Source organism: Melitaea cinxia, chromosome 16, assembly GCF_905220565.1.
Source record: "Melitaea cinxia chromosome 16, ilMelCinx1.1, whole genome shotgun sequence".
In the NCBI taxonomy this organism is placed as follows: domain Eukaryota; kingdom Metazoa; phylum Arthropoda; class Insecta; order Lepidoptera; family Nymphalidae; genus Melitaea; species Melitaea cinxia.
Window position 1 is genome coordinate 5946069 of NC_059409.1, and position 72089 is coordinate 6018157.

A 72089-nucleotide genomic window follows, 5' to 3' on the forward strand; every position below is an offset into this window, starting at 1 on the left:
TTTAGTGTAAGTTGATTTTGTGTGTTTTGAAAAAGAAGATTAAGATTCTGTAGGATTTTTTTTACTCTCCCTCTTGTGTCTCGTGTTAGGAGTTGTGGGTGTCTCTCTAACCCAGCAAACAATTTTCTAACACGTAGCACTGGCGCCCAACGTAAATTCTCTAATATTTGGAATTATTTGTTTGTCGGTGAATTATTTTGGTTATTTTATTTTGTAGGGTATCGCATTGGCACTCAATTTTTTTTTCTTTTTCTTATTCCTAGCAAGTGGTTTTCTCTGGGTATGTAAAGGGTCTTGTCCTTGTGTCTTTGTGTGTTTTGTGTTTTGTGAATTGTGTTAAATTATTACTTTTCATTTTTATTAATTAAATTTGATTACTTTTTCGTTTAGGTTGTGTATTTATATTATTAGTATGTTTAAAATTTAAAGTTAATATTTAAAAGTTTTTATTTGAATTTAAAAGATTTGTCCGAACGTAGTCACGGTTTTTGCATTGTTAATCGTTCCTTGCAAAAAATTTTCAGTTACCTACTTTTTGTATTAATTATTTCTTGCTCAATAATTTTTGCCGTAACTAAATTTTTTTGACTACCCTCTATTAACGAATATTTTTGCTTACTTTGTACTTCTTTGTTACATTTTAACATTAATTTAAATCGAACTTTTTTTGTACTTTTTGTTTCGTTTAAATTTTATTATTGTGCTACGATGACTCACTTAATAAAATTCGTATCCCTGCCTAAGGCTGAGTTAGAATATGAGGTGGTTGTTCGGAATGAGGAGCCAGCTGCCACAGTTTTAGCTTTACGTAAACAAATATTACAATTGTCGGAATTGTTACCGTCAGAGGAGATTTTGGTCAGTCCGTTGGATATTATAACCGATTTGGCAGGTATTAGTGACACTTTGATAAAAGTGAAATCAATTATTAATATATTTTAGTTATAATAAATTTTAGTTTTCGGTAGGGAGTTAGTGTCGTGTGGTTCGCATTATTTGGACTCTGATAGTATAGAAAAAATTATTTTTACTCCTCGTGACTGTTATGCGGAGAACTTAGGTCGGTTGGCGAGTATTTTCGATAAAGTTCAATTTCGGTTGTATGCCGCTCGTTTAAAAAATACTTCAAGTTATAATTTGCGTCGTAGGACTGCGGAATTTAATGTTGGTGATCTTGTTTATAAGAAAACTTACTTCTTGAGTGATAAAGATAAATACTTTTCTAAGAATTTAGCGCCTAAATTTATCAAATGTCGAATTGTTGGTAAAAGGTCTCCTCTTGTATACGTATTACAGGATATGAATGGTAAAGATCTTGGGGTTTGGCATATTAAAGATTTGAAGTTATCAGGAAGTTCTGGTAGTAAGGGTAATTGATATTGTGTTTTCTTTTTGTTTTAAATCTATATTACGTATTCCATCTTTGAGACGGGTGATGATCTCATTTTTTTTCTTATTTTGTGCTTATACAAGTACATGACTTATGATAGTTGTGTGTTGGGTACATCTCTAATGTACTTTTGGGTGTTTATTTTTGTTGAGTTATTCCACTGAGCAATAACTTAATTTGTGTGTGTTGGGTGCGTCTCTAACGTATCTACCCACTCATATTATTTTGTTTAAAGCCTACGCCATAAGTAGTTGTTGTTGTGTTACAACTTAACTCTGGAACGGGTGGCGATTCCACATATTATTTTATTCTATCGAATATATATTCGATTCTAATTGTGCTATGCACATTCTAAAGCCTACATCGGGAATACGGTATTAAATATGGATTAAAAAGAAAAAAAAAATTGTTAAATTAAAAATTTTAAGTAGCTGCTGAGTGGTGCTCATTTATAGACCGTCACTCTGAGTGTCAGGGCGTTAATTGTCTAGGTCGGTTAACGCACGTTGATAGTTGAATTTCAGGATGTTGTATGTTAGTGACGTATGATTGGGTCGTAAGACAGTGTTGCAGTGAATTCAAAATTATATGTGGTGTTTTGGTAATTCGATTATCTCTTATGAAATCTATCAAAAAAAAAAATTTTTTTTCTCTTAGTATGGAGTTAAATTTTATAATCCCTTCCTGAGCTTACCAGATTCTCTCCTTACATTAGTTTTTTTTAGAATTTTGCCAGAGATGCAAAATTCTTCTCTGTCGGGGGGGGTATTGTAGCATATATTTTTAATAGCGCCTGGTTTCGTTCCTGCTGATGTATAATAGCACAGTTATGCATTAGCGTTGCTATTTACTTTTTCTAGGCGACTGATTTAATTTTGGAATACCCTCGTATTGTATTACGTCGCGGTTCACCTTAGGGGGTAGTTGTGTCGCGACGCGCGGGGTATGCTAGGGTATATAAGCCTCAGGGCGAGTGTTTGCGGCTCTTTTTCCCTTTTTGCTCTTTTCTTTTTTGGGTTGGATTCTCTCGCCGTCTTAAGATCTGAGTGTGGGTGAGTCATTGTAGTTTCTTATGGTATAAGCTCTGCTTTAGTGTAAGGTGATTTTGTGTGTTTTGAAAAAGAAGATTAAGATTCTGTAGGATTTTTTTTACTCTCTCTCTTGTGTCTCGTGTTAGGAGTTGTGGGTGTCTCTCTAACCCAACAAACAATTTTTCTACACGTAGCAAAAAATAAACGATTTATTAATTGTTAATAATCAATTAATAAATAAATTATCATTAAATTTTTACCATCATCTTGGTGAGTCTGGATTATCCATGAAAACCAAATACGGTTAAATTTTGTGAATGACGACCACCATTGTACCGGATGTATTGTTATAAAGTCGCATTAGTTTTATTGGTATTATTAGTTATATAATATTGTTTTATGTTGTATGATACATAACTCAGTTTCGAATATACTATATTTACTTGATTAAGAGCTCTTTATCATAATGGGAAGTGTCCCCCGAGCAGGTCTTGGTACCGCATAAGCCATTAGAGTTGGCACTCGTGTTTTGTCATTATGATCAAAAATCTTCCACGGCGTAACTTTGACGAGCGTTAAATATATTGGTATGTTACTTCTGTTAAATGCTTTTAATACTGATTAAGATTTCAGTAAAATCTGTGATTCATTTTGATTAGCACTAATAAGAATAGTCATTATTAACTAATATTTCTCAAAGCTCCTTTTGGATCTGTACGTAAAAAATCCGCAATTGCTAATCTCTGTAATATAATATGTTTGCTAAAATATTACTACATTTTTTAAAACCGCTTTACCGTTATTTTGTAAGCGGCAAGCGACGAAACAGACAGAATATTTTGAATAATTTTGACTATTTTGTTATCAGTAACTTTTTTATGCGAGAACATAGTATACTATCTAAAATACATTTTAATATGGATTTTACTTGAAACTTTAGTTTTCAATTTCTTCTTATTTTTATTAAACACGCTACTGATTTAAAAATTTCAAAATGTTAAATGAAGTAATGGTATTTTAGATATTATTTGAGATAATTATACTGTATCAACAGAATCCATACATATTTTTAATTATTGTTTACTGCATTAGACCTGAAAATAAAGTTTTTGTACGTTTGACTACGCCAATCTAATCATACCTAAACGTAAATCTTTCTGATGGGTATCAAAAGCATTACAAAAGTTACAGAAAGATAAAGTTTCATTCACATTTTTTAAGAATAGATTTTAATGGACGGACCGGAAGAGACATTTTATGGATATTAAACTCACAATAGAATGTGACGACAAGTCCGCGTTAACGTCACGGTTGTATTAGATTTAGTTACAGGAAGACACTTCTACGTATTCATAGCGGAATGTTGAATTTTAAAGAGCTCTTGCAAATAACAATAATGAAGACATATTATAAATAGTTTATATTAGAAAAATTAGATGTTCAGCGTATTTTTAATAAAACAGACTATCTATCTACTCAACTAATTTCCACTGCTATATGTATTACTCGTATTGCCTATTTCTTTTCATTTCTTAAATTATATAAATTTAAGTGAAATAGCACTTGATAACTTTAAACCAAACATAAAACCGTGACTTTTGATGAAGATCTATACTTGTTAATTCTTTCATTGTATCAAATAAATCGAAATTATAGACGTCATAAGTATTTACACAATTCAATACGTACCTACATAACAATAAAGGTAAGTTCACCTAAAATAAGATTCGTTCGCTCGTTTAATGAAATAATTTTATACAGCCATTGGGTAATACTGAATTAATACAATTAATCATTCTTCTGCAATATGTTGCTTGCGAAATTTGTAATTCTTTGCGGAGATGATAAAGCTTTTCCTTGACAATAGAACGAAACTACGCAGGGCAATTCGTCTCATTGTGAGATTATAGCGGAACCCGTATAATCACATACATCTCATAACCTAGCTATTCTATAAAATACAAAGAGTATACAAAAGAATATAAAATACGAAGAATTTCGTATCCGTCCCGTCTGAAGAGAAACTTTTTATTTCATATTTTTTTCTTTTTCGCCTCTCTTAAACATTTCTTTTTATAATTCAAAAGTAATGGTATTATTATACTTTGTAATTCGCTTATTTTGATCGACACAAATGTGTTTTGTTGCGGTCGACGAGTGACATTCTCATTTTTCTTGAACCCTGGGAAGCTTTTCATATAAATTCAGACTTTGATTTTATTAACTTTAAAGCCATGACGTACCTAAACTTTACTACAGTCATTTAATAATTACGTTTTTAGAAAAGATTTTCAAATAGCAAACGAAGCCGATAAAATCAATATAAAATATTTTATGGCAACGCAAAAATACTGTTATACTGAAATTCCATAAAGATGATAGGGAATAAACATACTTAAGATTGGCAGCATCGTATTTTTGCCCCAAAGCGAACCCTTAGAAGACAGAATTTCCGGAATGACCGATATTCGATATTGATTGACGCTTATTGTCGGAAACTCTACTATGACATAAAATTTCTATAAGATAACGTAGTCCTGATATTTTAATAAAACTTTTTTATAAAAAGTAAACATGTAGAATAAGTTTCTAAGCAATTTACATGTATATTTTTTATTATTTCATAGTCAATTGTTACTATATCTCTGACTCTGTGGAAGAACGGCCGGGAATTATGAACGAGTAAATGTGTTGTGTGGGTTTGTGTTAGAGTCGTTAAGTATGCGGCGCTTTTTGTTTACTAAGCTTCTACTAATCACCTTTATTGAAAATGCTTATTGATAAACATTTTGACAACTTTTTTATACCTATAATACATATTTTTTATACATATATACTTTTTTAATACATAATTTTTAAGAAACAAAAAGGTGTATTAAAATATTTTAAGTTAACACACGCTACACTTGTAAGAATAATAGTTACAAAATCTCTGACCTATTTCATAAGATTATTATCCAAAGTTACTCTTTTCAAATATTTCTTTTTATTGATGTATCAACAAAAAATATATTTTCTGTATTATTAGACCATTCAAAAGTAAAAGCCTTCAAAACGTATTACTCACTGTCAAAACGACTTAATAATTATTAAAAAAAAAACATTCCCGACAGCATATTCAACTTCTCGTTAGCAAATTTTCTACCAGCGCCATACTTAAGGGGGCATCAATCAATGTCAGAACAGTGTTTACGACGTACCTACTCACTACACACCTGGGACTGACTCTACTTTTATATCCGAGTAACAGAATTACTGATTTCGTAAACTTGTTTTTGACAGATTTTGTATCATAATGACTCGTTCTCTTACTAAAATTGACGGTATTCTATTCGATTTGTCAAATTAGTGTCTTCTTTGTAATAAAGTAAAAATAATTTATTCGTAATCTGTATTTAAAGATTCTTTAAAAGAAGTACTTGCAATATAAGGATTAGATATAGAATATATATTCTTCTCTTCTTCTTAGTCGGACACTCTTGTTAGAGTGGTCGTGGTTGTGCTGACGAGGTACATGGTGGGGTGTTCGATAGGTCGATAACATTTTCGAGGGTAGTTATCCTGGCGATTTGCTTCCATTTTTGTCTGTTAGAAGCGTCGCGAGTTCACTGGACCACGGTCTCAGTAGACCTTGTGATGACGTCTATCCAGCGGGTTGGCGATCGACCGCGTGCTCTCTAGCCTTCCACCTGGCCCTGAACCATCAGTCAGTCCATCGAGTTCTCATTTCTAGAGATGTGACCAAAGAACTGCAGTATTCGTAGTTGCTGATAGTCTGTCTTTAATACAAAATTAATTAGCATATAATAAGTTGAGCTATCATTCCTAATACCTACTTGAAGGTCTTTATTGAATCGCTAAAGAAACTTGAGATTCGCGAATGAATTCGCAAATATAAAAATATTGTAAAATAATTCCTTTCAATTTGAAATGAATACAGTCTTTTTAAATATTCATTAAGTTCGTAAGGCTGATTTCTAATTATGTTTTTTGTCTTGGATACTTACCTAATAGATATACATATCTAAAAACTCATTAAATGATTTTTCAAAATATATAAAATTCCTTTCTTAAAGTCCTTTCTATAGAACATAAAAACAACAACGTCAAGGCCTAATATTTTGTTTTTAAATAATTTAACGAACACATTAATATGCGTTAATTAAAAATATTTTACAATAAAAGTATTACGCTTCATAAGTCATTTTGTTTCTGTTCTTCTCCAATAAATTTATAATTAAAAAATATTAAACACTTGCATTAATTCTATTAAACATAACTTGAAACACCTCGCAGTACAATACTAATAATCTTCGATTGTCCTCGTTACGAAGTGCATATCTTAAAGCCAAATATAGTAATAGTGGTTCAATCTGTATTAGAATAGATAGTCTTTAGTTTACATAGTGCCTTCGTTGTAGGCGGAATAATAACATCATCATTCGAAGAAACTTGTCAATGTAGAGATAATTCGATACGGTCTCAATTCGGATCGTGAATCGGCATCGTATTTACATGGAAATACGTCGTTCCTCCGCGTACCGTCGTGATTTATGACGAGTCTAGTTATTGGTGGCTTTAACCGATCAAAATGCTGTTTCTTTATTGCTTGCTTTGCATATAAACTAGGACAATCTACTGGTGAAGTAGATAATCGTTACGTTACTTAATAGGTTAAGTCAGATTCGTTTTTACTGTAATATTTTAAAGACTTCGTAAATATTAAAATATTTTAATAAGAACAAAAATATAGTCAAATTGTTTGCTAAGAAATAAAACTTATATTCTTTAAACCAGGTCCAATCAAACTCGTGACTGATGTTCGTGTTGTGAAAATAGATATACATAAAAAAGTGTTAGTTACAATTGAAAACTTAATTCGTAAATTTAATTTTAAAAACAATAACATTTCACACAATACCGCGTTGAAGGACAAACAAGAAAAGGTTTCAAAAATACATTTCATGCTCAGTAGTGAAGAAAAAGATCTTGAGACCAACCCGCATGTCATCTCAGATCATCAGCTTACCGCAGTCCACTGCGAGACATAGGCCTCCACAAGTTCGCGCCAAAAATGGCGCGAACTCATGTGTTTTGCCCATGGTCACCACGCTGGACAGGCAGGCGGGTTAGTGACCGCAGGGCTGGCTTTGTCGCACCAAAGACGATGCTATATTAACGCTTGGCTTTCAATACTCTAAAATAGCACGAATGATTTCACCAATGCCACATGGAATGGTTAATATAGACAAACCATAGACAAAAAGATACGAAGGAGTTTGGTCGTTGCGGTTGAGACTACGACCCTAATAAAATTTTGAAACCTGCTTACAGCAACAAAACAATATTGTTTCCAAATTAAAACCCACCGAGACACATACACATTAGATATATATAATTAATTACATGGAATTACAAAATTACACATTAGATATATAGAATTAATTACATACACATTAGATTATATAGAATTAAATAGCTGGGCTAAAGCCCCTAAATCCCCCCCCCCCCTTATAACTTAGGGGTATGAAAAATAGATGTTGTTCGATTCTCAGACCTACCCAATATGCACACAAAAATTCATGAGAATCAGTCGAGCCGTTTCGGAGGAGTTTAACTACAAACACCGCGACACGACGCAACTTTATATATTAGATGACATAGAAAATGAAACATTATTCTTCATATAAGAAATTAAAAAGAGACATTTGTCCAACAGTAGGTACAGATTCAAATTGTATAATAATTAAAAAAAGTTGTGACAGCAAATAAACTGTACCGTTTAACAAATTGAACAAATTTATCCAACGCCTTTAATCCGCATCCTAATTTACGTTTATTTATGTAATTTCTTGTATATTTATGTTTTACGGCTGATTAAATAAACTGTTATGACATTTCTTCCAAAACATTTGCAAAATGTTCCGAATTATGTCGAAGAAGGGTATCTGTTTATAACTTTCATAAACACACTTTAGAAACATCTTGACGTCATTGCAAACGTCATCGTAACCCAATAAGCAGTCGTTTCAATGGTAAACAATATTTCGTTAACAGCACGACCCGAAAACAAATCGGGTCGGTCCCACCCACCTTTAGACAATAAGATAATGCTGCGAATTCAGGGTCTACTTAACACCCCAGGCTTTTTTTGGCCTCAATTGTAAGTAGCAGTTCCATATTTGATTGTTGTGGCCCACTTCCGTTTCCTCATTAATGGACATGTTGTCTACAGACAGTTATTATTGGTTTTGTATTTCGTATCGTATGGTTGTCATGACATACCCAACTGCATGTATTCTTAATATCAATAACAAATTTTTATACAAAAAGGTACATACATCCCGTTCTATTTTTTTCTCATATAATATTTATAATATAGTTATATTCATACACATATGTACGTATTATTTACTAAGTGTATATAATTTTATTGATTTTTGTTGAGTTTGTGGACTAAACTTTATTACGACTGACTCGACCACTACCTTACCATACTCATAGAAAAAAAAACGCGTAGCCATTTCACATCAATATGTCATTGAGAAAATGAAAACCAATTTCTTCTACCCTTCCTTTAATTCAAAGTCAGAAACATATTTCCAGACACGTGTAGCGCTGCGAAATAACAAGGAGCGAAGGAAATCGAACACAGAATTAAGAAAAATATTACTGTCCTGAATAAAATGCCTCTTATAATTTATTTATTATATTGCAGTTAATATCATAATCAATTTAGAAGTCGTAAAATGTTGCAATAAAATTTAAAATAGCATAGCCATCATATTTAAATACAACCATAAAATTAAATTTCCTGAAGAACATGACTATGATTTCACACGACGACGACGTGTTTAAATTTCCGGTACAACCGCCGAAGTCGTTAAAAAAAATAATACAATTTTTTTTATAAATTCGGATATATCTTGTTCCTTTTTATATTTTATTTCTATTTTCGAAACAAACAATATTTATATCACAACACGTTTTATAGATACACTAGAAATTATTTACTAACTAGTAGTGTTTAGTTTTGCGTTCTATTTTATTCTAGAACAAAAATTATTCATTCAAATACCTTTTATAGCAAGAAACGGTAAAATATCTGCAATGTAATTTCTTATTGTAACATAACATTTAGAAAATGTTTTCATACGATTAAGTTGTTTAATTTATTTTCTTAATCGAAATGAACCGAGAAATAGTGTGTGCACACTATATTATATTGGAATATATTAAAGTACTCGAGTGACGACCGATTACACAAGTGTAATAGTGCGTGAACCGTGTTGGCGGCTCCTAAACACCGGCAGTCGTGGCTTTGAATTCCACTGGAAGTGGATATTTGTAATTACACAAATATTTATTTCCGGTCTGTTTGTCTATCCATCGTGCAGCGTGCAGCGTGCCTCGAGGGGCACGTTAAGCGGTCCCGTTTGTCATCATATACACCTTATAGCGATTGTTACGCGTAGTAAGGATATATTCGCCAACGCGCAGTGGAACAGCATAGCGAATTAAGCTCCGATTCTTCTTCTACATGGAGAAAGGTCTATGCCCAGTAGTGGGATGTTACAAGCTGAATCGTAAAGTACTCGAATACCTACACAAACACAACAATACAACAGTTGTATAACATGACATAGTCTGACATTAGTAGACATAAATTTTGTCATTAATGTAACTGATTAAAATAATAATGTTAAGCAAGATATAACATAAAAGCCAAGAATATCTAAATTCTGAAGTGTATATAATTTCTGATTCACTACACAACATCAGACAAATGGACGGCTCTATTTTCCTTTTCTCTTGGTTCATATAAAATCAACAAGGCGTATTTGGTGGTTTTACGCCCGTAAGTAATACAAGTTTTACAAAAAATTCTTTTTCTATTCATCACCACCGGCTTATTAGTTTTGACACAGAAGAATAACAAACATCCATGTTACCATCCGCGCGACAACTCACATTTATAATATTGATAAGGGCATATTTTATTCCAGGATCAGAATATGTTATCTTACACATTCTTGCACATTACAATTCGTGAATGAATATTTTTGTCCGAAATACACATGAAAGTATTCCAGGTCCTTGCTAATTTTTCCTAATTTTAATATGTAAAGTTTTTCTTTTGTCAAGAACACTCACTTTATCTTTAACCTTAAATCAGGATAATTCTGGATACGAATGACCCCATTCGTGAATCTAAGCTATCCTTTCGTCCTACGAACATCGTTATCTTTTTTTTTTCAAAAAATAAAATGCAGTTTACTGGGCATTTAAATATACATACACTTTTTGTATTTCGTAATATTTTTATTTACAACAATTATATTTTTTTTCAAATCTTCAATTTATTTGTATTTTAAAATGTGTACATAAATCACTAATATCATTATACATATAAGTCTCTCTTATCATCGCGATAAATGAAATGTTTATAACTAGAGTCAGTTAATTCGATTCATATAGTAAAATCATAAGTGGCCAATGTTTGTATATAAGAAATATTAAGAAAAAACGGGGTCTTTATGAAAATTATATCTTAGTCAAAGAAATACAAGCTAAACCTATTTTTAAAAATTTTGCTTATAAGTTTGTACCGATATCACGAGAAATCTGCCGCATAAAATCTTTGTGACCCTCAAAATCTTGCTTAGGTTTTATTTTGATACCTACCTTACTACATACCTTCTACATATAGAGTTATTATTCTAGAAACAAATAGAAAATACCAGTAATTGAGAAACTTAATTTCAAATTCCATACTACGAAGTCGCTGGTAAAAGCTATAATAAAACATTATCATTTAAAATAAACGATATCTTAAATACAATTCAAAAATATCTTTTTAACTTTTCAAACTGCCCACAACCACACAAATATTAGCCATCGTAATTAGTAAATATTTTATATTGTTTATCTTCGCAGGTCATCGCGTGGCGAGAGAGCGTTCCGAACTGATAGCACTTCCTGGCCAGCTGTGACCCGACAGTCGAACAAAATGCCTTATCGGACCCTCTTCGTTTTAAGTTCTGAGGCATTTATCAGTCGTGGACGATACCCACTAGCATCCCGACCTAACCGTTAGATTATGCTCGATACGTTGCCGGCGAATAATGAGTGATATTCTACAATGGGTGATCTTTTACCGAGTATACCGAAGAGTACGTTGGCCAGTGAGGTAGATGGTCACAATTGGAGTGTGGTGGGGCTGGACGCGTATAGCACGGATGAGGAATTGGCTGCAGTGGAACTGTTCAAGGATTATCCGGAGGGGCTGCTGCGCTTCGCGTCTGTTTGCTGTGTCTTGTTCATGCTTGTTGGAATCCCTGGAAATTTAATCACAATAGTAGCTTTGGCGAGATGCAAGAAGGTAAGATATTATTTATCATTAAAAATAAATACAAATTATAACAATACAAAAGATAATTCATTTCTTAGTTTATTATTTAAAAAAAAAAAACGCAAAATAGAGTCATTTTAATTTTAAAATACATCGTTTATAAAATACTCGTATAAGCAATAAGTTTGAAACTTTAAATAACTCGGGAGTTATTTGTACTTATTTATTATTCATTACTAAACTTTAATAATAAAGACACCCAAAGCAATTGAATATATTAAGAACTTACAGTAATATTAAAGCTAAGGAAAAATGGAATGGCTTCAATATATGATATTTAATTATTGGAACGAAGTTCCTTACGGCAGGCTTGACATTTGGCTGGGCGACCGAACTGAAAAAAAATGTTATACTAAAACCGTAAGAAAAATATATAACGGAAGTGACGTAATATCAGTCACACGACTGTATATAATATAACATTTGTAAAACTAAAATATTACTAGTAAATTTTTTTTAAATTATTTATGTAATTTTATACCGTGAACAAAAATAAATAAATACATATGTTTTTTTATTTCACTTAATAGTTTGAATTATTATTTTGTTTGATTTATTTTATTTTACGGTATTTGTTATTTTCTAAAATACTAAATTTCCTAAATACTTTTATGTGCTTAATTAAAAACCAATCAACAAAATAAAAAAAATCAAGAACTAGAAAATATATATATAATTCAACATTGTTTTTCAAATTGTGTTGCTTCTATACTATCTGAAGGAACTTCGTTCCTACCTGGTGTCCCATGACACCACATAATTTTTATTATTTTTTTTTCATGATAAAAAAAAATTAAATCGCATTGTAATATATCACATAGAATTACACTTCTAAGTGATACGTCTTATTTAATATTCAAATGAGATAAGCAGCTACAGAGTCTAAGTAATTAGATGTGCTGAATAATAAACAGCTGCTACTAACGGGATGGACACTTTAAAGTCTTTAAGCGTCCACACTAAGTAAAATAATGACCTTAAAATTAATATGAATTTTAAAAATAATTAACAGTATTCACACAGTGAACATCGTATTTATAAAATATATCTGTTGTAATAGATAACTGATGAGTACACGTCGTTCAAAAATATTAATTTACAATAAAATATCATTTTAAATTTCAATGTAACAGAAAAATATGTTTCAATGTAATAAATAATGATTAGTTACGTAAATAATCCGTTACATAAAATATGAGCTTGTGTAGCAAAATATTTTAGTGATACAGCATTGTATTCTTTGCTGTTAGCCTCACTGCAATATCTTATATTATTTCTAATTAATGTAAAGAGTGCAGGACAAAAACATACATTGCAATTTCATTTGTCGAGCGTTTGCGTAATAAAAAGCAAGATATACATGTCAGGGACGGACAACAGCATAGACGAGACATTAGAGAGTAACAGTTGCTTGGACAATCACAAGAAATAAAACTAAAAACAATTCACTTGTAATAACTATAAATTTTATTGAAAAAAGTTTTTGAATTGATTCAAATTTATATGTAGAATGGTACAATTTTTTTTAGAAGTTTTTTTTTCGGTCACTGTGTTTCCGATATTTCGTCACCATTACAAGCGCCATGGTCACGAAACTTAAGCCAGTTTCGCTTCGCTCACTTCAGCCTGTAATACTGATCCACTGATGGCTCACTGATGACCCACTGATGGGCATAGACCTCTTTCCCCATTTAGGAAGAGGATCAGAGCTTAATCCACCACGCTGCTCCAATGCGAGTTGGCTGATAGATCCCTATTATGAGTAACGATCGCTATCATGTGTACATGATAACAAACGGGAACGACAGCTTAACGTGCTCTCTGAGGCACGGTGGGGAGACCCACAAGGACTAACAACCAGACCGGAAATAAATATTTGCATGAACACAAATATCCACTCCGAGCGGGAATCGAACTCGCGACCGTCCGTCGGTGCTTAGGCGCCGCCGACACGGCATACGCACCTTTACACCAGAGCGGTCGTCCCACCCAGCTTACATTTAATAACTTCTTAACGACTTTAAAAATAAGGACTTAATAAAGAAATATCTTAAACACCTAGGTTTTGTACAAAATTTCGTTTCAAAAGTCCGTACTTTTTTATTAGAAACGTTTCTCCTAGTATAAATCAATTAAAAAGTATTTTATTATCTGTTTCTCAAGAGTTTATTTTTTCAAACCCATAGAAGCAGAAGAGTAAGTATAACAAAAATGAATTAAAATCAAACCGCGAAACAAGTACATTACAGTAAACACAAAAAATAACAAATTTTATCATTAAAATATTGTGTGTATAAAAATTGATAAGAAAAAAATATTACTTACCACATTAAAAATTAAAATTACATTTAACGATAAGTTTTGTCATGTTTGTCCGTCATATTCAAGATAACGCATACAATCCGGCAGTTGTTTCTACTGGAAATTATTTTTTTAAATAGATAATGGCGTCTCCTTTCTGGGATTTGGTATTCTGCTGTATAATAAAATCCCACATTTTGCAATTATCTCTAAATTTAAAGTGTTTATTGAAAAAAAAATAGATAAAGCGTTATTCGATGCTGATTACATAGATGATAAAGATTTTACAAAACAAATTTTGTACTAAAACACAGTTTATACCTATATTATTTTTTAAAGAGTAACTGCGGAGTTTCTTGCCGATTCTTCTCTGCAGAATCTATATTCCGAATCGGTGGTAATTTCACTTTTAAATATAATAATCACTTTTAAAATTGTTATTTGTAAAACGACGATTTGAAAGTTATATTTAATCTATAATATAAAAATGAGTCGCTGAATGTGTTGCTAAGCGCAAAACTCGAGAACGGTTGGACCGATTTCGCTAATTCTTTTTTTAAAATATTCCTTGAAGTACGAGGATGATAAAAAAAAAATTTAAATTTCCTGAAAAAGTCTAAAAACAACACTTTTCTATACTCCCATACAAAAGATTTGTGACAATACTTAAAAGTCAATTTGAACTTTAATACCATACGATAAAGTTTGTGTTAGACGATACGAAGTTCGCCGGGTCAGCTAGTATAAATATAAATAAAGTTATTTTTGATTTTAAATCAGAAAATTTTAAACCTATTCAGTATTTAATATCGAGAGACTGAGACATTATAGATGACCATCGACTTCCAATATATTTTAGAGATATTTCTATTCGTAAATATGAATCCAAAAATTGTAGTTTATTAATTAAAGAGAAACAAACTCTAAGGGTCTATTCTAACTCCTATTGTTAAAGTCTATTCGTAACTTATCTAAAAACTTTATCCACGACCGGTGTTTTAATGTTGTTCCTCTTAACAAGTTAGTAAATAATAATCATTTGTACTTATGTACTTATTATTATTATGTATTATGTTATGTACTTATGTAAAAATCACTTTACAAAGCAAAGACTTTAGTTTTTATTTCAATACACAAACGCTTACGTTTATATATATATATATATATATATATACACATATATAAACTAGAAACTGCCAGTGAAAGTCCCGTGAAAATCGGTCCAGCTGTTTCAAAGATTAGCCGGAACAAACAGACTGACAATATTAAAAAAAAAATGATGTTTCGGTATATGCATCGTGTATACATCCATATTACATTTAATAAACAGCGGTTATTTTAATACTACAAACAGACACTCCAATATATATTGGAGTGTGTGAATACTATTTCACGTAAAAAGAACGAAAACAATTAGAGTTGAAAGAGAATATTATGTAAACATTTTGCAATTTTTTTTCACTTCTAAATGTACATTAAATTATACTTTTTGGCGAATCATTTCAATAGTCGTAATGGGTCTCGACTGACAATGTACGTTTTCAAAATAGAGCGTTAACAAAAAGATCGTCACTTTCGCTTCAATAAATATGTTCATTTGTAATCGTTAGTCGCAGTTATTTCTCTTAAATATAGAAATATACCCATTTTTTAATGTACCTATGTAAAATGAAATGTTTATTTTTTTTTTAATTTATTATTTTATTCAATTATAGTCTAAAAATATCTTGATAATAGTCTTGTAGATAAGTATCTTGATAGTAGTTTTTGATAATTTACATATTATATACGTATTAAAAGTGTGTAATGATTTACACGTTTTATTAAAAGTGTGTACGCTAAAGATTTTTTAAATATGTCCAACCCGCCTGCAGCGTGGTGACTATGAGCAACACATATGAGTTCATGCCATTTTTGTCGCGAACTTGTGGAGACCTATGTCCAGCAGTGGACTGCGATAACTGATGTAATGATGATGATGATAATTATTTTACGCTTAAACTGAAATTATGGAAAATACCCTCTATCTTTCATTGATTGCAATGGTGATATCTTTTATCAACAATAAAAGATGGAGGATAAAACATATTTAAGCTTTTCAGTGTTAGAATAAAAATTATTAAATTTTTCAGTATTAGAATAAAACATTTTTAATGTTTTCAACTTAAAATAATACACCGAATCTCGTGGTCAGATATCGCCTACAAACGGCTTTGAAGGCCTTGATTTCTTGACCTGAAAAGATGTGCGTAGTTCTTTATCATTTGATACAAACTGTTTCCTTATTATATCTCATTAAGAGCAAGAATAATGGCGGTAGCAAAAATTATTGTGATGTTCTTAGAAAGGAAAGCCTATTTGAACTTTTGTAACACGAAAAGCCGCGTTGTTGAGTAATGTAAATAAATCTTAATGAATAAGTGGCTAGCTAGCCAGAGACCTATAGAAATACAGGCAAGGTTTTCATTGTCTACTATTGTCCCAAGGTTTTATTACAATGTTAAATGTAACCAGTGAACTTTATTATTTTAATATGATTATAACTTTAGTTAATAGGTATACGCTTCAGCCTGTAATATCCCACTACTGGGCATTGACCTCTTTCCCCATGTAGGAGAAGCATCAGAGCTTAATCCACCACGCTGCTCCAAAGCGGGTTGGCGGATATATTTCCTACTATGAGTAACGATCGCTATCAGGTGTACATGATAACAACTGGGATCGACGGCTTAACGTGCTCTCCGAGGCACGGTGGGGAGACCCACAAGGACTGCAAAAACACCTAGACCACGGCAAACACCTGTATGGCCAATACAAATGTTTATCATGTATATCATGGGGATCGAACCCGTAAACGCCAGCGCAACAGGTACAATCTATAGCTGTAACATAGGTATAACATGTGTCATAGGTATAGCAATATATTTATTACTATAATGTAAAAATATGTAATTTCATTATAATATTCTTGTGCGTATGGTGTCGTAAGAGGCGACTAAGGGAAAACACAGTTCCGCTACCACCTTGGAACTTAAAAAGCCGACCGGTATAACCATCCAACTGCTGGCTTTGAAATACACAGGCCGAAGACGGGCAGCAGCGTCTTCGGTGCGACAAAGCCAGCCCTGCTGTCACCAACCCGCCTGCCCAGCGTGGTGACTATGGGCAAAACACATGAGTTCACGTTATTTTTGGCGTAAACTTGTGGAGGCCTATGTCCAGCAGTGGACTGTATAGGCTGTAATGATGATGATGATTCTTTTGCTTCTGCCTCGTTTTTATAAGACTACAAGAGTTCTGTTATTATTTTCACACATTTGACCTAAACAAATTGTTGTTCCTCACCATTTGAGATAATCTGTGTAAAGTCGAATAATAAGACAAGTAAATAAAACTGTTTTCTGTAAAAATTAAATTTTCAAATCTTTTACTTAGTAATTTAATTAAATTACATTTATTACATCAACGCGGTAAGGCTTTCATTTAGAAATTACAATTTTGTAATAATCTTATATGCAAATTGGAAAATAAATCCTTAGTGATATCGCTTTTAATACTCTTATAAAATTTCATATAATTTCTGAAATGGAATGATAATTGAATCGCAATATTTATAATTACTAGTATTACGCATACGTGTCGGTGAAATTAACCAAAGATTTTAAATATATAATAATTTCCAGTCCCGATATTTTTTTTAAATGTAATAAGGCAATTTTGATACAGAAAAAAAGAAGGTATTTCTGTTTTAATTATAAACCTTCATGAACCTCTTATAAGCATCCGTGCTATACTTTTTTTTGTGTGCTTTTTATAATAATATAAATATCTTTAACGTACATATACACGCGATCTGTTCTGTTAGTTAATAGGCGTTCTTACATTAATCATTCTGTTATAAATAACAGCCAGGTGATACAGGTAGATATTTTTTTTATAAATCATATAAATAGTTCGTATATTAATATACATCTACACAATAACCAGACTTGGAACGGAAGTCGACCATCACGCCCGGAGAGCAGGATCATACCCTTTTTTTACCTGTGGCAAATTCATCATGGATACCCTCCAGCGCGGGGGCGCCAGAGGGTTATGTCAGACTCCTACTGACTAAAAAACCACCACGTGTGAGCAGTCGTTCTCCTGAGTGGGGCGAGATGGGGTCGCGCTAGCATTCGCCACCTAGCCCCTGCGGAAGGCCCGGGCAAAGCCCCCAAACAATGGTGGGGTGGCCTCGCTCACAACAAGGCCACCCCTCAGACGTGTGGGGTAGTGTCGTCCCCACTATTACGAGGGGAGGAGGAGGTGGGCATACCGTCTCCTCCTTGCCCCCGAGTGCAGTCCAGCAGAGGCGTCTTCCTCTCTGGCCCGCTCCGCGGTCTCCTTCTGCGTCATTACCTCTTCGCAGAAGGAGAACGCCGCTACAGGGTCACATCCTGTGCCAAGGACTACTCTAGATGAAATTCTAAATGAATATACTTTCATATTCTGTCTCCGTAATCATAATAAGCATGCCGGGAATATTTATAGCCATATCTCTTCTTTGCCGTAGGTCAGTGATCATTGTAGTTATTGTAATATATATTTTGAGGATGCGATAAGGGAGCAGTCGTTAGTTTATCTTGCTTAAATATGGACGTTTATTACACAATTATGAATGAGAGATTTTGAAATAAATTTAAATGGTTAAACGTATCGACGTATTCTTATCTATGTAAAATATAATTGATTTATGAACAGTACATATAATAATTAATTACTCTACTTTAGAAATTACCGATACTGATCCGAGTGCCGTTTTCTATTAGTTCTTAAAAGTTTCTTATTGTTATTCCTTTCATTTCATACTGTTCAGATATTATTTACATATTTCTAGAGCTTCGCGCCTTTATATATCTATTATAATTATGACACATTGAATTTTTATTATTCAAAACCATTGATAAGATTGTTATAATATTTAATCTGCAGTATAAAATTAATGAATGCTACTGAAACTGTTGCTAGCAGGCATCAGATGTATTCCGAACGCAACCACCAGCTACTGCGCTCAAGAATTATAACTGGTCTAGTTCCTAAACAACTTTTCGGATCATTGTAGAACTTTGCAAGTTTCTACTATATACTGTTAGCTATTTTAGAAAAATAACTAAAAAATATTGAAGCTATACATATCTTGTTTATTTTAAAATAACTTTTAAATACGTAATATTGGCACTTACAGTACCTGCTGGTTACTCAAAACCTTAATGACTAATAACTCGTTAATTAAACAATATACTATAATAATATTACAAATATAGATTGGGGATATATATATGTATAACATATTCGAAAATTACTAAAATCGGAAACATTGAATTTGAAAAAGTTTTTTAAATGACCGCTTCGCGTGGAATGCCCCAAATAGTAATGATGTAGATAAATAAACGGTCAAATCGTTTATTTATATTAATAACAAATTTATAAATTTATTTTTTAAAAATTAAAAGATTAATAATAATAATTTACTAATATTTTTATAAAATTTCAGGTTCGAAACGCGACAGCCGTGTTCATAATGAATTTGTCTTGCTCCGACTTGCTATTCTGCTGCTTTAACCTCCCGCTCGCAGCTTCGACGTTCTGGCAGCGCTCGTGGGCTCACGGGCGAACGCTCTGCAGGATGTTTCCTCTTGCAAGATATGCACTGGTTGCTGTGTCTTTGTTTACTGTGCTTGCGATCACCATAAACAGATATGTCATGATCTCACACCCAAGGCTATATCCTAAGTAAGTACCTCCGTGTAACTAACTTAGTAACGATCCTTATATTACATTACGGCTGCGAAAAACATCAAAGTTCGTCAAAGAAATATACAAGCTAAGAATATTTTAAGCATATATTTAATTGATATAATTAAAAATAAAACATAGACAATGACTACTGAAAACACAGAATAGGTATCAGCTATTTGGTTTTTGACGTTCCTCTTTCTATTACAGATTATACAAAAGACAGTACCTGGCTGTGATGGTAGCTAGCACCTGGGCTTTCTCTTTTGGAGCACTTGTTGCGACGTGGCTGGAAAAATGGGGACGTTTTGGCTTAGACCCCTCCATTGGATCTTGTTCTATTCTTCCCGATCAAAACAACCATTCACCAAAAGAATTTCTATTCGTTGGGGCTTTTATGTTGCCTTGTCTGGCCATTGTGATATGCTATGCGAGAATATTTTGTATTGTAAGAGATGCTGCTAGACGATCACGTGCACCTGGTCGAAGACCTAGACCTGGTATAGAAGACTCTGCTGTTGGCTCAGCTTCCACAGCGCTAGAACGATCTCCAGGCCCAGAAAATGGATACAACCACGTCGCACCTCCTAAAAAAGCTCTACTCGCTCCGCCTACACTTCATTATCCACCAACTCCGGGACCAGAACGTTCCTCATCATCAGGCGTAGATACGTTAGATGGTCATGACGACGAGTGTGCTCTTGATGCTAAACCAAGAACGCCAAGTGGTGGGGATACGACCAAAAGACTTCGACAGGCAGCGGTTGCGTTAAGACGTTCGCCGGCGCCCGTCAGACCGCCCCGACTAACGCCAAAAGACAGAAAACTTTTGAAGATGATTATGGCTATAATGGTGTCATTTTGGGTATGCTACTTACCAATCACTCTGACAAAACTGTTCAGAGAGTTTACCTCTCATCCTGCCGCGAATATTGCGGGATATATTTTAATATATTTGACGACATGTATCAATCCAATCATTTACGTAGTGATGTCGAGTGAATATAGACAGGCCTACAAGAATCTTTTAATGTGCCGGAAGCGGGCGTGACGTTCGCCCGGCGAAGGTGTCTCCGAGAAGCACCCGCCGTAACTATCCTCGAATAAATACTGTGAAGTAATTATGAAGTTGACTTTTAAACGTTCACGAGAAGTTACGATTACTGAACTTTGAACTTTGTTATGTTTAATAACTACAAATTAATCATTTATAGGGTAGTGCTTACTTGTACGTATGATTGTCAATGTTTTGTACATAAATACGTTATAATCGCGAGCCGTCCGTGATTGTGCTATATGAAAGATATGTAATGACGATAATGTTTAATAAACGACATTTGTTGATATAAAATAACGAATACTCTAAGTAAATATTATTAGAATTTTGGCTCTTTGCCATTTTTACATAATTTATTAACGTAGGAGTAAAAATTACTTGATAACTTTGAAGTATGTATACCATATATATTAATATAGTTATGTAATTACTCGCGACTCCAATATAATTAAACAATCTCTACTTTAATAAATAATTAATATGTTATTACTATAATTCAACATTGTTTACGTAAATCTGAATGTGAACTTAATGTTACAGTCTTATCTTATAACATTCCGCAAGATTATTTCCTTGTAACAATATTATTTGTCTTGTTGCTTACGTTGAAGGAATTCCGTTAGAAATATGTAATAATTCAAATGTTACTTATACATTATTTTGTTAAGTAGTCTCTTAAATATATTGATAAATGTATACGGCGACCATGGGAGTAACACAATGTAAATTTCGAACGAAACCCAACGCATATCCTGAGTCATTAGGGAAACTCATTCTAGGAAAAAAATTAACGCAATGATGTTTACAATAAACTCCCATTTGTAATTGTATAACTGTGGATGTATGACGTGCAAAGTGTAGTTTAGTTCAGTTTAAGATGGTATTTATGAAGAACAACAGTGATGTGTTTGTAAATGCAAGTGACTTTATTCCTGACCAATATTTGGCTGCAGTGGAACTTTTCAAAGGTTATCCGGATTGGTTGATGAAGTTTGCAACGGCGTGTTGTATTATCTTCATGCTGATTGGAATACCGGGGAACATCATCACAATATTGGCGTTGGCGCGCTACGAAAAAGTAAGTTCTTGTAACTCAATTCAATTTATATCGTTCATCACTCGTGTAATAATGGTTTAACAATATTAGCAATATCTTCATAGTCATTATTCTTGGGTTTAATGGTATTATAATATTTATTAGAGATTCCTTCAATAAGATAAATCAGTAATGGACTTTTTTAAAAATTTATAGCTTGCGTTACATTTTACGTATTTAACAGATACATCAAAAGGTCTTATAGGCGAAATAATATATACCAATATATACGAAATAGGTATAAGTATAAATGTTTATTTAGGCTTTAAGAATATTTTTTACATTCGTTATTTGTCACTCGTTTAAATAACAGAATATACATACACACACACACACATACACACACAACCATACAAACATACACACACCCACACACACACACAGACACACACACACACACAACACACGCGACAATTGCGCCCTTGGATATCTTAAATATAAAATTTAAAAACAAATTTAACGACTATCCAAAGAATACAGACATACTAAACACACTAATTAGGCTTAGATTCGTCTTGCTTCGTTGACACAGATAACAAGATTGACAGTTTAACTTAAATATAAAATATATAAACAATTTTGTTATCTAAAATAAATTAACATATGTCTAGATTATATTTGTTATGTATCATAATATTAATAACAAAATCACAGCCGCGCTGTCTTGTTAAAAATAGCATAATAATGGAATGAGATCATATTTAATAAAAAAGTATACAATAAAAAATCATCCCACTATCAAACACACTCATACTACGATAATTAATGATTCAATTTGACGCAGTTTGAAACTAAATGTTACCAGAGCTTTATGTAGAGCTGTGTGTGTAAATGCAAAATTACTTACCTATTTATTATTGCTATTGTGTTAAAAATTTAATAGACGCACATGGTAGCTTGGGCATTCAATTACGCATAAAAGCGTTATAAAGAAATACAAATATTATTTACTTTAAAATAAAAGAGCGATCGAAAAGAACAAGAATTAAAGCAGAAAGAAGGGATACATACACACACATAATTATATATAAATACGTATATGCATTAAGCCTCTAACATGCTGGGCATTGGCCTCTTTCTCCGTGTAGTATAAGGATTAGGGCTTAATCCACCACGCTGCTCCACTGAGGGTTGGCGGTTATGTTCCCTACGTACCGCATACGCTACACACCGTCAATGACAGATATCCAATTTGGAAAAAAATATTTCTACATATACAAATATCCATCCCGAGTGGGAATCGAACCCGCAAACCGTTGGTGTTTTCGAGAACTACTTGCACTAATACACCAGAACGGCTTTTAAATATCATATTGTAACTGTTTCAACTTGGCAAAATTTAAAAGATTGTTGCTTCTTCTTCGAGCTCGCGAATATAAATGTCACAAATTTTTTATATTTTTTTAATGTATCAAACATTTCCGAAACAAAGTTGTGTAATACTCCCCTTAGGGAATGTATAATTCTTATAATGTTTCACAATGCTCACCTACGTTATGTAAGAAAGTTCTGTACAAAGTTTTTTTTAGTTAGAAAATTAGTTACAGTTAGGTTATATTCTTCATTGATCATATGATATTCTTCACTGTGATTAAAAGTGAATTAGATATCTAAAAATATTAGATTTAACATTACATAAAAGTTTAATAATTTTTAAATATATTATTTATTCTAATATCAATGTTGGTGTAATAAATGAAATAAGTAGTAAAACGTAAAGTCACATGAAATTTCATATTTACATAACAAAATAGGAAGTTTTAGACTAATAATAAAATTCATCTAAAGGAGTATGGCACATTATGGCCTTAAAAGTTTTCTCACATTAATCTTGTAGCATATATTTTTATCAGCACGTAATTTCGTTCCTGCTGATGTATTATGCATTAGCGTTGCTATTTACTTTTTCTAGGCGACTGATTTAATTTTTTGGAATATCCTCGTATCATATTACGTTGCGGTTCACCTTAGGGGGTAGTTGTGTCGCGACGCGCTGGGTTTGCTGTATATAAGCCTCAGGGCGAGTGTTTGCGGCCTCTTTTTCTTTTTTTGGGTTGGTTTCTCTCGCCGTCTTAAGATCTGAGTGCAATTAATTGTGGGTGAGTCATTGTAGCTTCTTATGGTATAAGCTTTGCATTAATGTAAGTTGATTTTGTGAGCTTTTGAAAAAAAAGAAGATTAAGATTCTGGAGGATTTTTTTTTACTCTCTCTCTCTTGTAGTCTCGTGTTAGGAATTGTGGGTGACTCTCTCTGGCCCAACAAACAAATTTTTTAACACGTAGCAATCTGCCACAAGCGGTCGACCGCAGTTGGAACCAGGATACTGATTACAATTATGTCTGAACAAAACCAGATAACTTTAATATATATAATACATAATTTCTTATCATTTTAATATTCCATATTATTACCTGCTAAATTGCTCTCAATTTAAATTCGTGTATATCGAGTTAATGGGTAGCTAATTTAATCAACTGGAGACCCAAAAGTTAGCAGTAGCCTCGGTCAAGAGATAAGTTTTGACCTACTCGTACAACGAAATTTTTTGGTAAAGCCTCAAAGCATTGGTTTCGAGAAAGTTGAAAAAAGCGGTAAATATGTAGATTAATATATTTTATTATGTGTTTATTACTTCTTTCTATTTATGTTATTCAAATTAAATTTATAAATAATTACTATTACTAAACTTTTATTTAAAATATGAATTATTAATAAAAATGTAAAAAAAAAAATTAAATACAAAAACCAATGTAACAAATACGAATATTTTATATTATGTCAAATCTAATTGTTGATGGCATATTCTATTAAAATACTGATAATGACGACATCAAATTAGATACATCAATTACTACGGCTTGGTAGATACCTCACTCACAATCATCCTATTCCTCATTACTTTTTACTGGGTGTACCGATTTGATGATTCTTTTTTAATCGAAAGCTGTGCTTCTCATGTGGTCTTATTTCAATTTTACTGAGATTTGATAATAACTTTTTGAATTATTTCTAAAAATTCGTATTTACTTGACTATTTTTTCTCTCCTATCTACCTACCTTGTATCCTCTTCCTATGTTTTATTACTGGTCAATGCAATTAAAGTCGATTTTTGTCGTTTGTGATCAAATAACCAAACAACCAAGTTATTAATTTAAATTCTTTAAGGGCAAAATTTATAAGAATGAAGAAGTATGAATAATAATATGACACACTTTAGTAGGTGATTGGGTTTAACCAGCTACTTATTGACATTTATAATACATATAAATCAAAATATATTTATTTTACATTTTTTGGTAATTTTCCTTATTTAACATTAATAAAGTCATCCAATAATTCATTCATATATTCGTTGTTCTGTTCTGTACTATAATGGCTTCCAATTGTGCCAAGACAGCATAAATGATTTCCCCATATATTGTAATGTTCGGTGTGTCATATTATTTTTACTCAAGTGTTAAAGTTAAAAAATTAAAGATCATTTTGATATACAACATTTCTAAGTATATAATTATAATGTTATATTAAAAGATTATGTCAAATACATTTTTATCTATTCGAATATTCGATAACCAGGTGACACTTATAGTCTTATAGCTGTGATTTCAGATGACGTCGTAATTTGGGGATAAGAAGTAGCCTATATCATTCTCTTAAATCTTCAACTATCTACATACTAAGTTCCATTGTAATTAATTTTGTATTTTTTATGACATAGATATAAACACTCATTCATCGATCCACATTCAGAAACGCAAAACTAAAACTAGAAAAGAGAAATATAAACGTTAAAAAAATATGAAAATAAATTTCAAAAACATGATAAATATTATTGAGAACGACAATAACTGGGAATCCTACGTATATATTCCACAAAATTATTAAAAACGCAAAGTATCCTTCACCGTATTTAAATACGTAATGTTTACAAAATGACGCACGTTAGTACGTAAGTCACTACAGTGAATATATTGTACCTACATGAGAAAGTTTTGTGATACCGTTTCGCGGACGCTATGACTCGGTGACGCTAAGTGCTCTCGATGAATAAGATAAGGAGAACCGTAATACTTTTAAAATTCATTTCGATATTTATTTTCGATATTCATTCCATGAATCTTTAACGAGTTGTAATCTTGGAGTTATCTTTTTTCAATATTTGAATATAGTTATGTACCAAAGACTTTATTATGATATGTATCAAATGATATAAAGTAAATCTGTTTTTCGTGTAAGTAAATATGTCATTAAAATAAAAATTGAGTATAGTATTATTAATTATTAATTATCTAATGGTAGTAAATATTTAATATTCATGTATTAAATATTTATTACTATTAGATAATTGTAGTATAAATCACGTTCGTGCAATTTCGATTCACTATGCAAATTAACCTTCCTATTACCAAAGTATATAAATATAAATCTTAAATATTAGCTTTGAATATTTGTAAAGTAATTCTTGTCCTACTTTTTACATATAACAAAGGCGGAAGCGTTGAAATAACAAACTAATCAGACATACATGTATGCGTCATATAAACATTTACCTGTAAGAATCACAGTCAGAAAATTTCACAATCGAGGCATTCTACCAATATAACAAATGCGAAAGCTTGTGAAATAGATGTTTGTTACTCTTTCACATAAAACAGCTATTTAATTGTAATAAAACTTGGATCGTAGATAGATTGAGATCCAGCATAACTTTAGGCTTCTTATCTCGAAATTTCCATGAGATCGAAAATTACGCGGGCAAAACCATGAACACACACGCAATTAGTAAACAATGAAGGTACAACTCGATGACGTATTCACACTTTAGTGATAACGAGCGCGGCAGTTACAAAGTAAATACAGGAATATTTCAGTTTAAAATCAGTATAAATTAAAAGCTACACCAATACTTTTATTATTAAACTCCTTCGAGAGATAAATAAGGAGTGAAAGATCTATATTATGTAAATAAAAGTCTCGTGTATCAACGTTGTCGTGTTGTGTTGGAAATTTATCCTTATGGGAATTAAGGGAAGAAACCATCTTGAGGAACTTACTACGATGCGATGGATCTTTAACCGACATTAAAGCAGAAAAGTTTATTTTTTTGATACGTTTTGTTAGATTAGATATGTCTATAAATTACCAATTGTATTTGTGTAATTAATTTAAATACGGTTGTCATTATATTAGATTGTCTAAGTTATATTGTTTTGTATTAATTAGAATCAAAAGTGCAATCGCGTCCCCGTGACTCTGCCCAGGCGTGTCGAAGGAACACCTCAGAGGTTTTATTCCGTGCGAATCGGACATACCCTCCAGCTCCCCCAGGCTAGTATCGATTAGGGATTTCCTCTGGGTAAAAAAAAGGATCAAAACCAAACCACTAAGCACAGAAAAAAAGTTCATCCCTAAAAGTGTAAGAATAGATAGTAATAGGTCTTTAACTAATTGTTTTTTTTTTTCAATTCATATAAATTTAAATTATTTTAAAATATACATTAATTTTATTGAAAAGTAGCGTGCTGACCCGAATTTTTTACCGACATTATATTTAATTATTTACTCCTACTGCTATACAGTCTACGCTTTTTTTCTTCTACGCCAACTTGAAATCAGTAATTTAAATTTCTTCAAGATTTTAGGTATAAAGTTTAAGAAGTTATTTTCATTTCAGTCTTTTCGTCGATTTAATTTTTGTTAATTAAAGCTAGGATGTGGAAGTCTTGAGAAATTAAAAACAATCATTTATAACATTATTTTAATACATACTTTATCCATATACACAAAAAATTATTGCATTACAATCTTCTATATATAAAAAAAATATATTTGTCTGTATTTCCTTTATAGAATCATAAACGATTCATTTGATCATGTCATGGTCTTCAGCAGTGCTGTGCGTGAGCTTACAAAGGTTTTGAGTTGGTAAGACCGAAAAAAAAAAGCGTAGCTACGCGCACAGGGTACAGCTACATGAACTAAAATTATATAATATAAATTAAATAGCCAAAAATCTTTTTATCATTCATAACAGAAGTCACGAGTTAATACTTGATTCGAACTATTTCATTTTTAGGTACACAAATCCTACGAAATTCGGTATAGATTAAAATATTCTATCGTTGTGAGACAAAAAGCAAAAATTTAATAACGAAAATGTCGCTGTAACGTACCGTGCGGACGTGCTTTGAACGTCAGAAGTCACTTACGAACGAAATCAAATTTCGTACCTTAACAGGTCTTACACTAAATATCTATGGATATATATAAAAACGAGTGTGCTTTAGACCACACGACTGAAGTAAAACTTCTTAAGCTCCATCTCACTTATATCTCACTCTCAAATTCCGTTCGCCTCGCTCGATCACACTTTTCGTAACGTTCTCATCACGCATTCACCAGCTTACTCGCTAAATAATACTGTTCCATATATAACACATTACAATAACTATAACAGTAGCGGTAAAACAGAACTATTTTTATAATAATTATTCTAAGGTATATAAATAAATAAATCTATTAATACAAATTATATAAATCTATTAACACAAATAAATATGAATCGCTTAATTTGTTGCTAAGCTCAAACCCTGTAAACATCCGGACCAATTTGGCAATGTTTTTATTTTGTTACGCTTTAATAATTTTTAGACGCATCTTATGAAATTAAAAATTAAGAAAATTGAGCAATAAAATATTTTGAAGATATTAACTTCAATACGGTTGAGAATTAGCAAGACAGGACAGCGTCTGACGAATCAACAATAAAAGTAACGAATTTAATCTTAAAATAAATAATTCTTTTGTACGTTTGTTTGTCACCTAACTGGACCTCACTCAGAATCAATAACTTCAATTTGCCATTTATGTTATAAGTTACGTTGCATATTGCCTGTCAACGGCTAGTTTTCATTAATAAATATATCCCAAGCATCAATAGACCGCTGTCCACAAAAGAATTTATGGCAATACCAATGTGACACATTTGATTTATAAGTGTATTTCGTGATCGTCTCGAAAATTGTCTTATTTAAAAAATATATGATTTATTTTCGAAAAAGGATAAAGCAATCCACAAAAAAGGCAAAAAAGAGCATTCTAATATACTATATTTATCTGAATAATTATAATAACTTTTTTCTTATAATTTGTACATAATATATGAAAAGAATTGTGTGATATTTGAAATGATGAAAAAATATACAACATTATTAGTAAAAAAAATTCTTCTGTTTTAAATTTTTTGCCAACAGTCTGATTCTCTGTTTTAACTGTAGACCAAAATAAGAATATGCGCTTATGTAACGCTCTTCTTTACTTTATATTGGGGAGTTAATAACGATTGTAGAGAAATTACTATTTACCGATTGAAAATGGTATCATATTTTTATTCTGGTTTAATAACTATATCATCGACAATGATTTGATTAATATTGACGAAAGGATATCTTCCCTTAAGAAATATGTTTGTGTTGAGTTACAAATTTAGGTCCCTCGAAGGGTAAAATTCGGTTCAGTTAAATAGGCTTGACATACGTCACGAAGATAGCTGTGTAAGTGCCTAAGGAAACGTCTTCTCGTTTATCGTATCACATTTTGCCAGAGATGCAGGAAATTATATAATATTCTCTTATACGAGTAAATACTCGTACATCATTCGAAACTCCGTTCCACCAAACGACATTCAATATTGGATCTATTTGATTTGTAAATATAACGTACTACATGTATATAATGTGTATCACATAAACATTAAATGTATTAAAGAATTCAAAAATAAATTTATATTTGTGACATCTTTAATAACTTCCAGCAGTATACTGATTTCCGTAATAGGCTGATTATGATCTCTTTAACTGAGTATGATAAATTGCAACAGATGAGGAAAAATTAAATAAACTTAACAATTATGTATGCTGTGTGGTTACGGCATTAAGAATATAGCCACCCCCTCTCTTCCCGTGGGTATCGTAAGAGGCGACTAACGGATAACACAGTTCCACTATCACCATGGAACTAGCCTATTTCCAGCAGTGGACTGTATCAGGCTGAAGTGATGAACAATTATTTTGCCTTGCTTGCTTTACTTGAAAACACATTCATTCAAGTTTTCAAACTTTAATTAACTGGGAAAAAGAAACTATCAATGAAGTGATGAAAATATGTGTTAATAACCTCGATTGTTATATTACTGTTTATACATGTGTGTGTTAACATTTATTGACATCGTACTTTCTTTTTGCAGGTGCGTAACGCGACAGCAATTTTTATAATGAGTCTATCTTGCTCCGATCTGTTCTTCTGCTGTTTTAACTTCCCACTCGCCGCTTCAACGTTCTGGCATCGGTCTTGGAAATACGGCGGGCTGATATGCCGCTTGTTTCCTCTAGCAAGATACGCCTTGGTCGCCATATCTATTTTTACGATCTTGGCTATCACTATCAACAGATATGTCATGATTGCTCATCCAAGATTTTATCCCAAGTGAGTATAATGTAGTGCAGAAATGTCTTCATACATAATAAAATTGTAACAGTTTGTAAGAGACATTGAAGTAAACTGTTTGTTAGATTTATATTGCAACAGAAGAAAAATTTTCTCTCTCTTTCAAAAAATCTGTCATTCTTTTAATTTAAAAGTTTAACCAACAATTTTCCCAGTTTTATAAGCCTATTTTTTGTGTAAAAACTTTCAATTTTAATAAGTAAAATATTTTTTTTATTAATAGGTTGTACAAGTACCGAAATATAGCAATAATGCTAATCGGTATATGGATATTCCCGTTTGCAGTTACCACAGTAATATGGTTCGAGAAATGGGGAAGATTTGGATTAGACGCTGGTATCGGCTCCTGCTCTATACTTCCAGATAAAAATAATGTATCGCCGAAAACTATTGTGTTTCTAACGGCTTTTATATTACCGTCTATAGTAATATCCATTTTGTATGCAAGAATATTTTTTATCGTTCGAAAAGCAACGAAAAAAACTTTGAAAACGAATAAGAGATTACCAGAACCGGAGGAAGATTCTTCAGCTGATGTATCTTCCTCTGTTTTAGCGCGAATAACAGCCGACAGTAGTACCAATTACGTCGTAGAACAAACCAAAGACCCTCAAATTTCACTCAGGATCGAACCAAGTCCGCCACTTCAGCGCTGTGCTACTTTCAAAGTAGACACTAGAGACGACATCGTAAGACACTCGGAAGAGCTAAAACAAGAACCTTCGAGGTTACGAAGAACCAGACTAAGAAAATCTATGGCCCTTCTCAAACTTTCACTACCGACGCGAAAGGATAGAAGATTAGGAACTATGATAATTGCTATAATGATAACATTTTGGTTGTGTCACCTACCCATAACAATTACGAAAGTTTTGCACGAAATTAAACCTCATCCCGTATCTAATATAGCGGCCTACGTTCTTTTGTTTTTATCCTCTAGTATTAATCCTGTCATTTACGTGGTTATGTCAAATGAATATAGAAAAGCTTACAAGAACTTATTTAGGCGGCGAAATAAAGCCTCATTATCTTTAAGAAAAATCTGAAATTAGTCTTAAACAAAATAAGTGATTGAGTGAAGTAAATGAATAAATAGTTTTTTGTAAGATGAGTGTATACTTTGATATAATACTCAGTGGACTATTTAGTTAGATACTTGGTTAGTATTTTTTAATTCTATTTGAAAATGTGTGGTATCTAATATATTTTGTAAATATTATAGAAATTATTTACTGTGTAATGGTGATATGAGATGATTTAGTTGTACAAGTATTTAATGTATGTCTCAATAATTTATTGTTGTAGAATAGATAAAAAAGTCTGGATACGTAATTAGTCTTGGCATTATTCATTTGGGTCTCCCGAATACAGAATGAGAATAATAAATGCATGTTGTATAAAAAAATATAATTATGTAGGTAAACATTAGTATACATTACTGATATGAGTAGACGTGTGTGATTGCTTAGTAAATGGGGCCCAAGTACATTGTTATTATAACATTCCGTGTTATGATATTAAAAACCACAAATTAATATTATGTTAAGAAAAATTTGCACACTAGTCGCCATAATCATTTTATTATAGCATACATTTATTTATTTGTTCAGCTGATTATTATGTGAAGTACATTTACATAACAGCAAAATGACATGAAAAAAATGTTCAAATATTAATTTTTGACTAGCCCGTTTTCGCAGTTTGTAGTGGCTTCTGCTCGGCGGGTTGCGGTTTCGATTCCTGGTTGAGACTGTGTTTAATATTTGTTTGTATATATGTATAATTTCTATGTATATATATAAACAAATAATTAGCTATAACAGTCACCTGTACCACAAACATTAAGTTGCTTACCATAGAAATAGTTACTATATGTGTGTGTATCAAAGATATTTATTATTTAATTAAAACAAAATTTACTTCATCAACAGCCAACACGTGTCATCAATTTTACGAAGTTTAATTTTTTCTTTTGAGTGCAAAATTAAAAAATATGTGAACAATTTTGTGAGTTTTATTATTTCTATTACATTAAATTCGTATAGACGTAAATATACCCGTTACTATTATGAATGAAAGACGACCCATGTATTAGGCGGTAACTTATATTATTTATGTTAAGTAGAAATCAAACTTATAATGACTAGTGTGCAAATTATTGAAACAAATATTTGCGTTGTAATCTGCTTCCATTATTAAAATATCATTAAAATAATGTTTAGAGTTTATTCTAAGTAAGATAATAATAATTTAATAAACCTTATCTAAGCAATATATGTGGCGTGGAGAATGGTACAATAAGTTAAGGAAGCGATGAAAACGTATTACAAATAGTATCAATGAAAGTTGTCAATACGTCGATACAATGTCATTAGAATGACGTGTTTTTCAAGTTACTATATAAAAGCTTAAAAATTATTGACAAATAATCCGAAGACTCTGATCTATATAACAATCACCTCCTAGGTCTATTGTTATCAAAGCTATACTAAAAAGGTTATTCTGAGCATTGTGTTATACATGACTTATTATGTTAGTATCTTGGGGTTGTAGTGTACCTTTCTTACGGTAATTCTTGTAGGTGATCTGTGAAACTCTATTAAAGAAGTTTAAAATAATATATGGTATAAAGAGTAAGTGAAAATTATGACGTCAATAGAAAATATTTAGCACAGTTTATTGCAAACTATCATATACTATGTATACAACGTTATGGTGTGATATTTTTTACTTAAAAATGTCAAAGGCATGTAAAATTATTAGAAATATGAAATGTTTAATAAGGTGCTGCCATTCTGTCACAAATATACCGCATACACTTGACTATACAAATAAAATTTTCGTGTGAACTTCAAATTGAAGCAATTTTTGTATTAAAATGATAAAACAAATCTGCAGAATGCTCAAAACATTACTGTTTGTTTAATAAAAAATTGCATATTAATATTAGAAATAAGATAATAAATATTGTATTTGTTACAAATTATAATGTAGTGGATAAAATTAGATGTTGAAAAGAACTAAAACTAGAGAAATTTTTTTATAAAACAATATTTCATGATAAGAAAATATGTCACACAGTTAGCAACTCTTGACAAATTGTAGGTGAATTTGTTAGTTAATAAGACAACGTATTTGTAGTTAACTGGAACTTATTTTTGGCATAATTCTGTAATCTTTATTGATTTTATTAAAAAAACCCTTTGCATATTCTCCATCATACGTGATATACCAGACATTGAACGAAATAAGAATAATAAGAATAATAATAATAATAAATAATAATAAGATTTATTTATTTTCTCACCACAATATTGCTAACAGGACATTAGATAGGTACATAATAACATGAGCACAAATATTGTGGGAGACTGGTGCCTAAGCTAGGCTCGAGGCCTGTGTTTCAGGACACCAGGTCTCCACCCCTTAAAAAAGTACATTTCAATTATCATCATACGGGCATTAACAATTTTGTTGAATAATGAATCAACGAAAGTTTTTGTGAAAATTAATAAATATATTAAGTCTTCCTTTTTCTTTTTGAGAAAAATATAAAAAGTAGTTATTAATTTGAATTATTTTCAAAATAATTAGTAAATCTATCGAAATGTACATTAAAACTAACGAATTCACAAATTTATGTTAAGTAAATAAATCCACATATGGGGATGAATAAATTAAAATTTGTTAAGAGTTGAAATGTTTGCGAAATAAATATGTCAGGTTTAAAATTAAAGTCTGCTTGGAATAAGTTTTATAATTCGTTTTCCATAACATTTTATTTATTTAGGACGCTTAAACGATGTTGATGGACCTACATTATCACTTTGAGGCCCATTATATATATATAAACAAGAATTAGCTTTCATAAATTTTCTAAGACATTACATGTTTATAATTTTACTCTGTAGAAATCCTCAGGTTGATGATGTACCAAAGAACCAATTCTCCCGGGGCCACGGAACCCTAAGCCATTGTACTTACCAAAGATGTAATTAAAATAATTTCCAAATATATTATATGTTTTTCATTTTTAAAACGATATTACCGTCACTATAAAGTTCCTCAAATCATAGTAATTTATTGAACTAAATATAGTTAACTAAAATTAATTTTAAGCCCTTGTTATATATTAGACAGTGTATCGCGTTTAAGTAACTCGTAACCTTTTTTCAGTTTATTTACGTATAAGACGCTATTTTCGATATTTACTTTATTAGAGATTTTTTTCTACAAATATAAGTTGTAGCAATATTAAACATTATATATAAAACACTGTGATCATTTATAAAACACAGTAATTGTCTATCCTGACGCTACAATTATACTACAATTACATACTACAATTTACAATTTAGTCATGTAAAAAACCTTTCTAGTTAGTATTCAAGAAAATTGTAGAATCACTATAGTCGGAATGTGTGACTGTCCAAGTAACTTGTATAACTATTATTAGTTGTACTTCTTCTGGTAAGTGATTTCATAGGACTATAACGTAACTTGCTAAAAGAGAACGATGGCGCAAAATTGCTAGAAAATCGCTGAATTGTCATATTTAATTGTCACTCAAAGCCGAGTGCGTGACACTGCTGCCTCTTTAGAGCAACTAAAGATTTAAAGAATCAATATAATATGCAAGGATTTCTAAAGATTATAAACCTATTTTTTGTTTAATCTGTAGATTAGGTACATATTATTAATTGTATGTCAGTGTGGACGGGTGTATGAAAGAAATTTAATATAACACAAACTTGACATTGTTAAAAAGAGATTTAAAAGAAGACTGACAAACTTCAAATTAAATTAAATTATATCAGACATATATGAATCAATACATATTTCTATTTGCTAACAGTATAAAGCAATCATTCGCTTGGTCTCATTTATCAATAACATGTCAACACACAGAGGCCAGTCGCATGCGATGATCCGCGTTACGTGCTTCATAGACCACGAGAATACGTAAATCCAGTTGCCAATATAATTATTTATTCAATAATCATTTTATTGATACGATTATGACTTCTTACTGCTCATACATATATTGGCAATTTATGTATACTAGTGGTACATAATTAAAAAATTAAATTAAAGAAAACCAAAAAAATTATGAAAATAAAGAACATCTATAAATTTTTCAATTTACAACAACACTACTTACCCAAGACTACAGACTTTGAACCAAGAAATGAGTATAATATGCATGTGTGTCAAATACATGGTAGTGTGTGTAGTCTTTTAAAGAGGATCAATTCTGTTATACATGATTTTTGCGAAACTAACTGTTTGCACAGCGCACGCAGCGGAAGCTCTCAAAAGGAAAAAAGAACCCCGATTTTGAAACATTCTTCATTGGTGCTCCGCTCGTTTATGTCTTAGCGTGATGATATATAGCCTATAACCTTCCTCCATAAATGGGCTATGTAACACTAAAAGAATTTTTTCAAATCGGACCAGTAGTTTCTGAGATTAGCGTGTTCAAACAAACAAACAAACAAACTCTTCAGCTTTATAATATTAGTATAGATAATTGTGCGAAATTTCATACGCTTCCGTCCGCGCAATTTTAGTAAAAAGGGATACGAAGTTTTTGCTTTACGTATTAATATATAGATTTACTTTTTATGGCTATATTACTGAACATTCAGAATTCCATACGCTCCAAAACTACAGAAACTTATATATTATATTTTTTTGTTATAAATAAACAAACACGTCACATTCAAAGGCAGTAAGGCGGCTGCAGTAAGGCAGAGTTTCTCCTGTGTCACGGGACCGGAAACACACAACATCACAACCACAAACACCCAGAGACCACGTATATCCAATACAAAATACAAATGTCTGTCGTGAGCGGGGATCGAACACGCAACCGCCAGCGTAACAGCCACTTCTGTGACCGCTTAGCCGACGCGTGGTCGTTTTATTATACAACAGTAATTTCCTTCACCATTTTTTCGCTAGAAAGCATCTTTTTAGAGCAATTGTGTTATTGTATTTAAAAAGAATAATTTTAGCACCATGTTCTTCTGAGTAGTCAATAAATAATTTGTGGCGTATGAATAATAATAAGACAGTCTCAACTCATTTATTTTACTTTGGATCTCCTATATCCCGATGTTTCTTTTCTTTCAATGTCAATTTTAAACTGTCCTTCATTACAGTTCTTGTTTGAGTATTATATGTGATCCGACCGCGTAGAAATATACTTACTATATGCCTAATTTTTTCCATCGCCGACTGAATGACTGATTTTTTTTTATAAAATGAATGGGTAGCTATCATAATATTATATTATCATAAACTTTAAATTTTTCTTATGTAATTCAAGCTGCTTAGAGAAATAAAATGAGTGAGGGTAGGTGAGTATCGAACGATGTGCTAGATGGATCGGTGCATCTGTTGTTTATAAATTCCTTGCTAATTGCGTGCGACAGCGCAAGTGCCGACACACACACACACATACACACACACACACACACACATATATATATATATATATATATATATATATATATATATATATATATATATATATATATATATAGTAGTCAATAAATAAATACTATAAATTATAAAAAAAATTATATTATATGTTTATTTATTATTACATGTACCACTGTCACAAAACGGGAACAGTACTTAATAAAGAGTAATAACTTTATTTTCGTAATAACCGCGTGCAGTCGCCTAAAACACCGACAATTTGCGGGTTCGATTCCCGCTCGGGATAAATGTTTGCATTCGTATAAATATTTCTTTCCGGTTTAGATGTCTGTTCTTGTGGGTCTCCCTGCCGTGCCTCGGAGAGCACGTCAAACCATCATATCATATATTATAAATACCTAATAGCGCTAATTACTCCTAGTAGAGAACATATCCGGCCTGCCAAACCGCAGTGGATCACGATGGTGGATTAAGCTCCAATCCTTCTCCTATATGCAGAAAAAGGGCTATGCCCAACGGTGGGATGTTACGGGCTTAATCGTTATTTTAGTATACATTATAAAATTACTACTTATTTTACTTTATCACTTCTTATTTGGAATCTCTCTCAACGATTTTATATTTTCTACGATAGAAACAAAAAGCTAAAGTAAATGATAATTTGTTTTAAAAACTAATGAAGAATTATATGAAGATTTTCATTATTAATAAGCTTTACTTTAAATTTGCACTTTAGTGCAGGAATAAAGTTCACAGAATAATAAATATACATTCTTAATGTCTTAAATTTTTCTTTGTCACGTTCGCACCTTAAATGCTTTCACTTAACAGGGTTAATTAATGTCCCTTCTTAATGTCGTCGCTAACATTTTTTTTAAAGAGTAACTACGAAGTTTTTTTTATGCGTATTCGAATAAATTAATTATTAATTTTGATTTGTTTTTAAATGAATTCTTTGAAATAAGAAGTAAAATTTTTGATGTCACGTTGACGCAGTGATGACAACAACCAGCAGATGTGTGTGATTATGTGCAGCCAACTTCAATCTTAAACGTGACAACGCCTTATGTAAGTCATAAAGATGACTGTCCTGATCTTATTTGTGTTGTGTGTATTTTCTGAATAGACAGGATTCTCATTTACTATACGACTTTGAGGTTTTCATTTATTTATTACTTAAGTTATATTCACTCGATAAAACACGTTTTGATTACAAAACACTAGATAAGAAAACCCCTTAAACTAATTATTCACATAACAAATATAAAGGAACATAAATTTGTTGATGGCTAAAAGATTAAAGGTTGATTTTTTGACATAGCGCATCAAATCAGCAAATTGAAGTAGAAGTAGAAGCGGGCTGGTCACGTGTGTCGCAGAACCGATAGCTGCTGGATGCAGACACTTCATGAATTGGAGTCAAGTGCTGGCGAACAGAATGTGGGACGTCTTTCGGAGAGCTAATAATCTGATATCGTAAGTCCGTAACAATAACAGACGACAGAGCTGGACCGACGATCTATGTAAGATTGCTGGCGGAGGTTGGTTGAGCATTACGTAAAACTGAGACGACTGACACGAGTTTAGGAGGGCCTGTGTCCAGGAGGGGACTGCGATAAGCTGAAGAAAAAATACTGAAAGGAGAACTAGAGGTAACAGTATTGGCTTATAGCTCTTTTTTTCTTACATTGACTGATTGGTTTTATGGCTTTTTCTCATATCTCATGAGAGGCAACTAAATGAGTTACTTTAGACAACTACCCACATATAAGCTATACATAGTTAAAATATATGATAGTACTTATCGCACTGTTTTAATAGACATTTAAACGATACTGGATTATTCGACGCTCCAAACTCAATTTAACCCTAAACAATGTAGTACACACCTAACAAAGTTTTATCCATTATGACCACAAAACCATGTAACCAGAAGTTAACGAAATAAATCAATTATAGTAAAGTACTTAAATATATAGGCAAAGTCATTACTGGAAAGGGAACAGCAAAAGCTATTGGGAACTTTGGTACCTTTGTTTCTCGCTAACACATGATTAATTGGTGTGAATAATAGAAAACTTTACGACTATCTCATGCGGAGAGTATGGATTAATGAATTATTCGGCTAGATCAATACCGAAATGATTAATTTAGATTTCGTTCGAAATGTATTGTTTGAGTTGACATACTTGTCTGCTAATACATAATCTCGAATTGTATCAACTCCTAACGATTTAAGTCAGTTCATGTAACTGTAAAAAGTGTCTATTTTGTTTTTTTTTTTTTTGTTTTGTAAATTTACTCTAAAATATCATAACATGAATTTCTATAGCCTACGTATCAAAAAAACAATCCCGAATGTTAATTCTGATGATATGCTGAAAACCAACCCACCTATAATAAAATTGAATCACTATCATACATACAGATAGTAATATTGAGTCATCATGAGTGACGCATTATGAAAGTGCAAGTCGTTTAAGGTTTCGCATGTCATTTTCCTTCAATTGATTTTGATGTATACTAGACCACTCGCGTCGTCATCACTTTACTTTCCATTCCATCAACCCTTCAACTAGGACACGTGATTGCAAGCAAAAAATGTAACATAGATATCATTGAAAAACGAATTTAATAAAAGGTTACGAAACGTGGTAAGCGTAAATTCGTTGTCTGCATTGTAATCGGTATTGACAATGAAATCCCATTTGGTGCAATGTATTCATTTGCTAGTGAAAAAAGATACTGTGGAGTATACAAATGGCATAAATGTTTCAAACCATCTTATACCTTATCATATATATAAATGAAAACGAATTTTGCCAAGCGCATAACTCGAGAATGGCTCGACCAATTTGGCTATTTTATCTTTTTGTATGTTCGCTCCTTAAAGCCCACGGAAGGTTTTAATACTAAAAAATAAAATTAAAAAAATTAAAAAATCTATAACGTTTAATTTTTACTAATAACTTTTGACAGAACGAAATCTGTCCGGGTAGCTAGTAATAATAATACTCTTTATTGTACACCATTAAAAGAAACAACAGAGAAAAAACAAAAAAAAAAAACATAAAGCGAAAGATGTACAAAGGCGGTCTTATCGCTGAAAGAGCGATCTCTTCCAGACAACCTTTGGGTATAGGACACGAAATAGAAACTGCAGTTAGGAAGTAAACAAACGATTGGTGTGCAATTAGAATACTCGAACAAAGTACTAATAGACAATATATAATAATAATAAACATACATAACATTTACATATATAAAATACACATATTATATATATATATATATATATACACATAGTAAATATATATTATATCATACAAAGACGATATAGGCGATCATGACGTGCTTAGTGACAAATAATGTAGTTTAAGGTATTTTTTGAAGAAGAAGAGAGATTGAGCTTGTCTGATAGGAAGAGGAAGAGAGTTCCAAAGTTGGACAGCTTTAACGGAGAAAGAGTTAGAGTAATAAGAAGTGGTATGAGACGGAATTTTAAGGATTAAATTGGTGTCAGATCGAAGGGAACGATCATGGGTGTCGCAAAGAAACTCAAAGCGTTCCTTGAGGTAAGAAGGTGAATCAGGACGAAACAAAACGCGATATAGCAGTGAGAGGATATGAGTATTCCTGCGGAAGCGGATTGGGAGCCACTTGAGTTGATTGCGGAAATTGGAGACATGGTCATATTTGCGAAGACCAAATATGAACCGTATACAGAGATTTTGGAGACGCTCAAGTTTATTTAATTGCTCCTCCTTAAGGTCGAGAAAGCAAGTATCAGCATAGTCAAGAATTGGTAGAAGGAGTGACTGTGCTAACGCAATTTTGGTGGGCAGTGGAAGGAAATATTGTAGTCGACGAAGTGAATTGATTGCAGCAAACACCTTACGGCTCAACTCGTTCACCTGAGGTGTCCAGGAGAGACAGTTATCAAAAATCACACCGAGATTTTTTACTTTGTCACAGAAGTTAATAGCAGTTTTGTCAAAGATGACAGGTGGAACAAGTGACCAATCTATTCGACCCTATACGATAGTATACAAATAGATTTAAATCTTTCTCTCAATTGTACAACTAGCGACTAGCGGCCTATGTTTCTTCTATACACAATAATGATGAAAAATGAAATGAAGATTTAAATTTCAATTACTCAGTTTACGGTAAATTAAATATTTTAAGTAAAAATAAAATATATCTAAGTACAAATAAAAATGCTCTAACTTTATGAAACTTATTTTATATTATTTCTATATAAAATATAGCAGCGATGAGAACATAGACCTCTTTACCTTAGCGGACTAAAATTCATCCATACTTGTCTTCACAGTTACAACCTGATGGTACTGAACTGAACAACTGAACATCCTCAGTCGCTGCGTGTCGCACAGTTGTTGCGCTTTTGATACGGCAAACAAGACTTTTACCAACGATATTCTCTATTTACAAAAAGCAATCCCATAATATTACGGATAGGTCTGATTACGTGGCTCAGAGTTAACTGTATATCATGTTATGTCCCAAAGAAACTAGGGTCATGACAAGTTGTTTCTTTTTTTGATTTTGGACTTGTACTCCAAATTGAAAAAAAAAACTCTTTCTTAATTGCATTATTATAGAGTTTTAGCATTAATCAAATATCTACTAGATTAATAATCAAATCTGTATGCTTTATACAACTGAGACTAGTTTTAATCAACCTTTTTACTATAACCACAACGAAAATGATAAGCAACATGGATGACCGACTGTGACACACAAACAGATTGGCCGAGCGGCAAGAACCGTTACTAAGAAAGACTAGAAAAATAAATCCTGTGAAGTCATTGAACTCAATAATTAAAGACAGAAATGGGTGTTTTTCTTATCTACAAATACTGAAATAACACCCGTTAATCTTATACACTAATGACTTCTATCTCCTGGGGGGATTGGGGGATTGGGTCGGCAACACGCTTGCGATGCTTCTGGTGTTGCAGGTGTCTATAGGCTGCGGTAGTCGCTTACCATCGGGTGAGCCGTACGCAAAATAAAAATATAATTATCACTCGATTTGAGAATTGTTGTTTTTTTTTTTTTTAAATATTTAACCACATGATGTCTCAATGAAGTCATTATAATTATTCTATAGTTGCGATTCTTCCTTCTCCTTGAAGTGAAATAAAATAAATAGTAACAAGCAATGCATAGTTTTATTTAATGTAGAACATAAATATTCTGCTAATTACCAAACTTTTTACAGCTTACTAAGCTTACGACAAAACTTCTTCTAAATGGACAATTTTTATGTCAACAGCTCAGTAATTTTATTACATATTTCTCGTTAATTTACTTTACTTTTTTTAACAAACGATCGCCAGAATCCTTTATTTTGTTTCAGCCATTAGGGTTTTATTAAAAAAGTTTGAAGGTAATTTAAGGTTGAAGTAATTTATAACTGTCGTGTTGTTGTTCTCCTAACACTTGTTTATTTTTCAAGTAACAGTATCCTACTTTTTAATGCCAGGTCACGAAAACATTTATACAAATAAGTCTATTTACGGCGTCAAGTTTACTTGAAAAATTTGTCCACCCACTGCGTATATAATCATTATATTCTAAGCAAAAAATTTACTATTGTTACGTTGAAATGATTGATAATTAGCCAAGCCAATTTTGATAATTTTAGTACATAGTGATGGATTGGCCTCTAAAGAGTTAATTATATATTTAAAAAATTAGGCTGTAAAAATATTTTAATGAAATCGATAAGAAGGTATGTCTCTCCTATGTCCAGCAGTGGACTGCGATAGGCTGAAGTGATGATGATGATGATGATGATGATATGAAGGTAGCAACAGAAACATCGTACAAGAATGTTACAAAATAGGTATGTTGTAGTGCTTCAACATTTAATGGTTATAGGAGTGTGGGCAGGCCTACACTTGACCATTTTTTTCCAAAGAACCTTCCAATTAAAATTACCCTACCACTTAGTACATTCATCTCCCTGTTGGATTGTTCGCGAAAAATATTTTCTTTTAAGTTGCGCCCTACGTGACTGAACATAAACAATACCATAAAACGTAAAAAGGGTCAGCATCACGCATAAAATATGCCAGGTAAAATATGATTTATAAGAGATTTGGGTTGTTATCTTTTTGTTGAAAAATTGTTGGAAGCTGTCTGTAGTCGCACCTGTGTTGAAACATATCTCAATGATCAATGTGTACCCTATTGCGTGTGCGCATAGGTGTGTTTTATATACTTAAAAGCTATTACCTCCATTTTCCATATATTCTTCATTAATTTGCACCAACCACTAAAAATGTTGATGTATGATGCAAATTTCGAATATGTCATACCTATATATGCCTATATCGGTATAACATATTCGAAAATTACTAAAATCGGAAACATCAACATTTTTTAGTTGTCCGCTTCGCGTGTAATGCCCCACGTGTCAATATTATCGATGTCAACGAGTAGAAAGAAGTGTATGAACGTGACATAGTTTGATCGTAAACGTGATACTTTTGATATTCCCCTTAAGTATCGCGCGTCGATTAACGAATTTGGCGAATTTCTAAATAATTTTTTCGCAATTTCTATTGTATGTTAAGTTGCAATTCTAAAGACTATTTGTTAAAAAAAAGAAATTTTACAGTTTGCAAAATTAAAATAAAATTTATTATTTAATTAAAATAAAATTCAACATAACACACTCGTTAAAAATGTTCATTTACATATTTTTTACTTTATTATAAATCATAAAAGTAAGAATATATTTTAAACACCCTACTAACACACTGCTAAATAAAATACTGTAAGCTAAGAGTGTATTATAGAATATAAAGAAGTATTATAAAATACTCAGATCTTTTTTGATTAATCTAATCTAAGTACATTAATACAACAGTTTTGTGTGTGAGTGTGTGGTGTTTTGAGTAAAATAATGCGAAATATAGACTTTATGCTTATACCCTCAATGTTCAGAATGTTCACATGTGATTTTACGAAGCTAAATTAAAAGTATCGACATTAATGATTTTCTAAATCAGAAAAAATTTAGATGATACAAACTTTAAGAGCCTTTTAACCAACATTGACGACGTTTCCGGCAGTCCCTGTAAACTTCCACAAAGTTTTAATATTAAAATTATAAAATTATAATAGACACTTCAGAACTCTGAACTCTAACAATCATTTTATGGTTATACATTTGTACCTTGTTCGCCGCAAAACTTGTGAAAAGTATGAATCATGAAAATTGTGAAACGTATCAATAAGATTTTTAATTTAACTTACAATCTCAACTCGTGGCCTTTTCATCCTACGTGACACTGTCAAAACGACTGTACCTCTCTTACTCAACTAAAAGACATTAAACCAAAGAATTTAATTGAAGACTTTTCGTGACACGTATAGGACACAGGTACTCATAAGAAACTAGCGAAAAGGTTTATTTATACTTTTTTTTTCAGCCTCATTTGAACTCTCTGAGGTTTCAAGTGTCACTACAGCCTATCGCAATCCACTGCTAGTCACAGGCCACGACAAGTTCGCGCGAAAAAAATGGCGTCAACTCATGTGTGTTGCTCATAGTCACCACGCTGGGCTCGCTTGTCGTACCGAATAACCTGCTGCTCGTCTTCGGCCTGTGTATTTCAAAGCCGGCAGATGGATGGTTATCCCGCCATCCGTCAGCTTTTTAAGTTCCAAAGTGGTAGTGGAACTGTGTTATCCCTTAGTTGCCTCTTATGACACCCACGGGAAGAGCGGGGGTGGCTATATTCTTTACTGCTGTTACCACACAGCTAAGATTTCAAGTATAATAAATATGAATTTTACTACAAAATTTCAAATGTTACTCGAGTGTAGAATCCGAAAGCAAAAACTAAAAATTTATTAAAATTAATCACTTGATTAATTTTAATTTTATTAAAATCCTTATAATAGTATAAATTTCTTTAAAATTTATAATTATATGCTTACAACATATGAACATATTGAAATAATTTATTTTTACTACTAATTCTATTTAAAAGTAATGGCTTTGAATGAAAAATATACATAATTTATTTTATGCTAAACACTATAATAATCGCATTTCAGTTTAATCATCTATTTTTAAACATTCAGATTTATTTTATATCAATACTCTTTCAAAAGTTTCATAACTAAAATTAATATATATGAAAATATTAATGTTACGTCCAAACTTTCAATTTTCTAGTCTACGATACATGCAATTATTTTTACACTTAGGAATTTTTCGTAGTATAACATTTTATTAGATAATATTTTAAAATTAGAAAGTTATGCGTATTATTTTTGGGTCTGTTAGTATAAAATTGTTGCGAGTTCGGAGTGTGGCTCCCGCAAAATAGTATGATGCAACCCTATTTTTTTTTTTCGGTTGAGCATTGTAAGAGTCGACTAAGAAATAAGGAAACTTTTATACAGCCAGATAATTAAACTGGTTTTTCGACGGCGTGTTGGTGCAACGGTCACATCCCTGGCTGTTCCGCTGGCGTTTGTGTGCCATATAGATCCTTACATTATAATAGCGATTTTGTACTCGTATAGGCGTTATTGTCAGCAAATGAAAAGCAAAATGTAAGTACTCGCTAGTATAATGCAGAAACGTTTTTTGAATCCAGCTTCTCGAACAATACAACCGAGAACCAGCAAAATGAGCCTTCAATCACTAGTCTCTACTCCGTTTTAAATTTAATTTACATTTTAAATTAATAATAAATAATAATTGCTCTTTCCACTCTCGAAATAGTCTACTACTTAAAGAAGCTTTTTCCTTTCATTTTTTATTAATTGCTATACGTGTATTTACCTTTTTAGTAACTGACTTTAACAGTACAGAGTAGTAAAATTTCTAATATACTTATTCTAATATATTAATTTAAACCTACCTGTAAATAGAGGTAAAGTATTACATTACACATAACTTAATAAAAAATAGTGTAGTAACAAACCGATATTAATATAACTCTTAGTGTTATTTTCTGTTAATAAATCATGTTTACGATAGGATTCTTCGGTTCGTAAAATTTATTCTATAGTTAAGTAATTATTTTATACAAATTAACTATTAATCTTTGTATAACGAAGTCCTGCAATAAATAACAAAGTTTTTTAGGTAATAAACAATAAAGCAGCAGGAAAATAAGGGGGTATCTCGTTTTCCTTGTACTTTATTGTTTCCTTTTCCAAATTAGGGACACCACATTTTCATTTTTATATTAAGGAATCAAAAGAAATTATATTAGCGAGCTTCGTACCGCCATTTATTTTTTGTTTTTTTTTGTTTATTTAGTGAATATATCGACTTTTTTATTTTTTGTATATAAACCATGTTTAGATAATGACGAATTAAAAAAAAGTTGTTCAATTTAGTGCAATCGCTAACTTAATTTACTACTCGCTTTTTTTATTTATATATGAATGTGACGTATATTCATTTGTGAAGGACACATTAATTTGTTTTACATGGACAAAGTGTGTTATTAAAGTATACAAAAGAGAATTTTTAAGCAAGTCTTACGTAATCCCTGCACTGTGCGCGATAAGCCATAAAAATGTTTATTTGTTTTTAAATATGGTATGGTGCATATGGTAAAGCGAATAAAGGTCTTTGACCGTTACATATTCGATATAGCTTCCTTTAAACACAAAATGTCATTGAACCTCATTCAAATTGTCCTATCAAACGTTTATTTAAATGCTAAACAATTAATGTAATTACTATTCGCAAAGCTACGCCATTTACGTGTTTCTAAAGATTAAGAAACAGCGCCTCAATCTTGTTTATTTATTATTAGGTAGATGATTTAAATCTGCTGTAATGTAATTGTTCAAAATAATTTACTAGACTGTAAAATTTACGATGTTTTTATGAATCAATCAACAAATTATTTTATCTGAAATTTGGATTTATTATTCTAACAAAATTACAAATTGAGTAAACTTTCTATGGACCTAATTAGTCTCCGAAATTAATCAGCCGGTTTCAATTTAATGAATTCAATAAAACGATTTACAAACCATATATAAATTTTGTAATACTTATTTTATTGGCACCATATGTTTCTTTTTTACAACAAAAGCATAAGGGAAGCAAAAGTTATAAAAAAAAAACTAATATCGTTGTATTATATATTGCGGGATGTGGTTAGAATAAACGAAGACTTTATTTTTATATTTGTGTAAAACATTTTTATTCACAACTTTATTGCTATTTTAACCGATATAAATAGATTTACACTGTTTGACCGCTATCGATGCATGTTAACGATTTTGTTCAGAAAATTTTAACATAGAAACTTTGTCCTAGTAGCGTATTAGGGAATTTCAATTGTTAATATTGAAATAGGTTAATTAAAATATTATCAATCTATTTTTTTAAGGCATAAAACGTAGAAATATTTTAATTTTAGAATACCTTTATAGAATAATTGAAACCTTTAAGGGTAGGAATTAAACTTGTTTCGTTTTGAATATAAAGTAAGCGTAATTTAATCGTTCCGGACGATTTGACAAACGACCATTTTGTTATTCAAACATTCCCTATTAAGTTTAAGGTTTCTTTTTTTCGTTTTTATTACGAATGCGTACAATAAATATGTAAGTATATTTTTTAAACTAAATATTAATTCAAATGAACGAATTAAACTTTCAGAAAGTTTGTTTTAGTGGACGATTAATGTATAACATTATTATAAACACTATGATTCTTGGGTGTAATAATTTATAATTGTATTTGCTCGCAAACGAAAAAAACCGACTTCAATTACATCGACAAATATATAATATATATCTATAATCTATAATATATATAAAAGCGAAAGGTCACTCACTCATCACGAAATCTCCGAAACTATAACACCTACAAACTTGAAATTTGGCAGGTAGGCTCCTTATAGGACGTAGACATCCGCTAAGAACGGATTTTACGAAACTCGACCCCTAAGGGGGTAAAACGGGGGTTGGAAGTTTGTATGAAAGTCATATGTTTTTAAAGTAAGAGACCTGAAATTTAAAATTTATGCTCTATAGATGATGAAAAAGCGTCCAAATAATGTATCTTTAGAAATCAACCCCTTTTTGGGGTTAAAACGGGGGATGGTACGTTGACTCACTGATCACGAAATCTCCGAAACTATAACACCTACAAACTTGAAATTTGGCAAGTAGGCTCCTTATAAGACGTAAACATCCGCTGAGAACGGATTTTACGAAACTCGACCCCTAAGGGGGTAAAACGGGGGTTGGAAGTTTGTATGAAAGTCCTATGTTTTTGAAGTAAGATATTTGAAATTTAAAATGTATGCTTTATAGATGGTGAGAAAGTGTCCAAATAATGTATCTTTAGAAATCAACCCCTTTTTGGGGTTAGAACGGGGGATGGTACGTTGACTCACTGATCACGAAATCTCCGAAACTATAATACCTACAAACTTGAAATTTGGCAGGAAGGCTCCTTATAGGGCGTAGAGATCCGCTAAGAACGGATTTTACGAAACTCGACCCCTAAGGGGGTAAAACGGGGGTTGGAAGTTTGTATGAAAGTCCTATGTTTTTGAAGTAAGAGACTTGAAATTTAAAATGTAAGCTCTATAGATGGTGAAAAGGTGTTCAAATAATGTATCTTTAGAAATTAACTCCCTTTTGGGGTTAAAACGGGGGATGGTAGGCTGACTCACTCATCGCGAAATCTCCGAAATTATAATAGCTACAAACTTGAAATTTGGCAGGAAGGCTCCTTATAGAGCGTAGACATCCGCTAAGAACGGATTTTACAAAATTCGACCCTTAAAGGGGTTAAGGGGGTGTTGAAAATTTGTGTGAAAGTCTCATGTTTTTGAAGTAAGAGACTTGAAATTTAAAATGTATGCCTTATAGATGATGAGAAGGTGTTCAAATAATGTGTCTTTAGAAATCAATTCCCTTTTGGGGTTAAAACGGGGGATGGTAGGTTTACTCACTCATCACGAAATCTCCGAAACTGTAACACCTACAAACTTGAAATTTGGCAGATAGGCTCCTTTTAGAGCGTAAACATTCGCTAAGAATGGGTTTTACGAAATTCGACCCCTAAGTGGGTAAAAAGGGGGTTGGAAGTTTGTATGAAAGTCCTATGTTTTTGAAGTAAGAGACTTGAAATTTAAAATGTACGCTCTTTAGATAGTGAGATGGTGTCCAAATAATGTATCTTTAGAAGTCAACTCCTTTTTGGGGTTAAAACGGGGAATGGTAGGTTGACTCCCTCATTACGAAATCTCCGAAACTATAACAGCTAAAAACTTGAAATTTGGCAAGTAGATTCCTTATAGGGCGTGAACATCCGCTAAGAGCTGATTTTATGAAACTCGATCCTTAAAGGGATAAAACGGGGGTTGGAAGTTTGTATGAAAGTCCTATGTTTTTGAAGTAAGAGACTTGAAATTTAAAATGTATGCTCTACAGATGGTAGAAAGGTGACCAAATAATGTATCTTTAGAAATCAACTCTCTTTTGGAGTTAAAACGGGGGATGGTAGGTTGACACACTCATCACGAAACCTCCGAAACTATAACAGCTACAAACTTGATATTTGGCAGGTAGGTTCCTTATGGGGCGTAAACATCCGCTAAGAACTGATTTTACGAAAACCGACTCTTAAGGGGATAAAACGGGGGTCGGAAGTTTGTATGAAAGTCTTATGTTTTTGAAGTAAGAGACTTGAAATTTAAAATATATGCTCTATAGATGGTGAGGAGGTGTCCAAATAATGCATCGTAATCTATATATATAAAAGAGAAAGGTCACTGACTCACCTCAAAAACCGCTGGATGGTCCATCCATCCAGGTTGGACAAAGATAAAGTTTGGCAGGGATGTAGATTATAGTTAGGATTACGATATTCCATCGCTAAGGGGGTTTAATTGGAGTTGATAGTTTGTATGAAACATGCCTGAAAATAAAACCAAAAATGTGGTGTATAAAGAGGTTTTATAAAAATATCTATTAAATTATACTAAATTGTGCCTTTTAAAAAGTTACTCAGTTTGATAAGCATTTCAAGTGACTGAAATAAAAAAAAAAATTTGCGTTAAACATCATAATACTAATACATATCTTCATAACCACGAGGACGTAATCGCGGGCAACAGTTAGTGTATTATAAACAACGTCCCCAAAAGTGTAGGTGATCAATTCGCTCAAAATTTACTGAACGGATTTTCATGCGGTTTCGCCATTGTAGAGGGCTCCACCATTGGCAAGAAGAAGGTTTACGGAACGGCTAAGCCGATTTTGATGAGAGTTTCACTGGAAGTTTGCCGGCAAAACTTTGTGACACACTAATTTCAACGCGGGCGAAGCCGCGGGCACAGCTAGTATAATATAAAATCGACATCGTAATACGACGTAAGTAAACGAAAAAAAAATAACAAACGCATCGACAAACATATAATATATATATAATATAAAATCGACATCGTAATACGACGTAAGTAAACGAAAAAAAAATAACAAACGCATCGACAAACATATAATATATATATAATATAAAATCGACATCGTAATACGACGTAAGTAAACGAAAAAAAAATAACAAACGCATCGACAAACATATAATATATATATAATATAAAATCGACATCGTAATACGACGTAAGTAAACGAAAAAAAAAATAACAAACGCATCGACAAACATATAATATATATATAATATAAAATCGACATCGTAATACGACGTAAGTAAACGAAAAAAAAATAACAAACGCACTAATCGACACTACGATTTTTGAGGGTTTCCCTCGATTTCTCTGGAATTCCATCATCAGATCCTGATTTCCTTATCATGGTACCATTTTTGGGATATCGTCTTTCCAATTAAAAGAGAATTATCAAGAAAAGACCCTCCTTTTTTGAAGTCGGTAAAAAATGTGATTGTTAGATGTCATGGATAATATATTTTCTTAACTTCTAAGATATAATTATGAACTCACATTATGTGTAAACCTATAAAATCTGTAAACATACATTGAATAGCGGCACTTTGCACCAAGTGTTCCGTTTAATTAAATAAATACTCATACTAAATATGTTTTATTAGTACAATACAATTACAAGTTATTTAGAAATTAAATTTTAAACAAGTGATTGTTATTTAAATTATAAGTTTGAATATTAAACAACATCAAAAACGAAAATTACATTACCAATAATAATAAATAGTAAGAGTTATAGTCATTTATATACCAAACAGGGTTTATAACCGACAATGTCGTCTACAATTTCCCCCATTATTGTATCCCGATCGTCTTTCAAGATAGGTCACGTTATAAACAACTCAATTTCTCGTTGAAAGTACCTTACAGTCGTGAATAATTTAGGGAAAATGATTTGTGGAAGGTGATTTATTTGATCAAATAACGAACGATGTTACGAGATCCTGCCACCTTTATAATAAAGTAAAATAACGTGTGTTAGTTAACTTGCATATAAACTTACATTTACTTTATTTACAAACATCGTGTTTATGTAGTTTAAGTAATTAATTTTCATACTTTATGGTTTATGATATCAATATTATACATAATATTGTTAGTGATAGGACCTACTTTGCAATCTTTTAAAGTTAAATTAGTGTTATTTTCCTTATGTAATTTCAAATGTACAATAAAGTATCAAATACAACAATAAGTAAATTAAATCTAGACTAATATTATAGAAAGACTTGTATTTTTGTATAGCAAGCATTTCTTTCTCCTTAAAGAGAGAATGGAGGTTTAAAGTTTGCGTGGAACTTTGTAACTTCTGAATTTGAATTAATGTTTTATGGCAAAAAAATTCTATTGTCTGATCTATTTCAATTCTATTTACTATGTGGTTACGGTATTAAGAATATAGCCACCCCCTCTCTTCCCGTGGGTGTCGTAAGAGGCGACTAAGGGATAACGCAGTTCCACTACCACCTTGGAACCTATAAAGCCGACCGATGGCGGGATAACCATCCAACTGCTGGCTTTGAAATAGACAGGCCGAAGACGGGCAGCAGCGTCTTCGGTGCGACAAAGTCAGTACTGCGGTCACCAACCCGCATGCCCAGCGTGGTGACTATGGGCAAAGCACATGAGTTCACGTTATTTTTGGCGTAAACTTGTGGAGGCCTATGTCCAGCAGTGGACTGTATAGGCTGTAATGATGATGATGATGATGATGATGACATATTTCAAACTTTTTTGAATCACATATTTTGGAAATTTACAATTAGAATATAAACTTTGTGTTTAAAATGCCGTTTTTTAATTGTTATATTCAAGAGTTTTTTGTCATTATGCTTCCTTTGTTATTTTGTTAGATGATTTCGAATTTGGTAAAATTAAAAAATTGATTTCGAGTTACTATGTACTGTCAAGGTAAACTAAGGTACTAGGTAATAGTGTTAAACCCACGTGGCACTATTTTTACAGCTACTTTTTAATAATTATTGGAACGAAGTTCCTTATGGCAGGCTTGACATTTGGCTGGGCGACCGAACTGAAAAAAAAAATGTGATACTAAAACCGTAAGAAAAATATATAACGGAAGTAACCTAATATCAGTCACACGACTGTATAATATGACGTTTGTAAAACTAAAATATTACTCGTAAACTTTTTTAAATTATTTATGTAATTTTATACTATCGACAAAAATAAATAGACATATGTTTTTTTATTTCACTTAATAGTTTGAATTATTATTATTTTGTTTGATTTATTTTATTTTACAGTATTTGTTATTTTCTAAAATACTAAATTTCCTAAATACTTTTATATAAAAATATACTTTCTGTTAGTGAAAAAATTTTCATGATCGGATCAATATTTGCGAAGATTACGCCCTACAAACAAACAAAGTTAGAAACTTTACCTCTTTATAATATTTGTATAGATATTTGCAACTCTTGATGTACGAGAAAAGACAAACGGCTCTGTATATATATATATATATACCATAAGCTTGCCAGAAACTCGATCGCCCTTTTTATTGCGTTATGAAGAAATACCACGCGCTGTTTGGACTATTTTTTCGATAATCAGTTTGACTTGCTCAACAAGAAATAAGGAGTAATAAAGATTTTCGCTTAACGTACAAAATTTAGTCGTAAACCAACACTGACACACAAAGCTATTTCATATAATCTCCCACTTAAATGGATATCTATCTATTTACCACTGTCCTCCTTCTAGATAAGAATTTAGATTTTATAAAGAAATACTTATTTCACATTTTTCTCCATGCTCTAAAATATAATAACAATAAAAATGTATGTTCTTTATTGCGCATTAGAACGAGTTTTATAAACATTAGCCGAAAAAATCGCTAGAAGAGCTATCTCATACAGACAGCCATTAGGAAAGGATATGAAAAAGAAAAATATAACGTAAAGGCATTCAGATGATTACGCACCAGTAATATATAAAATAAGACCATAAATGTATGTTCATATCAGTAAAAAGCATACACAGACGTTATTACTTTTGCAAATTACTATAATTATTACTATTAATCATCACGAAAACATTTTCCAGAGATATCTAGCCTTCCACTCATGTTGTGCTTACATGTACTAGTTTTTTTTCTCCTAGCGTTAATCATTTAATAAAAGCCAGTAACAAATAACAAAAAACTAGGTAATTAATTAACGCCTCGATTGATCTATTAAGTGGTGATTGATTGAGTCTGTCGTGAGCGTTCATTTATGTGTATAGATATATGTATGCATGTTACCTAAATATACTTTATGCTATGATTTTTGGGTTTATTTAACCACTTCTGATATACTTACGCCACGCTTAATTTCATGCTAAACATTGACTCTTTCCTGATACAGTGTACTAGAGACACCACAATTTGGGTCTTGCAACTTGTAATTGTGCGACACCTGAAAACAAGTCAAAGGTAACTTACGACTGTACTATATATTTGTGATAATAAACGGAGTAGACGGCATAGCATACTCGCAATGACAAAGGTGAAAATCATGCGAAACACCACCAACACAATGTTATATAAACACAAATCTCCATTCGATTTTAACTTCAACTATTAGTATCGCTTTCAGTTGTGCTAGAGAGGACACAAAAACGTTGACGATAATCGAAAGATTTAGAACAAAGTTGACACAAAGGAGAATTATTGCGGTAGAGGTTGTGAACTAAATTGAATATTACAGGCAAACAAAGGGAATAGTAACATAAATTTCCATTTCGTACGAGAATTATACCTGCGTACTGTTGCAGATGAAGGATTATTGGTCCCCATTGTACAAAACCGGAATCTGTTATAAATTCATGATTACTTACAATTCATTGGGACATCGACAGCCAAAAACCTATTTATGGATATTTTATACTGGAACAAAATTTGATTGAAGGAAAAACGAAAGTTACTTTCATGGAATTACAATTTGTTTATCTTAGTAATGGAAACTCTATTTAATCAAGGTCGCAACAAACCATTCATTTAATGGCTATACAATAACAAATAAAATTATAATTTATCTGAGTCGTCAATTGAAAATTAATCAAACGAAATCGACAATAACTGTGTTTCTTACATTTTTAAAAGTGTATCGATCAATATCGAGTAATACAACCGTTCGTTATAAATGTTCCTACAGACTGTAATTTTATAAAATACTATCCCATCATCATCATAGGCATCCCACCCCGGCTTCGCATGGGTATTTCAGCAGTGGCGTCCGAGAGCTGATATGATGATGATAGATTTAAAACAGTTCAAGTTTCAAATTAATTGATATAAATAAATGTGATACTTGACAGCTAGCTATCAGGTTTTAAAATAAAAAATTAAAAAACTACTTATTTTCACATATTTTTATACTTTAATTTACTAAGTATCTCATATGCGTACAAAGACAAACATCTTCTTTCAATATTGTAACGATATCATACCATAAAATCGTTAAATTATAAAATGCAGAGATTTATAATGATAAAGCGTTCGTAGACTGGTATTTGTTCATGAGATTGTAAAAAAACTTAGCTTGGAGATAGTTAGACGTACAAAATATCAAAGAAATCTATTTTTATTACTTATGCGACAAAAGAATATGACGAAATTTAATCCACATTTATGGCATGTTATTCAATCACGTACACGACCGTGCGTGTGACATGAAAAAACTTTGATTACTATAAAATTGCTAATATATATAACATATTTATTACGTTTTTTCCGCATCAGTATCAACAGCTTTTGAATAACCAACTGATATTCGTGACAAATATTCAATTGCAAAGATACTCAGATCTTATATACATAAAAATGACTCCCTATTTCCCTTGGTCACGCCATCACGCGTGAACGGCTGGACCGATTTCGCTAATTCTTTTTTCTTTTCTTTTGTCTGTTATTGTCAAGAGAAAGTTCGTATGAAAGAAAAAATTAAGAAAAATGCGCGGAACACGGCGACACAAAGGCGAAGACGTTTTGATTCTACGGATTCCTTTGTTTCCGAACGACATGCCATTAGACTTTAAACGATTGCAATTTCCAGTGCGGCTAGCATTTGCAATGTCGATAAATAAATCTCAAGGGCAGTCACTAAGTATTTGTGGCATCAATCTTAAAAATCCATATTTTTCACGTGGTCAGTTATATGTCGTCTCTTCCCGTGTCGGAATACCAACAAAACTATTTATATACGCGCAAAAAAAAAAAAACTAAGATGTAGTATATCATAAAGCATTAGAATAATAAACACTTTTTTAATATTCTTTTTATTAATTATACCAATTGTAATTCAATATTCATAGGTAAGACAGGACAGTCTGTCGGGTCAGCGATTAAGAATTTAAATTTATATTATTTAATGTTAACGTAGTCTTTTTGCGATAATCTTATCAAAAACGGTTGCCACTGTAGTTTTTAAGCGACTTCAAAAAAGACGTTTTCAACCCGACGGTATTTTTTATGTGTGTTTCCTTAGAACTTATTACTGGGTGGACCGATTTTGATGATTTTTTTTGTAATCAAAAACTGGTACTTGTTTCGTGGCCTGATTTGAATAGCGCTTTTTGAGTTATCTCTAATGCCTGTTTACTTGACTATTTTTTGGTCTACCTATGTTGTATATGGTCAGTATGAATTAAGTCGGTTTTTTTTCAATTATCTTCTGTATAACCTAATGTTCTATATATATCGTATAAGTATATACATAAATATCACTTCTACCCTCCACGCAGAATAATACTTAACTGCCTCAAATATATCAATTACCCGTGTATTAACTGTCGATCCGTGTAGTACAGTGCTCGATCAAGACGAAAGATTTTCAAGAGATGTGTATTTTTACAAACAGAATTCAGTTATATCCTACTAAAACAAAAGTTTATAAAAAATCATTTGTTAATACCTTATAGGTACAATTGGAATTATTTTTAACATGCCCCTCGATAAAAATGTGTAGGTGTAAGTGTTACTAGAGTTTTATTAAAAAACACGAGTACCTCGCCCTAAAAATAATCTGATACCTTTGTGAACACAATAATTTAAATGGAATTACTGATATATTTTTATTATTTTCAGTTTTATTTTTCTTAGAATTACTTCCCGTGTTTTGACATAATGCTGATGTCTTATTTTCAGTAATTTAAAAAATATAAAGTCATGGATTATTTCTACTTTCAGTAAGAATCTTGGATCTTTGACTTGGAGTCAGGGCCGGGGAGAGGGTTTTCGTAGGTTTTTATAACGTAGTCAATATCTCCTAGAAATATCTCATACTTTTTCGAGCTAAACCATCGAAAAAACGTGCATGGTGCAGTAGACAAAGTGCCTCGCGTGCGACCTCTACGGGTTCTCTCCAGGAGACTCTACAGGAGGTCTTGTTTGTCATGTGGAGCAGATAGATGTCGAACCCATCGATGATGAGGAAATAATCATGTCTGAGGAAAATCCTGTTACTATCGCGCCCGTGATCACGATATGTCTGAGTGGATTGATGCTGGGAACGTGTTCGTTGAAGATGATTGAGATGAAAAACAAATGTGAGTAAAAGAAAAGAAACTTCTGTTTAGTTAATTTAAGTTCCTTTTAAAATATTTTACATGGGTTTTTTCTTCTTTATAATATTTTTTTCACTTGTTGTCACTTCACATTCTAGGCGTCACGCAGCTAGCACCGTTAATAAAGACAAACATAAGCCAAAATATTTTTAATACAATACTTCTGAATTACTATTTGAAAATTTGAAGATGAGGTGAGGTTTTAGGAAAGACTACGGGTAGTCGTATGAATACTTTCCCTTACGTGACCATAGAGCATAGAGGCCATAGTTATGATTAATACCATATCTCCACCCTTTTCAGTCACATTGTAAGTAAAGTGCAGAAATGCAACGTACGTGTATACCTAAAGTGAAAATTTACGCAGTTAAAATGAAGTTTACAAAATAAACTATAGTTAAGTAAAGCCATAAACCACAGTTCTTAACGATTGATGAATCGACTTTTTAATTTGTATTTAAATCAAGAACAGAATTGAACTAAAATCTTTGACTTCACAAAACTTCTCTTAAAAATATCTAAATATAAGAACGATAACCTACCAAAACTTCTAGCAAAGCAATAACTCCGAAAATACGACTTTTAGTTTTTGAAAAATTATCGTCCTAAATAGGTATAACTTATCAAACGTTGTTTGTATGCAATAAAAACAATAAATATGAGAAACAATACAAAGTAAAGATGTATCATGTTTACGCGTTCTGATTTCCTCTTGACCTCATTCGATTTTTCATATCATTATACTCTTTATTATAGGAGTATATAAATCACACTTTATATGAATTCTAGCCGACCCGTGCCCACTTCGTTGGGCGTTAATTATTATTTTTGTGATGCAATTATATATTAAAGTTTTCATCTCACTCGCATTTCTCCGACTTGATTTACATGTACTATTATTTTTCACTAATTTTTTTGTTTAATACCAAATAAAATATAGCCTATATCACTCCTAAATAGTATAGCTTTACAAAAAGCTATAAAAAAACAAAATTAGAAAATTTAGCTCTTTATAACATTAGTATACATATAGATATTTATATCATGTTTTATTTTAATGACATATACTATATTTGTTATTCGTTATCGTATACGCGCTCATTTTTATAACGAAGTACTCTTAATCTTTCCTATATAAAAAATTGCTTAAGGAATATATTTTTTATCGAAATACTCACTATTCCCAAGGTAGTCGTGAAAAACTGTATATCACGGCCTTCAACTCGCTTAATGAATGACGGGCACTCGGATTGATGAGTATCTCTCACGTGACATTTAATACCTAGAAAAATGCTGCTGCTCAAGTTTTGTTTGCGATAGATTTTTTCTCAATTCTTCTGACACATAACTTCTACATAACTATGTTTTCAGTAAAATAAGTATTTATATATCTAAATAAAATTAAAGTGTCTCTGTGTGATATCAATATATCTGTTTTTAAAGCACATATAGTTATTTACGCTTAAAATATATAAATAGTACACAAACAAATAAAATTAAAATAATACATTCTGCATACCAAAAATTGTTATTGTATATATATAACTAGATCGGCAAACAAACGGCTCACATCATGGTCAGCGATTACCGTAGCTTACGCCGTAGACGCCTGCAACACCAGACGCATCGCAAGCGCAATGCCGACCCTATCCCCGATCCCTCTCCAGGAACTCTGGTCACCTTACTCACCAACAGAAACATAATACTACTTGAAAACAGTATTATTTAGCTGTGGTCTTCTGTAAGGTCGAGGTACTACCCCAGTCAGGCTGCTCCATATTTTGAGCTAAAAATTTTCTGCTGTGCCCTACCTCAGTCAAGCTTTGTACTGTTTTTTGTCAAGTCTTGAGTTTTTTTTTAGTTTTTTTTTTATTTACTAATTAAAAAAGTTTTTAAATGTTTCTCTATATATCTGTACAGTCTTTGTAATGGCTAAAATAAGATAAACGAGGTCACATACCATCATAGGTACAATTCCCAACGGGGTCAGGATCACGTTGTTAAAAAAATAACAAGTATCCAGATAAAATATCCCATGCGAACGAAGTCACGAGTACGGCTATTATAAAATATGTATGGTATAGAAATACTAAATAAAACGAAAATGAGGCTCGCAAGCGCCGGTTTAGATGATTACTTTTGTTAACAATTTGTTTAATATGCATTGTTTAAAGGAACCCATTGCTTTTACACTCAAGTAATCTTAATAGGTGGTCTAAAACTGGGGCCTGGAAAAGATATCACACTATAATTTTAAATAAAATCAAATAAAGCATCTTATATTTTACTTTTACATATTTCATTTATTTTAATATTCATAACGACTATTTGATAACTAAGCAATTCAGTTTACCCACTTTAAGTGAAGGTTTTAAGAAACAATATTTCATTTTAATCTCTATCGGTTTGAATAAAAAAAAGGGCAGTTGGGCTTAAGAAAACGGCGGTGATTGAAAAGCATTGTTCGTTACTCTACATTACGCGTTAAGGACTGAAGCTATTCGTTTTGCATTAAGGGAGAGTTTTGTTGAATCTTATTTACAAGCAAATAAACTCTTCCAAGATCGTAATTTGATGGTACGTAAAACGGAAATGCACTAGTAATGCTATAAAAATTATAAATATATAAGGAATTAAAGTTTTGAATAAAACGTATCATACATATAAATACTAAAACGTTACAAATAGTACTGAATAATAAATAAATAGATAATGAATCAAGTCTAGTTGTAAGGCGTTGTCAGTTTATGGTCTTCTATTGTTGAACCCATAGAACACGTGTCTGGTCATGTATTTATTTTTCTCTTCACATGATATGGGGTTCTGGCGACTGTCTAATAATCTCTGCTAAGGGACGCCAAGGGCGGAGTTCACCGACTATCGTTTAACCAATGTTTGAGTAATCGGCCGATGAATTCCTAAACATCGGTTATGCACCCGGTAAAGTATTCACTGTTCATCACGAATATTTTAACCGTGGTTACTAAATCAGGCAATCACCATACGCTCACAGCGAATGAACCACTAATGAATGAATGCTATAAGTCTACTCATTAGGGAAGTCACATAGTTTTATTTAGTCGACACGAGTTTTGGTGCCATCTATAGTTAGTAGCATAAAATAAAACGCTTTCAACTTGAGAAGTTCGAGAACGCATTGGATACTGTTACGTTAGCATGTAGTGTCCAATTTGGATGGGTAATAACGTCACGGCGCTGCCATTGTCAAATGTTTTTTTTTTATTATTTCTTTGCACGTGTTAACATTCTCTGTGTTGATTATTATTTTGTTCTGTTATGAGTGTTTAATTTTTAAATTACGGTTTACTTGAAAAATGGCAGCTTTAAAAAAGAGAACAAACGATTTTTCAAGCGATGATTTTGACAAACGGAATCTAGTTTTAAATGAGGAATCATTGTATTCTTCGTAATCATTACGGCGCATTTGAAACAGGTACTCTAGGTCTCCTTGTCTTGGTCTCTATATTTTCTAGATTTTCAAGAAGGCCTAAAGTCTTGATAGTTATCAAATAATAAATTGAAATTGAACACTGACTGCGTGTTTATCTCTTACCAAAAACTTTCAACTAATAACGAAATGTTGCAACTATTGTAAAGTCACAGCAGAATCTGTTGAGCAGATGTCCGAATATGGCATTGATCGACGGTTAAACAATGCTGTAGAGTTCGGTTATAGTAATCGGCTGTTTAAGGGCTGTAAACACTGGTTAACGTATGGTGAACAGTAAAAATGATTTAATCAGTTGTTTAACTGATAAACAGCCGTTTTAAAAGTCGGTGAACTCCGCCCTAAGATGTTTCAGAATTTTTACTAATACCTAATATAGTCAACACACACGCGATACATGTATCTGGAGAGAAACAAATAGGATACCATTATGTTCTGGATTAATCTCTAATAGCCGATACTCTCGTTTGTTAGAAACTTTCTAATCTAAAGCTTAAAACAAATGAGACTAGAAAATTAGATCTATCTTGATAGTCATTTAGCTCTATTTAACAGAGAAATGTTCTTAAGACTTTCAAACTGTTGCTAAGGTTAGCTTAAATATGCGTTAAATATGTCTCCTAAAATTTGCTACCAGTGGTATAGCGAGATGGGCCAAGGGGCGTCAAAAGATCCGCAAAACGAAAAATTGCTTGACATATTATATAGTTTTCGAATGGACGGGGCGCTGAAAAGGTATTTTGCCCCGTTAAGTGAGTGAGCTAAGCTCTCTAAGTCACTACACACAGTACGAAAGTTTTTGAACTTTGCCGTTAATTCCACCAACGACACGGAAATTCTCTAGTTAATAAAATCCGTAGTAAACTAGTCGCATGGAATAATCGAGAATTATTTAGGACGCTTTTGCACAGCAACTACATCATTAAGATTAACTAAAACGTTTAAGTAAATCCTTCATAAGAAGGGATAATTTATAATTGCCTTATCTTTGAAGTTCTCAGAAATACTAACAGTGTCAAGAATACAGACCTTCTAGTAACTGAAAAACGTGATATTCATTGACTATATTATGCTCTGATAATCACTATAATACAGGGATAGGTTAACTACTAAATTGTCTAATTTAAAAACAATTAAACATTTTCAAAGGCAGCGATGCTTTCTAGGATTTCAACTAACAATCATCGATTACATTTTATATACTCTACTAAACCGTCTGACTATGTTGGCTCTATCGTCACTATTCATAACAAAGTAAAAAATTAAATCTGAAACGGTTTCAGTAACAATAAATACTGGTATAAAAACAAGATTAAATAAAAGTGTAGACCGAACCAAAACCACACAATAGAAGACGAAAACACAATAGCCAACACAGAGCCCTTTTTTGATTCATTGTTATTACACTTTAGAAATTCTTTAAATTTAACCTTAATCATAAATGGTAAGTATTTTTTTATACACTTATATATGTATAACAATCATAATAATTTTTACTATATATATATATATATATGTGTATCTTAGAAATAAAATCTAATAACAAAAAAACGTTTAATATTGTTAGATATAATTAATCATCATTCATCATCATCACCATCACAGTCCACTGCTGGACATAGGCCTCGTTCACGCCAAAAATGAGGGTTGAGCAGGCGGGTTGGTGACCGGGCGGGTGGAAGACGCTGCAGCTCGTCTTCGGCCTGTGTATTTCAAAGCCAGCAGTTGGATGATTATCCCGCCATCGGTCGGCTTTTTAAGTTCCAAGGTGGTAGTGGAACTGTGTTTTTTGCGTGCGATAGTTATATTTCTTATCCTATATTTGAGAGAAACCCCAAGCATAGCTCGTTCCATTGCAGATTAAGCGACTTTTTTATACATGTACATCGGTACATCTAATAAAATAAATATTTTATTATATTCTTCAACTAGATCACAGTCATTTTCAAGGCAGATCTTCTATATATTAATCTATTTATTTATTTTACACTTTATTGTACACCAAACAAATAAAATAACTAAGCAACATTAGCAATAATTTCTAGAAAAAAATGTACAAAAGGCGGCCTTATTGCTTAAGAGCAATCTCTTCCAGGCAACCTTAGGGCAAAGGAGATGATATATTGACGGTGTAGGTGTAGAGTATAACTTTATAAAAATCCCATTTATTTTGAAAAAGTGTAGTTTAACGGATTTCTTAAAAATAGGAAGAGATTGAGAACGTCTCATCCACAAGGGCAAAGAATTCCAAAGTCGAGCAGATTGTACGGTGAAGGATTTGGTGTAGAAAGTAGAGGAATGAGAAGGAATTCAAGAAGTAGATTGTTGTTCGACCGTAAACTACGTTCATGTAACTCATTTAGATATTTAAACCGTTCTTTTGGGTAAGATGGAGTTGTCAGATTAAACATAATGCAGTATAATAGCCTGAGAATGTGAGTATTCCTGCGAAGGCGAATTGGGAGCCACTTGAGTTTTTTGCGAAAATTGGAAATATCACATATTTGCGGAGACCAAATATGAATCGGATACATTAATTTTGAATACGCTTAAGCTTATTCAATTGCTCCGCATCTATATACTCATCGTTACAAAATTTTCTGATCAAAAAGATTTCCGGTTTCTATTTATACGTTTTAACATTAAATAATGTATGTATGTTATGATTCTTTCAGCTGGTACCGTATTAATACTAAACACAAAATGTTTACGTAATTCATTCAACGCCCGCGGCATATTTGTTAAGCTTTAATAAAGACGAATACAGAAATGTTATCCTCAATACTGATTTATCCAAATTATCAAAACCATCACCCAAAATAAATATTGAAACAAATATTATATTTATGTTTTATCTTAGTAATATTATTAAATGAAAGTTTTGCGAATCAAGTACGCAAAACTACTTTATTGTTTGTTAGGAAACTTAGTAACATATTATAACCTATTTTTTATTCCGCCCTTCGCACGAGATTGAAAACTTCGTGGGTGAGAGGGCAGCTAGTTATGCAATATAATCTTTACATGTGTTATAAAATTTACTGTAGAGGACATATATAAATATAAACATCAGATAAATATTACTTATAAGATCATTAGTAATGTGATTAAATTATTTTCTAAATATGTAGATGCGTGTTTTTAAAAATAAAATGATAAAACCGAAGTAAAAGATGAAAACATCAACTTATATCGAATAACGGGTATCTCAGCAAAGGTGTACTTTTCAAATTTAGTGTCATTCATTGAATTTGGAGTGCTTTACGAAAGAACAATGCGTTATAATTGTGAAAACTTCTTTTAAAAATTTGGAAACTGAGACCGCTCGTAAACTTCGAAGAATTTTCAGTCAATAAAGTGTACATAATTTAACAACAACTTTGACCACCATTGAAGAATGGTCAAAAAATTTGAATAAAGTGGATCGGTTATGGACAGTAAAAGTCGTGGGCATCAACGTACCGGTCAGTTTCTTGAAAACATTGCTGCTATAAACAAGTGTCACCGAAAAACCAAAAAAATTATTTCGGCATCGTTCTCAACAACTTTAAATTTCACGAAACACTACGCAGCGAATTTTGACAAAAGAACTCTACCTCATACGAACAAAGTTCAGCTTACTCAGGATCTCAACCAACAGATCATGGAAAGTGCCGGCAATTCGTTCAATCTGTAATGGAGCAAAGTGAAGTCAATGCCAATTTTGTAAAAAGTTATCTTGTCCATCGAAGAACATTTTCATCTGGATGGCTTCGTGAATACACAAAATTGTCATTGGCTCAGAAAACTCTTATACAATCCATTAGAAACAAATGCACCCACAACGAGCATCTGCCTTGTGAGCTTTTTTGTTGCTTTGGCCTTCCTTTTTCGAAAATGAGGCTAAAATTGCCTTGACTGTGAACGGCATTCGTTACAGGAACATGATAACGGAGTTCTTGTGGCTTCAACTGGACGGCGTAGATCAAAACAACGCGTGATTTCAACAAGAGAGCACCACCTACCACACCATGCATAAAGCAATTAATTTATGCAGCAACGATTTCCCGAACAAATTATTATTATAAGAATATATATTTTCCCAGGAAATTAATGTTAACTGACCACCAAGATCATGCAATTTATCGCCGTGCGTTTTTTTTTAGTTTTGTGAAATTTTGGGTTTACAAGAAACGATTCCTGGGCTCTAATCAAAGATCCACCACATGATATATAGGCCACATCTCTGTGAAAAGTCATGGAAAATTTCATGAAAAAAGAATAGGCCTGTCTTCAAAGCCGTGGAGACTATTAAGACAATCTTATTCCATACTTAATTGGGACATGTCTTCTTTACGATTCAATAAAAAAATCATAACTATCTCAAAAAATACGTGTTTTTATTTTAAAATGTAAAAGTGCATTTTTGCTGAGACACCCAATATAAATAAATTATTAAAGCACATAAATTATTATCATTACGTTTATTACAGAAACAGACAATAAACTTTCTTCATAAATATTCCTATATATATATCTTACCTAAGTTTTTATTATCTTGATTAATGAGAATTTTGCTAGCGATTTAATACCATTTAAGGAACATTTAACACTGTATAAATGCGAAATTCTTTCTAATTAAATTATATGAAGTAAAATTCGTGTAGTAAAAATCGGCTGTTATCTACAACAAAGACACTATGTTACCTTTCTTTTATGGTAAGCGATTACCGTAGCTTGTAGACGCCTGCAACACCAGGAACATCACAAGCTCGTTGCCGACCCTGACCCCAATCCCTCCAGGAGCTGTGGTCACCTTAACTAGCACAGGAACACAACACTGCTTGAAAGCAGTATTATTTAGGTGTAACCTTCTCTAAGGTCAAGGTACTTCCCCAGTTGGGCTGTTACAGATTTTTAGCAGAATATTTTTTTTAATAGGTTACTAAAAAAGATGGGATCACGTAAAATATATTTATTATATTAATTTAGATATATTTCATTGAATTGTAACAAAAAAAGGTTTCATTTAATTTAATCAACAATATAACATTTTCGATTTATCCTTTCAAACCCAATTACAACTGAGTTCTTTGATCTTACGCTTAAAATAATTATATGTAAAAGCTTCATTCAACTGAGAAATTTATAACAATAATGAAATTAAAAGCGTAATACATGTACCGTATATCTCACGTAATTCATAAGTATTTAACTGTTTCAGTATATCAAGAGTCTTATATAAATATCAATTTCCAAAATTTATATCTATATCAACGCACATAATTTCGAAACACCTTTTGTTTTTTTTAACATGGGGAAAATCCTCATGGACACACTTCGGTGAGGGGGCACCGGAGGAGAGACTCTTGCGAGATGGGGTCGCGCTAGCATGCACTACCTTGCCCCGGCGGCCGCCCCGAAAGAAAAAATCCGGCCCCCTGCCCCAGAGAGAGGCGGCGCCCACAAGACCACCCTTCTCGACGACTTGTGGGGTCTCAAGCCAGCCGAAGGTCCTCCGACCCCCCAACCGGTCACCCCACGTAAGGGTCTACCGTCTGCAGAATTGGGACACATGTCCAGGAGCGTCCTCCCTCTCCCGCAGGCCTGACCTCAAACGCCAGACTACACGGCATTGGGGGTCAGGCCCGCCGGACCTCTAACGCCGGATGCACCACACTGAGCAACCGAGCAAAGCTCCAGGAAGCCCAGCGCGACCCAGCAACTACCCCTCGGATCCGCCGGACTGCACCGACAACCGAGCTAAAAGCTCCAGAGAGCCAGCACAGCCCGGCCCTCACACATCAGGTCTGCTGGATTGCACCAGCAACCGAGCAAAGCTCTAGGAAGCCAGCGCAACCCAGCCGGCACACCGCGCTTTCGCGCCACACCGCGCTTTCGCTCCACAGGACGGATGACCGAACCACCCGCCCCATCCGTCCGCCAGTTTTGGTCCACAGGGGTCCAGGACCTAAGACCCCTACCACTCGCTGGAACTAGGCGAGTGCCATTCCCCCATCCAAATTCCCCTGCATTTGCATTGCAATTTCCCCTGGGAATTTCGAAACACCTACACCAACTTGGTCAACTATTTTTTATTCGTATGATTTATTTTTGTGTTACCCCCCCCCCCCCCCCACATTAGGAATTCTAAACATTTTTTAATATCATATCAAAAATTTACCGCTCCAGCGGGGTTCGAACCCGCGTCTCCGACTGACCGTCTCGGCGCTCTAGCCAATTAAGCTATGGAACGATGTACCCGCTAGATCGAAATTTTTGATATGATGATTTTATATTCGGTCTAAGCGACCGTGACGCTGTCTATAGTGAGTCCTTTACAGCACTCGTAACTATTCAAAGTTTCACATTACAATGAATTCAATGACAGGAGACGATACCATACTATTTTTGATTCGTATGATTTATTTTTATGTTACCCACACATGAGGAAATTCTAAACATTTTTTAATATCATATCAAAAATTCCAAACAATTTTTAATATCATATCAAACTATTTTTTGTTGTATTCGTTATCGTCAGGACAAGTATATAAAAAAAAAATTTAAAAAAAATCAACATATTTACGCAAAATAAAATATGATACAAAGTTCACCGGATCAGCTACTAAATGATAAAAGATAACCATGATTTGATAAATTGTTATTGACTTTTAAGGTGTAATAATTTAAATTAAGCGGAAATACGGATTATTTCTTTTTTATTATTTATACGGAGTAAAGATCACATAACTAAAATTCTTTAAATACCAGTAAGTTAAGTTAAATTAATTAAGTTAAATTAATATAGAGAAATTGACAATATTATGTTACAAAATTAATTGATAAAATTTTAAATCAATTGAATTTAATTATATTAAATAAGTTACCAGAATTAAAGGTTAAGAGCATAGAATGTATACCTACCTCATTATAGCCAAAAAAGAATACCTTGTGACTTTCAGAAATAATATTCAAGCCCTCTTCTATGTCTCAGCAAATTCAATGTCTTGTCTTAAGAGATTCAAATTCTTAACCTTCAAATTGACTTGAAAGAATTTTTACTTCAATATTTTAATGGATATTATTACAGTCCAAGTTTTCGTCAACTTGTAGATTTTTAATTAAGAAGTATTTTTTACGTAAAAAAAAATATTTAATGCGCATAAATTATTTCTCGTTACTTATCCACGTTACCACAATATATAACATACAAATTAAAAATGGTTTTAATTTAATAATTTTCTTGATGACGACAGGTTGGCGTAGCGGTCTTCGGTTCGATCCCACTGATAACAAACATTGTCACAGTTATTCATTGATCCATAAAAAAACCCTTTTATAGATCAATGCAGTCATTATATAGGGCATATAGACGTGTTTGATATTCGACAGAATGTATGGAATTGATTTATTTCATTTTGTGTTTTAATTCCCAACATAAAACCACTTTTGATACATTTTCTACTAATTATTGTTAAGTACCTGGGTGACCGAGCTCCGCTCGGTATTTTTAGTAAATCGTGAAATATTAGTAGTAGAAGAGAGAGTTAAAATGATTCGCTGCCGGTTTGGACGAAGTCTTTTTTAACCGATTTCAAAAGAGGAGGAGGTTACTCAATCCGGCCGGAGGAAACTCAATATACATATATATCTTATCTATCTATAATCTATAATATATATAAACGCGAAAGGTCACTCATCACGAAATCTCCAAAACTATAACACCTAAAAACTTGAAATTTGGTAGGTAGGCTCCTTATAAGACGTAAGCAACCGCTAAGAACGGATTTTATGAAAAACGACCCCTAAAGGGGTAAAACGGGGGTTGGAAGTTTGTATGAAAGTCCTATGTTTTTGAAGTAAGAGACTTGACATTTCAAATGCAAGCTCTATAGATGGCGAGGAAGTGTCCAAATAATACATCGTAATCTATATATAAAAGAGAAAGTTCACTGACTGACATCACGAGAACTCAAAAACCGCTGGATGGTCCATCATCCAAGATGGACAAAGATGAAATTTGGCAGGAAGGTAGATTATAGTTAGTAGACGTACGCTAAAAACGGATTTTGCGATATTCCATCGCTAAGGGGGTTTAATTGGGGTTGATAGTTTGTATGAAATATATACAGCAGCAATAAGTTCGCCTGATAGGTTATTCATACTGCAGCCTGAAAATAAAACTAAAAATGTGGTATATAGAGAGGTTTTATAAAAATAACTATTAAATTATACTTAATTGTGCCTTTGAAAAAGTTACTCAGAGTGATAAGCATTTCAAGTGACTGAAATAAAAAAATAATTTGCGTTAAGCATCTTAATAGTAATGCATATCTTCATAACCACGCGGACGTAGTCGCGGGCAACAGTTAGTGTATTATAAAACAACGTTCCCAAAAGCGTATGTGATCGATTCCGTCAAAATCGACTTAACGGATTTTCATGCGGTTTCACAAATGGAGACAGGGCTTCAAGAGGAAGGTTTACGGAACGGCAAAGCCGATTTTGATGAGAGTTTCACTGGAAGTTTGCCGGGAAAACTTTGTGACAAACTGATTTCAACGCGGGCGAAGCCGCGGGCACAGCTAGTATATACATATATGTATATATATTTTTAAATGTATGTTCGGGGATAACTTCGTCGTTTATGAAAAGATTTTGATAATTCTTTTTTTGTTGGAATGGAGATATCCCTGGTGTGGTAATATGATAAGGAAACCAGGATCTGATGATGGGGTCCCAGAGAAATCGAGGGAAACTCTGGAAAATCCGCATAACGTTTTGCTGGGTGTACCGATTCTGATGATTTTTAACTTAATCGAAAGCCGATATTTATCATGTGGTTATATTTCATCGAGATCTGATTACAACTTTTGGAGTAATCTTTGATATTGCGTATTTCTTGACTATTTTTCCATGCACCTACATTGTATTACTTGTCGATGTAATTGAAGTCGATTTTTTTTCGTTTGCCTGCAAACACAATTTAATAATGTCTAAGCAAATATTTGTCTACGCTTCAGCCTGTAATATCCCACTACTGGGCATAGGCATCTTTCCCCATGTAGGAGAAGGATCAGAGCTTAATCCACCACGCTGCTCCAATGCGGGTTGGCGGATATATTCCCTACTATGAGTAACGATCGCTATCAGGTATACATGATAACAACCGGGGCCGACGGCTTAAAATGCTCTCCGGTAGGGAGACCCACAAGGACTGCACAAACACCCAGACCACGACAACACCTGTATGGCCAATACAAATGTTTGTCATGTGCGGGGATCGAACCCGCAACCGCCAGCGCAACAGGTACAATCCATGTCTGTAACCGTTGCGCCAACGCCGCGTCACAATTATTAATAATGAATTAAAGCAAAATAAAAATAAAAAATAACGATAAATTAAAAATTGATATAAAATACACAATTACAAAATTGAGAGTAATTGCTTCTCAAAACTGATAGGCGCTCCAACAAATCGTGTTTGTTTTGAAAATCATATTTAAATACGAATTACATATTTATAAAATATGAATCATATTTTTTTACCGACAATAATAACAAATATAAATAAATATAAAAAATCAAAAATGAAAAATAATTAAAAAATAATAATGATAAAATATGAATAATATTTTTCGATTTTACCGACATAATAAATAAAAAAGTAGGAACAGCCTATTTAAATAAAAAATAACCAGTGCAATTAGAAAAAGAAAAAGAAAAAAAATTGACCAGGGACATGGGGATTTGAACCATGATCTTCTCGGTTGGTCCCGACCGACCGATTTCCCACCGAGCTATTGCAACTAACTTGACAAATGCGAAATTTACTTTCGCATTCTAACGATATTTTTTTCACTCCCTAAAAACAGGGATAAAACGACATTTTTTAAAAATGAATCCTAGCTAGATGGATTTATCTCCCCCGAAACCTGCTGTATACTAAATATTATGAAAATCGTTGGAGCCGTTTCCGAGATTCAGATTATATATATACATATATATATACAAGAATTGCTCGTTTAATAGTATTAGATTAGATAGATATTGCTTGTTTATTATATTTCTAGTTTGGTGTACAATAAAGTGTAAATAAATAAAACATTAAAACGTAAATACATTTTAATGCATATTTCTCTTTATCTAAAATATATCTCTATGCATAAACAAAAATGATGTTAAAGCCCATCTGAAAACGACTACTTACATTTCATACTGCAACAATTTGAATAAAATGCTTATAAAAAGTATAATTCGAAAAATCAACTAGTAAACATAACAGATAACAAACATAGACACGGAACAAATGTTCGTAAAAGTTGTATTAGAGAGTTTTCTTAAAAGATTAAATAAGACTATATTTGATTAGACTACAAAACATCACATAAGATTGTTTTTATAATAACAAAGAGATGAAGCATTCGATAGTTCGTTAACAACACGCGAGTTTGTGTAAACAACAGACTGCTACTAGGTTGTTTTTTTTCGGAAATGTTATATAAAATGTTTTTATTTTTATACTTTATCGACATAGTCTCGTAAAAATAAATTTAATATCGACATTTTTGATACAATGGTAATATAACAATAACGTTACTAAAAAAATTATGTTCCAGTCAAGACAACGTGTTTAGTTTTCAAAATTTTGCCGCAGACAACTGGTTGAAATAATAATCGTTTAACTGAATAACTAATCGTGTATTCGCCGGATCAAGTAGTAATATAGTAAGAATAAAATAAATGCAGAGTAAGCTTTAACTATATGAAAGAACTTTTTCAGATTTTATCGCGGTTTATTAGGTTTTTACATGCCCGACGTTTCATGCATGAAAAAGGTCTTTCAGTATTATGAGTGAAATTCGCGTAAACATTAAAAAACATTTTTAACTATATGTTTTAATAAAATGTATGAAGGTTTCAACGTTTCTAATACATTGCAGATATTTAAGAACAAAATCCTAAGAAGCTTTAAGGGGTATTTTAACCGTTACTGCATCCCGATCAGTCCCTTTCCATCTACGTGACGTGATTTAATCAAACACAAGAGTGATCAGGTTAAAAAAGAAATCTTTGTAATTCGATAGCTAAATACTTTCATAGTAATCTGTGGCAATAACGTTATATAATTATATTTATTTTTAAACACTTCTAGATGCAAATATTTGTACTTTAATGTTAACTTCATCGTCATTAAAAATATTATGTTAAACTACTAGTCTAACGCCGAGTTGCACGAAAGAAAATTAAAATTTAAGTAGAGATTAAACTAATTTAATCACAAAAATACAATTCTTACGATTAAATTAGTTTAATCACTACTTAAATTTTAATTTCTTTTCGTGCAACTCGGCGTTACTTATATTAAATAAATAAAATCGGAGTGTCTGTTTGTAATATTAAAATAACCGCTTTTTACTAAATGCATATGGATGTATACACGGTAAATATACCAAAATAACATTGTTTACAATTTTTGTCTGTCTTTCTATCTGTCTGTTAATGCCAGCTTATCTATAGAACGGCTGGATCGATTTTAACGGGACTTTTACA

At 32.3% G+C, this 72089-nt stretch overlaps 2 protein-coding genes across 2 annotated transcripts; both read left to right on the plus strand.

Moving 5' to 3' along the window:
• Positions 1-11563: 11563 nt before the first annotated feature.
• Positions 11564-20963, plus strand: LOC123661035 (G-protein coupled receptor moody-like). Its single transcript, XM_045596048.1, has 3 exons — positions 11564-11803; positions 19671-19909; positions 20123-20963. The coding sequence occupies exons 1-3, from the start codon at positions 11564-11566 to the stop codon at positions 20961-20963; spliced, it is 1320 nt and encodes a 439-aa protein (XP_045452004.1).
• Positions 20964-21846: 883 nt separating this feature from the next.
• Positions 21847-31618, plus strand: LOC123661226 (G-protein coupled receptor moody-like). The gene is made up of 3 exons (XM_045596213.1): positions 21847-22047; positions 30313-30551; positions 30796-31618. Exons 1-3 carry the CDS (start codon positions 21847-21849, stop codon positions 31616-31618), a joined length of 1263 nt encoding a protein of 420 aa, XP_045452169.1.
• Positions 31619-72089: the final 40471 nt, after the last annotated feature.

Bases quoted from the DNA above. Each gene is read 5' to 3' on its own strand.
- LOC123661035 (XM_045596048.1), top strand. From the start codon at position 11,564: ATGGGTGATCTTTTACCGAGTATACCGAAGAGTACGTTGGCCAGTGAG. The intron at 11,804-19,670 runs GTAAGATATTAT...ATAAAATTTCAG, and splicing joins CTTTGGCGAGATGCAAGAAG to GTTCGAAACGCGACAGCCGT. The intron at 19,910-20,122 runs GTAAGTACCTCC...TTTCTATTACAG, and splicing joins CACCCAAGGCTATATCCTAA to ATTATACAAAAGACAGTACC.
- LOC123661226 (XM_045596213.1), top strand. From the start codon at position 21,847: ATGGTATTTATGAAGAACAACAGTGATGTGTTTGTAAATGCAAGTGAC. The intron at 22,048-30,312 runs GTAAGTTCTTGT...TTCTTTTTGCAG, and splicing joins CGTTGGCGCGCTACGAAAAA to GTGCGTAACGCGACAGCAAT. The intron at 30,552-30,795 runs GTGAGTATAATG...TTTTATTAATAG, and splicing joins CATCCAAGATTTTATCCCAA to GTTGTACAAGTACCGAAATA.